This window comes from Lepus europaeus, chromosome 5, assembly GCF_033115175.1.
Source record: "Lepus europaeus isolate LE1 chromosome 5, mLepTim1.pri, whole genome shotgun sequence".
NCBI lineage: Eukaryota > Metazoa > Chordata > Mammalia > Lagomorpha > Leporidae > Lepus > Lepus europaeus.
Window position 1 is genome coordinate 24,192,635 of NC_084831.1, and position 70,852 is coordinate 24,263,486.

The 70,852-nt window shown below is 47.8% G+C and overlaps 1 protein-coding gene across 1 annotated transcript; it reads left to right on the forward strand.

Moving 5' to 3' along the window:
• Positions 1-22,771: 22,771 nt before the first annotated feature.
• On the forward strand, positions 22,772-53,059 carry KHDRBS1 (KH RNA binding domain containing, signal transduction associated 1). The gene is made up of 9 exons (XM_062190847.1): positions 22,772-23,266; positions 43,239-43,363; positions 44,490-44,606; positions 45,358-45,504; positions 48,014-48,147; positions 49,243-49,444; positions 49,916-49,983; positions 50,484-50,542; positions 52,642-53,059. The coding sequence occupies exons 1-9, from the start codon at positions 22,885-22,887 to the stop codon at positions 52,737-52,739; spliced, it is 1,332 nt and encodes a 443-aa protein (XP_062046831.1). The 5' UTR covers positions 22,772-22,884; the 3' UTR covers positions 52,740-53,059.
• Positions 53,060-70,852: the final 17,793 nt, after the last annotated feature.

The following is a 70,852-nucleotide window of genomic DNA, read 5'->3' on the forward strand; positions in this document are numbered from 1 at the left end:
GTCAAAAAAGAAAGAAAGAAAGAAAGAAAGAAAGAAAGAAAGAAAGAAAGAAAGAAAGAAAGAAAGAAAGGAAGGAAGGAAGGAAGGAAGGAAGGAAGGAAGGAAGGAAGGAAGGAAGGAAGGAAGGAAGGAAGGAAGGAAGGAAGGAAGGAAGGAAGAAAGAAAGAAAATTGCTCAATTTGAGCTTTAATATACCAACTTAATGTTAAAATACTTTTAGAGGCCGGCGCCATAGCTCACTTGGCTAATCCTCTGCCTACGGCGCCAGCATCCCGGGTTCTAGTCTTGGTCAGGGCGCCGGATTCTGTCCCAGTCGCTCCTCTTCCAGTCCAGCTCTCTGCTGTGGCCTGGGAGGGCAGTGGAGGATGGCCCAAGTGCTTGGGCCCTGCACCCGCATGGGAGACCAGGAGGAAGCACCTTGCTCCTGGCTTCAGATCGGCGCAGCGCGCCAACCGTAGCAGCCATTTGGGGAGTGAACCAATGGAAGGAAGACCTTTTCCTCTGTCTCTCTGTCTCTCTCTCTCTCTCTCTCTCACTGTTTAACTCTGCCTGTCAAAAAATAATAATTTTAGAATAAACTGGATTAGGTCAACCTAATGACGCAAAGAAACTCTGATTTGGGTGGGGTACTGTGGCACAGCAGGTTAAGCTGCTGCTTGGGATGCCTATGCCCTCTATCAGTGTCTGGTTCAAGCCCTAGCTGCCCTGTGTCCTGCATGCACCCTGGGAGGCAGCAGATCATAGCTCAAGTACTTGGGCCCCTGCCACCCACATGGGAGAGCCAGATGGAATTCTGGGCTCTTGGCTTCAGCCTGGCCGAGCCCCTGCTGTTGTGAGCATTTGGGGAATGAAACAGCAGTTGGAAGAGATATCTGTCTCTGCCCCAACCCCCCATCTCTCTGACTTTCAAGAATATGAAAATAAATAAATACCATTTTATCTTTTTTTTTTTTTTTAATTTTTGACAGGCAGAGTGGACAGTGAGAGAGAGAGACAGAGAGAAAGGTCTTCCTTTTGCCGTTGGTTCACCCTCCAATGGCCGCCGCGGTTGGCGTGCTGCAGCAGGCGCACCGCGCTGATCCGATGGCAGGAGCCAGGTGCTTTTCCTGGTCTCCCATGGGGTGCAGGGCCCAAGCACTTGGGCCATCCTCCACTGCACTCCCTGGCCACAGCAGAGAGCTGGCCTAGAAGAGGGGCAACCAGGACAGGATCGGTGCCCCGACCGGGACTAGAACCTGGTGTGCCGGCGCCGCAAGGCGGAGGATTAGCCTAGTGAGCCGCGGCGCCGGCCATAAATACCATTTTAAAAAGAAATTTTGCTTTTAGGGGCCGGCACCATAGCACAGTGGGTTAATCCTCTCTGCCTGCAGCGCTGGCATCCATATGGGCACCGGTTCTAGTCCCGGCTGCTCCTCTTCTAATCCAGCTCTCTGCTGTGGCCTAGGAAAGCAGTAGAAGATGGCTCAAGTGCTTGGGCCCCTGCACCCGCGTAGGAGAATGGGAAGAAACACCTGGCTCCTGGCTTCGGCTCGGCACAGCGCCAGGTGTAGCGGCCATTTGGGGAGTGAACCTCTTTCTCTCTCTCTCTCTCTCTCTCTCACTGTCTGTAACTCTACCTCTCAAATAAATAAATAAAAATCTTTAAAAAAATAAATTTTGCTTTTATGGATTGTAAATGCATTCTATAGGACATTTAAATCATTTTATAATCACTGAATTAAATATAATTATGCCAAATTTTATAGAACTGAGTCCAAATGAACAATTTATATAATTACAGGGGTTTACACTTAAATACTTGTCTTTAATTCCTTAAACCAGTCATTCCTTGTGCTTTTGAGTCAGACTACCTGGTTTCAAATCCCTGGTAACCTGGAGCAAGTAACTTCAACTCTATTTGCTTTTATTTTCCAATTGTAAAATAAGAATAACAGTACTGCCCCATTGGAGTACTGTTAGAATTTAATAAACTAAACACATGTTGATGTTGGCTGTCATTGCTTTGATTGCATTTCTGTGATTCCAAGTTCCAGGCAAGGAATGGATTATGGATACTAGGAATAGCCTGTCCTACTACAAGTATCCTACTGAGCTTTTTTTTTTTTTTTAAAGATTGATTTATTTATTTGAAAGTAAGAGTTACACAGAGAGAGGAGAGGCAGAGAGAGAGGTCACTCCCCAGTTGGCTGCAACAACGGGAGCCAGGAGCTTCTTCCAGGTCTCCCACATGGGTGCAGCGGCCCAAGGCCTTGGGCCATCTTCTAGTGCTTTCCCAGGCCACAGCAGAGAGCTGGATTAGAAGAGGAGCAGCCGGAACTAGAACCACTGCCCATATGAGATGCTGGCGCCACAGGTGGAAGATTAACCTACTGTGCCACGGTGCTAGCCCCCCTACTGAGCTCTTTTAAGGAGAAAATCTACATTGTGCAGGTGGGGCAGTTGCTGACATAGTTAAGTCCCTGCTTAGAATGCCAGCATCCCATATCAGAGTTCCTGGGTTTGAGAGCCAGCTGTGTTTCCAAACCAGCCTCCTGCTAATGTGCACCCTGGGATGCAGCAGGCAAGCTTTCAGATACTTGCATCTCTGATATCCACATGAGAGACGTGGATTAGTTCTGGGCTCCTGGCTTTGGCTTGGCCCAGGCCTGGCTGTTGTAGGCATTTGAGTAGTAAAACAGTAAATGAAAGAATGTCTCTCATGTGCACACATGCTATCTCTCATTTCTCTGCTTTTCAAATACAAAAAAAAAAAAGTGAAATTTTAAAAACACAAATAAATTGCACTGGTAATGAAACATCGTCCCAAGTAATGTGGATCAAACATGCCGATAAGGTTATTAATTTGAACAAACCCAGTGAATCAGCTTATTGGGTCATAGAATCAATGGACTGATCCCATCCTTTGATAAACCTTTTCCAAAAGTGCATTTAAAGGGCCAGCGCCGCGGCTCACTAGGCTAATCCTCCACCTTGCGGCGCCGGCACACCGGGTTCTAGTCTCGGTCGGGGTGCTGGATTCTGTCCCGGTTGCCCCTCTTCCAGTCCAGCTCTCTGCTGTGGCCTGGGAGGGCAGTGGAGGATGGCCCAAGTGCTTGGGCCCTGCACCCGCATGGGAGACCAGGAGAAGCACCTGGCTCCTCCATCGGATCAGCGCGGTGCGCCGGCGGCCATTGGAGGGTGAACCAACGGCAAAGGAAGACCTTTCTCTCTCTCTCTCTCTCTCACTGTCCACTCTGCCTGTCAAAAAATTTTAAAAAAAGAGTGCATTTAAAAAAGCTAAAAACAAGCCCCAGGCCTCTGTCAAACCGAGACCTGGGCTACGGTCTCATGGATGGCAGGGTCTAAGGAATCCCAGGCAGTGTCTCGGGCAGGGCTTTTCTGCTACTCAGAGTAATAACATCTTGATTTTCCCCTCCGTGTTCCTCCTCATCTAGTTAGGGGAGAACAGAGGTGTTCAACCAGCGCACTGGTTTTTTCCACGCCGCCGATGGGGTCAGGTTGGAAGTCTCAGCTGAACAGATGATTATTAGGACTGACGGGCGGGGATTAGGGAGCAAAGTGGTTGAGAATTGGGCAGGTCCCTGAACCACATCATTCTGCTGTTGAAAACCCTTTGAACATCTTTCCTATGCAAGCTCAAGAGGCCTATAAAAATAAAATAAAATGAATTTAAACTGATTTCTTTTTTAGCAGGATATATACCTCTTGGACCCAGCCATTCTGAACTACTTATGGGTTGTCAAACTCACCAAGCTCTATCTCCCCTCTCAGCTCGCTCAAGCGCCTGGATGCCTTCCAGCCTCCACCTGGCTAGTGCCTGAGGTCTACAAGTTCAGCTTAGGTGCCACCACCTCCAGGAAGCATGCCTTCACCTCCCAGACCCAGCTGGGTAACCCTCCCCTACATCCCATAACTGGTACTTACTCCTCTCCCAGCACCTGCTCTACCGAATCTGCACTTGTCAGTTTATTGTCATCAGCAACCTGAGAACAGGAACACACCTCTCTTATAAAAAGGTATTTTATTTTATTTTTTATATTTTTATTCAGTTGAAAGGCAGAGAGACAGAGAACTTCTATCCACTGGTTCACTCCCCAAATGCCTGCAACAACCAGTGCTGGGCCTGGCTGAAGCCAGAGCCAGTAACTCAATCTGGGTCTCCCACATAGGTGGCAGGGACCCGGGTCCTAGGTCCACCCTCTGTTGCCTCCAAGGGTGCACCTCAGCAGGAAGCTAGAATTGAGAGTGCAGCCAGGACTCCAACCCTGGCACTCTGATATGGGACGCAGGCATTCCAAGCAGTCTCTTAACCATTGCCCTCCCTGGAACCCACACCTTATTCACCACTGCGTCCCTAGCATCTAGCACAGTTCCTGGAACATAGTAGCTGCTCACTTAATGCTGCTTAATATTAACTGTGATTGTCCCCTAGTTAGTCTTCATGCTTCTGTTCACCCAATTTCTACACAGCAGCCAGCGAAAACTCCTTAGCAGTCTACATGGCCCTAAAGCAGGACTCTACCTACCTCACTCACCTTCCCTCGACCACTGCTCCCTTGCACTCACTGTGTTCTCCAGCCATACAGTCTTTCTTCTTTCCCTGGAATTCACTCCACCAGCTCTTTCAGGGCTGCTGCATATGCTGTTCCCTTTTTCCAGAATCTTCTTCCTCAAGTATTTGTCATGGCTTGCTTCTCCCCAGTTAGGGCTCCCTCAGAGAGATCATCCTGGACCATCTACCCAAGCCTTCTCAGTCACTCTATCTTGTCTACCACAATAAAAAAAGTACATATTTGAAAGGCAAAACAACAGAGAGAGAGAGAGAGAGAGAGAGAGAGAGGATCTTCACTGCTGGTTCACCCTCTACCTGTAAGAGCCAGGGCTGGGCCAGGCCAGAGCCAGGAGTCAGGAGCTCCATCCCAGTTCTCTCAAGTGAGTGGCAGGGACTCAAGTACTTGAGCATATCTGCTGCCTCCCAGGTGCTTTAGCAGGAAGCTGGTTCAGAAGCGGAGTAGTCAGGACTCGAACCAGGCACTCCAATATGGGATACAGGCAACCAAGTGGCAGCTTAACCCATTGCACCACAGTAGGTGCCCCCATTCACTTGGCTTTTATCTGTCTCCCCTACAGACAGGGCAGAACAAAAAGCAGGAGCCCTGCCCACCTTGCTCACCATTTTCCTCTGCACCGAGTATAATGCCTGGCATCTGTTAGGTAGGTGTCTAATAAATATCTGTTGAATGAAAGTCATGCAAGCGGGGCTGGCATTGGATCATACCAGGTTAAGCCACCACCTGTGGTACCCGCATCCCGTATGGGAGCCAGTTTGAGTCCCAGTTGTTCCACTTCCATCCAGCTCCCTGCCAATGTTCCTGAGAAAGCAGTGGAAGATGCCCAAGTGCTTGGGCCCCTGCACCTACATGAGAGACCCAGAATCTCCTGGCTCCTGGCTTTGGCCTGGCCCCACCCCAGCTATTGTGGCCATTTGGGGAGTGAAACAGTGGATGGAAGATTTTCTCTCTCAAATAAATACATAAATCTTAAAAAAAAAAAAAAGTCATGCAAGAGGGGAGGGTGTTTGGCATAGTGGTTCAGACGCTATCACAGTGGCCAGCACTGTGGCATATCTGGTAAAATGGCCATCTGCAGTGCTGGCATCCCAAATGGGCAACAGTTTGAGTCCCGGCTGCTCCACTTCTGATCTAGCTCCCTCCTAATGCGCCTCGGAAAGCAGCGGAAGATGATCCAAGTCCTTGAGCCCCTGCACCCATGTGGGAGGCCAAAGAAGCTCCTGGCTCCTGGCTTCAAATTGTCCCAGCTCTGGATATTGCCGCCATTTGGAGAGTGAACCAGCAGATGGAAGTGTTTGTGTTTCTCTCTCTCTCTCTCTCTCTCTCTCTCTCTCTCTCTCTCTCTCCCCCTCTCTCAGAGTAATTCTGCCTTTCAAATAAATAAATAAATAACTCATTAAAAAAGATGCTATCACAGCTTTGGACATTTGCATTCCATATCCCACATAGGCAGTGAATGAACGTGTTTGCCCATGACCTGTCTCAGAATGCCTGGTACCCCTTCCAGTTTCTCGCTAACGTGCACCCTGGAAGGCAGCACATGTTGGCTGAGATACCTGGGATTCTTCTCCCCACAGGGGAGGCCTGAATTGAGTTCCTGACTCCCAGCTTCAGCTTGGCCCAGTTCAGGCAGCTTGGACAGCTGTAGCTGTTGCCGGATTTGGGGAGTGAACCAGATTATAGAACCTCTCATACATGTGTGGTGTGTGTGTGTGTGTGTGTATCTTCTCCTACCCATTTCTTCCTCCTTCTCTGCCTCTCAAAAAAAATTACGCAAGAAAATCAGACTCTGCTCCACAGTCATGCCTATTTTTTTAATCAAAATCTTTTCCCTTACTTGATTCTATTTCTATTAGCTTTGGCTCTGAATGATTTATTTCTCAAAATTAAGTTCAATTTCAAGGATAAAAGTGTGCCACCTGTGATAGTAGTCTGCAGGCTCGGACTTGGATCTACAAAAGGAATTTGAAAAGAGGATTAAAACATCCCCTTCTGATCTGTAAGTTCTGGGAATTATGTTGATTTTAAAAGCACCTTATTTCACAGTGAAACCTTTCTACACAGGGACAGCAGTGATTCCACCTTTGGATTGGTTTTTCATTGTAGTTGTTTTTGAAATAGTTTCTTGTTAGAGAATCCAATTGCTAGGAAAAAATCTAATGATACTTAGATTAAAAAGCAACTCAGGGGCCAGCGCCGTGGCTCAAGAGGCTAATCCTCTGCCTGCGGCGCTGGCATCCCGGGTTCTAGTCCCAGTTGGGGCGCCGGATTCTGTCCCAGCTACTCCTCTTCCAGTCCAGCTCTCTGCTGTGGCCCGGGAAGGCAGTGGAGGATGGCCCAGGTCCCTGGGCCCTGCACCCGCATGGGAGACCAGGGGAAGCACCTGGCTCCTGGCTTTGGATCAGCACAGTGCGCCGGCCGCAACGCACCAGCCATAGCGGCCACTTGGGGGGTGAACCAATGGAAAAAGGAAGACCTCTCTCTCTCTCACTGTCTAACTCTGCCTGTCAAAAAAATTTTAAAAAAGCAACTCAGGGTGTAAATATTTTATTTTCTTCTCTTTAAAAATCACTCCAGGGGGGGCGGCACTGTGGAGCAGTGGATTAAACCACAGCCTGCAGAGCCAGCATCCTTCATGGGCACCAGTTCAAGTCGTGGCTGCTGTACTTCCCATCAAGCTCCCTGCTAACACACCTGGGAAAGCAGTAGAAGATGGTCCCAGTCCTTGGGCCCCTGCATCCATGTGGAAGACTGGACAAAACTCCTGGATCCTGGCTTTGGCCTGGCCGAACCCTGGCTGATGCAGCCATCTGGGGAGTGAACCAGCAGATGGAAGATTTTTTCACACTCTCTCTCTCCCTCCCTCTTTCTCTCACTATAACTCAGCCTTTCAAATAAATAGGTAAATCTTTAAAAAAAAAAAATCACTCCAGGGACAGGTGTTGTGGTGCAGTGAGTTGAGCCACGACTTGCTACACCCACATCCCATAATCTAAATGCTGGCTTGAGTTCCAGTTACTCTGCTTCTGATCCAGTTTCCTGCTGGTGACTCTGGGAGTCAGCACATGATGGCTCAAGTGCTTGGTGAGGGAGGGGTGGCACTGCCACCCACATAGGAAATGGGAATAGAGTTCCTGGCTCTTGGCTTTGGCCTGGCCCAGCCCTAGCTGTTGTGGACATTTGGGGAGTGAACCAGCAGATGGATGATATCTCTCTCTCTCTCTCTCTCTCTCTCTCTCTCTCTCTTTCTCCTCTCCCCACCACCTTTCAAGTTGATAAAATTTTTAAAAAAATTAACAAACATAAAAACGCACTTCAACCCAATGCTTTGCCATGCCTCCAGCACCACACAGGTGTGTCCCCTTCTGCTTGTTCTGTCTGAATCCCCAGCAACATTCATTCTCCTTCCAGGCCCAGCTCCAATATTTGCCTTCCAGAGCTCCCCTGTCCTGCAAGCCTCCTTCAGCCAGGATCCCCGTCGTCCTCTGCTCTCCCAAACCACCCAGGTTTAAGTCCTGTGAAGGCAAGGGCGTATCTCTCCTCTTCCTGCCTGTGTGCCCGGGACCTAGCAGAGTCCGGCACTCAGAAGGTGCTCAAATGTGCTTGCTGAATGACTGTGTCCCTACCCCATTGTTTCGCATGCTTTATTTTGTTCTCTATTTGTCTTAAGCCTGTCTGTGCCCTCTCTGTGAGCACCATGACCTCACTCCTCTTTACTCTCTCTGAGACATGAACAGAGCAGGAATGGGCCTGGGCCCTGAATGTAGCATTTATCTTGTTAAAAGTCCACATTAAAAAGTCCACATTAAAAAGAAAAATCCAGCCGGCGTCGCGGCTCACTAGGCTAATCCTCTGCCTGCAGCGCCGGCATCTTTGGTTCTAGTCCCGGTCGGGGCACCAGATTCTGTCCCGGTTGCTCCTCTTCCAGGCCAGCTCTCTGCTATGGCCTGGGAAGGCAGTGGAGGATGACCCAAGTGCTTGGGCCCTGCACCTGCATGGGAGACCAGGAGGAAGCACCTGGCTTCTGGCTTCAGATCAGCACGGTGTGCCGGCCGCAGCGACCATTGGGGGGTGAACCAATGGAAAAGGAAGACCTTTCTCTCTCACTGTCCACTCTGCCTGTCCAAAAAAAAAAGAAAAGAAAAGAAAAAAAGAAAAATCCACATATGCTCTCAGGTTAGTCAGCATCCCAGGCGATTTCCTGTTTTGCTTTTGTCGTCTTCCTGAGCCCACACAAAACTTCTGCTGGTAGAAGAGGGGCCCTAGGCTCTGAAGATTATCCCCCTCCCCAACTCCAAGCCTGAGCCTGACGAAAGGAGTCCAGATGTAATGTCCCTTAGATCAAGATGTCTCCACCTTGAGTGTGAGCTTGCCTCTTTCCCTGGGTTCCTCTGGCTGCCATTGGCCTCCCCACCCTATTCCAATCTCTTCTCCCATACCACCACCAGAAAGGTCCCTCCAGAAGAGCCAGGTTGGTGGCATAAATGCCCCAGGGTTAGAGTGAGCGCCCTCTCAGGGCAGACGCTGATCATTGCAGAGAGAAGCACTAGTCCAGGATCTGCCGTTTAATGAGAACTAAAGGGGCCAGCATAGTGGCAATAGTGGAAAACGCTGCCACCTGCAATGCTGGCATCCCATGTGGATGCTGGTTCAAGTCTTGGCTGCTCCACTTCCAATCCAGCTCCCTGATAATGCACCTTGGAAGGCCCAAGTACGTGGGCCTCTGTCACCCATGTGGGATATCCAGATGAAGCTCCTGGCTCCTGGCCATTTGGGGAATGAACCAGCATATAGGAGACTTGTGTCTCTCTTTCTTTCTCTGTAACTCTGTCTTTCAAAATAAATAAATTTAATTTTTCCCAGGCCATTAGCAGGGAGCTGGATTGGAAGTGGAGCAGGTGGGACACAACAGGCACCTGTATGGGATGCCAGCACAACAACAACTAAAAGTTCAGAATTGTTTGTAAAGTGTGAAAAATCCCAATGTTTACATATTGGCAATTAACTAGCTCATTTTTGTAAATGGGTAGGCTGATTAAAACAGATACACTGCCGGCGCCGTGGCTCACTTGGTTAATCCTCCGCCTGCAGCGCTGGCATCCATATGGGCACTGGGTTCTAATCCCAGCTGCTCCTCTTCCAGCCCAGCTCTCTGCTGTGGCCCGGGAGTGCAGTGGAGGATGGCCCAAGTGCTTGGGCCCTGCACCCGCATGGGAGACCAGGAGGAAGCACCTGGCTCCTGGCTTCAAATCAGCGTAGCTCCAGCCATAGTGGCCATTTGGGGGGTGAACCAACGGCAGGAAGACCTTTCTGTCTCTCTCTCACTGTCTAACTCTATCTGTCAAATAAATAAAAAAAAATAGGGGCTGGCGCTGTGGTGCAGCGGGTTAAAGCCCTGGCCTGAAGCGCCGGCATCCCATATGGGCACCGGTTCGAGTCCCGGCTGCTTCTCTTCCAATCCAGCTCTCTGCTATGGCCTAGGAAAGCAGTAGAAGATGGCCCAAGTCCTTGGGCCCCTGCACCCACGTGGGAGACCTGGAAGAAACTCCTGGCTCCTGGCCTTTGATTGGCACAGCTCCAGCCATTGTGGCCATCTGGAGAGTGAACCAGCAGTTGGAAGACCTTTCTCTCTGTCTCTACCTCTCTCTGTAACTCTGTCTTTCAAATTAAAAAAATGAAATAAATCTTTAAAAAATAATAATAATAATAACATACACTGGCCAGTTATGTCCCAGGAGCCACTGGTTTCCTTCTCTGCTCTATGTCACAGCTGTGTCATCTCATTGTTCCCCACTGGCACTGGATTTCCCTGTCCGAGTGTCAAGGCCCAGACTACCTTTTGGCCTCATCTCCTGCGATTTTCCATGCACCATTCCCACCCTCACCCCAGTCTGGGTCATATCCCACAACTTGTCATTTACAGGACCCCTGCTAAGTCTGGTAATGTTTCAATGTCTCCACACACACTCTTCCAAGTCATAGCCATTGAGCCAACAAATGGGTGCTGGGCACAGAATGTTACCCAGGGGTCAGCGCTCTGGTGTAATAGGCTAAGCCTCAGCCTGTGCCACTGGTATCCCATTTGAGCACCGGTTCTAGTCCCAGCTGTTCCACTTCTGATCCAACTCTCTGCTATGGCCTGGGAAGGCAATAGAAGATGGCCCAAGTGCTTGGGCTCCGCAATCATGCGGGTGACCTGGAAGAGGCTCCTGGCTCCTGGCTTCAGATCAGCTCAGCTCTGGCTGTTGTGGCTGTTTGGCGAGTGATCCAGCAGATATAAGACCTTTCTCTCTTGTCTCTCCCTCTCTCTGTATGTAACTCTACGTCTCAAATAAATAAATAAAATATTTTTTTAAAAAAGTGTTACAACACGAGAGGAAAAGCTCCTGCCCTCACAGAGCTGACATTCAAGCAGCAGAGATAAAGTTTACTCAATTAACCACCACAAAGAAGTAAATGTAAAATGTGATGTGTTGAGAAGGAGCCATGACGGGGCTGGCACTTGGAACACCAGTGTCCTAAATCATCAGAGTGCTGGTTCTTCAAGTCCTCAGAGGCAACAGATGATGGCCCAAGTGCTGCCACCCTCATGGGGACCTGGATGGAGTTCCTGGCTCCTGATCTCAGCCTGGCCCGACCCTGGTTACAACTAGGGAGTGAACCAGCAGATGGGAGATTCTCTGTCTCTCTCACTCTCTCTGTATATATATATCTCTCTCTGTCACTCTGCCTTTGAAATAAACAAATAAATCATTTAAAAAAAAAAAAAGGAGGCCGGTGCCGCGGCTCATTAGGCTAATCCTCTGCCTGTGGCACTGGCATCCCGGATGCTAGTCCCAGTCAGGGCGCCGGATTCTGTCCCGGTTGCCCCTCTTCCAGGCCAGCTCTCTGCTATAGCCCAGGAGTGCAGTGGAGGATGGCCCAAGTGCTTGGGCCCTGCACCCGCATGGGAGACCAGGAGAAGCACCTGGCTCCTGGCTTCAGATCAGCGTGATGCGGCCATTGGAGGATGAACCAACGGCAAAAAGGAAGACCTTTCTCTCTGTATCTCTCTCTCTCTCTCACTATCCATTACGCCTGTCAAAAAAAAAAAAAGGTAAGAAGCCATGAAAACACACAACAGGAGCTAAGCTGAGCTGCCCTGGAGGGTCTGTGAAGTCTTCAGTGACGTGCATATAGCTGAAGGATCCGCAGGAATCGTAGCAGCTGAAGAACACAGCAAGGAGAGGCAGGCCGTGGGGGAAGCAAGCAGGGATGGGAGCTCTAGGGCTAAGGAACCAGAATGGACGTGGTCTGGGGGAGGCAGGCGTCTGGCTTATTTGAGGAACTGGAAAAGGCCAGGGTTGCTCAGCAAGGAAACTGCCGAGGAGGATGGCTTAAGATGAAGGAAGAAGGCTAGGAGGGGCTGCGCACAGACAAGCGCAGGTCAGGCATGAGAAGGGGTCTGTCTCCAGCCGAAGGGCAATGGGAAGCCGCTGAAAAGTTAAACAAGGGTGAGACGGGGAGGGAGAGATGGCGGCAGGGGCAGTGGAGACAGAGCCATGTGGCTGGGATTTGGAGCATCTGTGAGGTAACTTCATGTACGGCAGGTGCAGAGCCATGAGGATGACAGAAGTTAGGACACGTGTCAGATTGTCAGCTTGTGCAGTGAGCTGAGGGTGCTGTGCCCTACAGAGGAGACCCTGACAAGGAGCCAGTCAGTGGAACAGGCCGCGGGGGGAGTGGGAGTTTTACTGTTCTGCAAGTGTGCAGGCAAGACAACACCCATTCGTGAAGGCCCACCCTGGTTCCTGCCTCTCTCCACACAAGCAGCGGGAAATGAAGACAACGCAAATGTCATGCGACTGAATGGCCTGTGGGCTCGACAAAAGTCACAGGGACACTCATCACCCCCAGTTCCTGTTCTTGCCCCCTGCAAATCCCCTTCAACTATTTCTGGCAATGTTTCAAGGGACTTTTGACAGGTGGCTGTCAGTCAAAGCTATGGGGCCCCGCTCTGATTCTTCTGCCCTCACCCACCGCCCACTGCAAAGGTACCTTCTGCGGGGATGCTAAGAGCAGCACCAGCATTAGAAGAGCAGGCCCTGACAGTGGGTCCTCAGAAAGTGGGCTGGTGCCAATGCTCCAGCTCCGTGAAACAGCTTGGTGAAGTCAGGTGGGGCCTGGAGCTGCTGTGTTGGTGGTGGGAACACGTGGGCGAGAGCAGCCTCGGAGACATCCAAGTGAGGATCTCAGGGGTGCAGTTGTCTGGCTGAATCTGGAACTCAAATGTTAGAGTTAGAGATTTAAATTCCAGAGCTCTGAATGTGGAGGAGGGAGCAGAGGCATGGGACCAGGCCCTGCCGAACTCTTACTGTGTAGGTGCCCTGCCCCCACTCCACCTGGCAGCTTCCAGAACTCTTGGCAGTGGATCAGTCATTCCTTCCTGTGCATTTCCAAGCTCTTTGTACAGTCCTCTGTCTCCACACTTTTTTACACCATGTGGTGACTCGCTTTACATATTTGGCTCCTTCAGTTAACAGTGAGCTCCTTGAGAGTAGAGACTCTCTTATTCAGAAAGGGTCTTCAAAGAGTTGATAGAAGGGCCCGCACTGTGGTGTAGTGGGTTAAGCCACAGTCTGCAATGCCACCATCCCATATGGGTGCAGGTTTGAGTCCCAGCTGCTCCTCTTCTGATCCAGTTCCCTGCTAATGTGCCTGGGAAAGCAGTGGAATATGGCCCAAGTCCTTAGGCCCCTGCACCCACGTGGCAGACCCAGAAGTTCCTGGCTCCTGGCTTCAGCCTGGTCCAGCTCTGGTTGTTGTGGCCATTTGGGGGGTGAGCCATCAGATGGAAGATCTCTCTCTCTCTCTCTCTCTGTATCTGTCTCTCTCTCTTCCCAACCCCCTCTCTGTGTAGCTATGACTCTCAAATAAATCTTTAAAAAATTTGATAAGCGGCCGGCGCCACAGCTCACTTGGCTAAAAAAAATTGATAGAAAATGCATTTTTTGAGGGCCAGCACTGCTGCATAGTGGGTTAAGCCTCCTCCTGTGGTGCCAGCATCCCATATGGGTGCTGGCTGCTCCTCTTCCAATCCAGCTTTCTGCAATGGCCTGGGAAAGCAGTGTAAGATGGCCCAAGTGCTTGGGTCCCTGAATCCATGTGGAAGACCTGGAAGCAGCTCCTGGCTCCTGGCTTCAGATCAGCCCAGCTACAGCTATTGTGGCCATTTAGGGAGTGAACTAGCAGGTAGAAGACCTCTCTCTCTGTCTCTCCCTCTCTGTCTGTAACCCTGCCTCTCAAATAAATAAATCTTAAAAAAAAAAAAAAGAAAGAAAATGCATATTATAAAAAAAACTGCATGGATTTTTAAAATTTTTACACCAAAATTAATTTATCTTTTAATTCCATTTTTCAATGAACCTTTAAGTATTCTTACATTTGGTATCAGATACATATTTCAGGCTAACTAGATGAACTAACTACACCCTTGGAAAAGAAACTCCCATTCCCAGGGCTGGGCCCCTTTCCCTCCTGGGAAACAGCTTCGATCAACGGGGGTGGACAGTGGCTACAGATCCCCTGTCCCATGGAGCTCACCTCGGTCAGGCAGCTGCAGGCAAACTTCAGTTCTCCCAGCTTCTCCTGTTAGGGCCTCACATGAAACTGAAAGTCTGCAGTAAGGTACCCAAGACCTGTGTGTGGTAATAACACTGGTGGCTTATCAAGTACCTACTAATTGCCCACCCCAGCATCTCTTAACTCCAACAGCCCTGAGGTAGCTATAGTTACCACCACCACTTTATCTAGGAGCTAGATTAAGTAATGTGCTCAATCGCCCAGCAGGTGGGAGGCCGGGACTGACCCCGTTGGAATGACTCTGCTTTCTCTCGCTGCTACCCTGTTTCCTTCCTTAATCCCACACCACAGAAACTGGAATAAGGAAGGAAATGGGGTAGAAGAAATTATCTTTTTGGAACTTTCCCCATCCAAAACAAACTCTAGCTATAGCCGGATAGATAGATACATATCAGAGAGCAGGTCTTTCAGACTCACAGCCAAAATAAAGCACCCCAAAATCTTCATTAAATACTACAGGACATAACAGTAAAGATCATGGCACCGGCGCTGCAGTGTAGTGGGCTAAGCCTCCACCCGCAGCACTGGCATCCCATATGGGCACTGGTTCGAGTCCCGGCTGCTCCTCTTCCAATCCAGCTCTCTGCTATGGCCTAGGAGAGCAGAAGAAGATGGCCCAAGGGCTTGGGCCTCTGCACCCACGTGGGAGACCTGGAAGAAGCTCCTGGCTCTTGGCTTCAGATCAGCTCAGCTCCAGCTGTTGTGGCGCTTTGGGGAGTGAACCAGAGAATGGAAGACCCCTCTGTCTGTAACTCTACCTATCAAATAAATAATAAATAAATAAACTTTTAAAAATAGTACTGGTCACTTCTGCTTATAGGCCCTATTGTTAGGAGGCTTACACTGGTATTTGGTGATGTCCCTGACAAGCCTGCAAGGTAGCTATCGTCATCCCCTCTGTACAGAAGAGGAAACAAGGTTCCGAGAGGCTGTGGTTTTCCCAATGACACACAGTGAGGATACGGCACTGCTGAGTTCGAATGCCTTTCCACGAGGCTGTTTACCCATCAGGCGAACCTGGGGCACCATACTGTGGTCAACACAAAAGGAGCTCCAGACCTCTGAGCTTGCAGGGCGGAAGTTACCCTGCCCTGCCTCCAGGGAGGGCCTCTGAGTGGAAGGCAGCCGTACAGCTTATGTGGTGGGTACTTGGCAGCCTCAGCAACTCTTGGGTTCTCACCAAGAAAAGCTCATACTCCCCTCCTCCCACCCCTGTTTCAGAGGAAACAAATAAAGGGCTGACAGCCACCTGAAAAGAATTTTTTAGTGGGTTTTAAAAAAATTGTGCACCTATATAAATATATAGTTATTTATTTGAAAGGCAGGGTGACAGAGAAAGAGGGAGAGGGACAAGGAGAGAAAGGAGAGAGAGAGGGAGAGAGATCAACCTTCCATCCACTGGTTCATTTCCCAAATGGCCATAACAGCCAGGCCTGGACCAGGCTGACGACAGAAGCCTGGAACTCCATCCGGATCTCCCAGGTGGATCGCAGGGGCCCAAGCACTTGGGCCATCTTCTGTTTCTTTCTCAGCATGTCAGCAGGGAACTGGATTGGAAACAGAGCAGCCAGGACCAGAACTCATGCTCTGACATGGGTTGCAGGTGTCACAAGGGGCAGCTTAACCCGCTGCACCAAACACGAGCCTCTAAAAATGGTATGTTTGTAAGATATACGGCATGATTTGTTGATACATCATCGAAATGACTATTGATTCTCATCTGGAAAACCCACAGATACCACTACCATCTCCTTCTGGGACACGTCTTTATCAAAGTTTTATTCGCCTCCACTCAAGGTACCTCTGTCTGGGCATCTCATTACCAAGCAAGGACACTTCAGCCATTTGTAACAGCGCCATCCAAGCCAAGCTGTCAAGGACGGCAGCAGAAATGAGCTGCAAGGGAGCCATAAATCTTCCCGGACCCCTCACTTCCTCAGGCAGCTGCTCTCTCAACCCCTACCTAGTCCTTCACGGGCCCAAACTGCATTTCTGACATTTCCAGACGCATCTCTCACATTCCTGCCTCTGCCCACTTATTCACACTTCCCTTAGCCAGGAACTCGCACTCCCTCAGCCAAAATCTGTCCTCTGCTTTGAACGCCAGTAGCATTTAATTTCACTTCTCTTTTGGCAACCGTCATACCCCATTCTTGATCATAATGATTAAAAAACATTCTTTTGGGCCAGCGCCGTGGCTCACTTGGTTAATCCGGCGCTGCAGGCGGAGGATATGAGCATCGGGATCTAGTCCTGGTTGCTCCTCTTCCAGTCCAGCTCTCTGCTGTGCCCAGGAGGAGATGGCCCAAGTGCTTAGGCCCCTGCATGGGAGACCAGGAGGAAGCACCTGGCTCCTGGCTTTGGATCGGTGGCCATTTGGGGAGTGAATCAAGCGAAGGAAGACCTTTCTCTCTCTGTCTCTCTCTCTCTCACTGTCTATAACTACCTGTAAATAAAAAAAAATTTTTGGGGGGCAAAACTCATTCTGTTTATGAAGTAAGGTGTTGCTTGGTTCTAGAATCACAAATACAAGTCAATTGCAGGCCGGCACTGTGGTGTAACAGGTAAAGCCACTGCCTGCAGTGCCCACATCCCATGTGAGTGCTGGTTCGAGTCCCAGCTGCACCACTTTCCAATTCAGCTCTCTGCTATGGCCTGGGGAAGCAGTAGAAGATGGCCCAAGTCCTTGCGCCTTTGCACCCGTGCAGGAGACCCGGTCTAATCCCTGGCTCCTGGCTCCTGGCTTCGGATAGGCGTAGCTCTGGCCATTGCAGCCATCTGGGGAGTGAACCAGTAGATAGAAGACCTCTCTCTCTGTGTCTCTCTGTCTCTCTGTCTCTCTCTCTCTCTCTCTGCCTTTGAATCTGCCTCTCTGTAACTCCTTCAAGTAAACAAATAAAATCTTTAAAAAAAAAAAAAAAGTCAATTGAGATCTTTAAACTAAATGTGTTCTAATTCTGTCTTTCTACAGTTCTGGCGACCAACAAGGGGTCCCGAGGATAGTTGTTGCTCCCGAGAGCCCCTGAGGAGCACAGGAGAGGCGCCCCAGCCCCTTTGGCAGCCCCCTCTCTTCCCCATGGAACCCCAGTGTGTCTACATCTCTGCTCCACTGAGGTCAGACTGCACCCCTTTCACATTAAGCCCTCAGCCTTTTTGTCTTTCAAATCCAGGGTCAGTGTGTGCTGTGACAGAGCATAAGGGAAAGCATTGGCTGCATCGATCAAGGAGACCTCAGTGCGGGGCCACAACCACTGCACTGGTTGGCATGTGCTGGGCACGGCGAAACTACTAGAGAGCATGCCACTAATAACCAACTCAATAAACAGGGACTGGCATTGTGATGAGCGGGCTAGGCCACACTTGCAGTGCTGGTATCCCACAGCAGAGTGTCAGTTCCAGTCCCAGCTGCTCTGCTTCCGATCCAGTTCCCTGCTAATGCACCTGGGAAAGCAGCAGAAAATGGCCCAAGTACTTGGGCCCCTGCCACTCATGTGGAAGACCCAGACAGAGTACATGGCCCCTGACTTTGGCCTGGCCCAGACCTGGCCATTGTGCCCATTCAGAGAGTGAACCAGCAGAAGGAAGATCTCTGTCTCCCCCTCTTTGTGTAATTCTACTTTTCAAATATACATTTATTTATTTATTTATTTAAAGAAGGAATGAGAGTTTATCATGTGATAGAGTGTGTCTAGGTGTGGTGAAGTCTCCTGGGCTGGTGACAAAGCTGATCTGGCCTGGTTTCTGGAACTCCCTGGCGAGAGGAATGATAACAATTGCATCTCTTTTGAAGATTCTGTCTTTGGACAGATTAGGGGGATTCAGGAAGCCTTGCCTTGCTTACCTACTGGTAATCAACATACCAAGGCAACATATTTTGGGTTAGCTTTGCTTAGTGAACAATTCAAGCAAAATTATTAGGAATGAGTAATTTAGGTGCATATAGGGATTAAACTTAATCAGTGGACTTCTCATAGCATCAGTAACTTGAAATCCTGAAGTTATGTTACATTAAGTAGTATGCACTTATGAAATGTCTGAGTCATATCTATGTAAATTAAAACACTAAAACATTAATTGCTGAATATAAGCTTTAATCATTTGTCATCTTGTTTTTACATGGCATGGAGAAGCTGAATATATTTTAAAAAATTCTCATGAGGAAACATGTTTCTGAAAATTATAAAGTAGTAGTCATCTACAAAATGATGATATAAGACAGTCCAAAAGTCTTTACATCCTAGGTTGCACCAGAAGTGAAGGTTAGTAAAAATTCAAAATCTAGTAACTATATGGTAATTAAAATAGAAAACAATAAGCGTGGCTGGCACTGTGGCATAGCGGGTAAAGCCACCGTCTGCAGTGCTGGCATCCCACATGAGCGCCGGTTCGAGTCTCAGTTGCTTCATTTCCGATCCGTCTCTCTGCTATGGCCTGGGAAAGCAGCAGAAGATGGCCCAAGTCCTTGGGCCCCCGCACTTGCGTGGGAGACCTGGAAGAAGCTCCTGGCTTCTGGCTTCAGATTAGCGTTCTGACCATCTGGGAAGTGAACCAGCAGATGGAAGACCTCTCTCTTTCGCTCTCTCTCCTGTGCGTAATTCTGACTTTCAAGTAAATAAATAAATCTGTTTAAATAAAAAGAAAGCAATAAGCAGCTCTTTATTCAAGGAAAGTAAGAGATGTTTTTGTTATGAGGTATGGAAGTTTTTTTCTCCCCCCAGGGAAAAAAGGAGTAATTTTTGTTCTGAAGTAGAATGGCTGGTTCCAAAACGAGAAAAAGGAAAAGTATAGGACAAAACCTGAATGGATAAGAAGTTGTAGAATGTCTGTAGAATCTTGTGAATGTTATGTGTGATGAGGCTGGCTAAAATTAGAAGGGAATTCTAAGTCTTTCTAAAAATTGGGTTTTTCGCCAGCGCTGCAGCTCCATAGGCTAATCCTCCACCTGCGGCGCTGGCACACCGGGTTCTAGTCCCGGTCGGGGCGCCGGATTCTATCCCAGTTGCCCCTCTTCCAGGCCAGCTCTCTGCTGTGGCCAGGGAGTGCAGTGGAGGATGGCCCAAGTGCTTGGGCCCTGCACCCCATGGGAGACCAGGAGAAGCACCTGGCTCCTGCCTTCAGATCAGCGTGGTGCACCGGCCGCAGCGGCTGTTGGAGGGTGAACCAAGGGCAAAAAGGAAGACCTTTCTCTCTGTCTCTCTCTCACTGTCCACTCTGTCAAAAAAAAAAAAAAATTGGGTTTTTCATATCAAAAGTACACTGATGCAAAACTAGAATTTAGTTTCTCTGTTAAGGCACCAAGGTTTACAATGGAGTGCCGATTTGCTCTTAATAGGAAATAAAAGTTTTACCTTTTAGGTAATTAACTTAGGAAAAAATAATTGAGTGTGTGTGCATTTTAAAACTTTGTTTGAGGCCGGCGCCGCGGCTCAGTAGGCTAATCCTCCGCCTTGCGGCGCCAGCACACCGGGTTCTAGTCCCAGTCGGGGCACCAATCCTATCCCGGTTGCCCCTCTTCCAGGCCAGCTCTCTGCTGTGGCCAGGGAGTGCAGTGGAGGATGGCCCAAGTGCTTGGGCCCTGCACCCCATGGGAGACCAGGAGAAGCACCTGGCTCCTGGCTTTGGATCAGCGCGGTGCGCCGGCCGCAGCGCACCAGCCGTGGTGGCCATTGGAGGGTGAACCAACGGCAAAAAGGAAGACCTTTCTCTCTGTCTCCACTCTGCCTGTCAAAAATAAAATAAATAAATAAATAAATAAATAACTTTGTTTGAAAGGCAGAATGAGAGAGTGAGAGAGAGAGAGAGAGAATCTCCCATCCACTGGTACACTCCCAAAATGATCAAAATAGCAGGGGCTGAGCCAAGCTGAAGCCAGGACCCGGGAAACTCCATCCAGGTTCCCCATGTAGACCAGTAGACTCAACTACCAAGCCATCACCTGTTGTTTCCCAGCAGGCAGCTGGACTTAGGTAGCACAGCATGGGCTGGGGGCATCCCAACCGGTGCAAAACCATTAGGTCAAACACTCTCCCTTGAGTTTATGTTTTATCAAGATAATTTCTTGTACTTTCTGCTTTCTTTTATGGGTTCTTTATTACTTAAGAAAAATAAATCTTCTCAATATTAAAAAGCCAAGTTTTTGTTGACTCCTATGTAGTCTTCTGCATTTGCTTTTTGAAGTCTTTTAAGTGTGTCCTGTGATCCCATCTTGATGAAATGTTTTAAACCTTTGACTTTTTAAAAATTAATTTTATTTGAAAGGCAGAGACAAAGACATATATTCCATCTGCTGGTTCACTCCCCAAATGTCCACAACAGCCAGGGCTGGGCCAGGCCAAAGCCAGGAACCAGGAACTCAATCCTGGTCTCCCAGGTAGGTGGTGGTGGCAGGGATCCAATTACTTGAGCCATCACCTGGCGCCTTCCGGGATACACCAATACAGGATACACCCGTATTCAAAGCCAGGCACTCTGACATGAGATGCAGCCATCCCAAAGTCGGGCTTTCACCGCTGCACTGAATGCTTGCCTCGTCCCCCCCCCCCCCTTCTTTTTTATAAACTTCCCCACAACAAATTCTAAATTAAGCCTTTGTGACCTCCTCTTAACTTGTGAATTTTCTAGTTGGGCTCCTGGAAAACTTCAAAGGACATGTCTCACATTTTTTTTTTTTTTTTTTTTACAGGCAGAGTGGACAGTGAGAGAGAGAGAAAGAGAGAGAAAGGTCCTCCTTTGCCGTTGGTTCACCCTCCAATGGCCGCTGCGGCCGGTGCACCACGCTGATCTGAAGGCAGGAGCCAGGTACTTATCCTGGTCTCCCATGAGGGTGCAGGGCCCAAGCACTTGGGCCATCCTCCACTGCACTCCCTGGCCACAGCAGAGAGCTGGCCTGGAAGAGGGGCAACCAGGACAGAATCCGGCGCCCCGACCGGGACTAGAACCCGGTGTGCCGGCGCCGCAAGGTGGAGGATTAGCCTGTTGAGCCGCGGCACAAGCCCATGTCACATTCTAAAAGAGAATTTAGGTTTATGGGATATGTTAAATTACATGGGAAGAATGGCCAAATATTGCTGTGAAGCCTTCTTTAACTTATATTTATCAGATGTTATTGATATTGTTCCAAAAATTGTATGAAATTCTTAGAAATGTTATGTTGCAATTATGCTGATTTTGTTAAAGTGCTGTATGCTACAGCAATAGCAACACAATATTTTCTTCCAACTTGACTTTAATCTACCTGAGTATTCAAGGACAAGGGTCATTTATGTGACCTCAATCTAAACTACTATACCAGACACACAACACACATGCTCCACCACCATCACCACGGTAGTTTAAAAAGTTGAAGGAAAAATGGAAGTAAAATGTATTTGGGTAGGTACAAAAAATTTTGAAATCCATGAAAAAAGTCTTTAAAAAATGCAACATTATAAAGAATCTACACAAGGATCTCAAAATTGTTTTGCACCAAATTTGTTCCCATGAACTTTTTGACATACCCTCATGTATTTTTACTTATATAACCCATAACCTGTACAAAAATTTTTTATATGTTTTGTACTGTGTAATTTATGGATATTAGCGTTTTGTTCTCATTTGAGTAAAAAACGTAGCCACGCCTTTATGTTCCCTCATTAAAGGGGTCTGAGCTTCAAATCCAGAAATCACGTTTCCAAGCACCCAGCAGGCAGTTTCCAGAGACGCTTTTGAAAGTCGCGAGCTCATTTAGGGAACGGATCCGGAAGGAAAAGGGATGGAAGGAGTGCTCTGAATGGGTGGAAAAAAAAAACACCTGCGGCCGGAAGGGGACGTTAGAGACGCGCCAGGCGTTTGACAGGAGTAGAGACCTGGGCTCCCAGACCCGGGCCGGCCTCGAGCCGGAGCCCCGCTGCCCAAGGCCCTGGCCTCAGCACGGCCGCCCCAGACCCGGCCTGCTCACTCCGCGAAATAACCACCGCCAGCGGGAAGCGGGCGGCGACTCGGACGGCTGGCGTGTCAGAAGCCATGGTGCGGGAAACCTCGGGACGGCACTGGGGTCCCGGCTGCGCTCAGGCCTCCGCCCTCTCAGCTCAAGTCCTCCGGTCTCCGGTCGGCCGGCCTCCCCAGCGCCACCACGCACCCCGCGTGCCCCACGCAGCCAGCCCTTCATGTCTCCACGCCCGGCTCCGCGGCTCGGCCGTTGGAGGGGGCGTGGCCCACGAGGACAGGTCTCCCCCCCCACCTCCGCCCCACGCTCGCCGCCGGCCCGCGCTCAGACAAAGACATTCCACAGCCCCCGCCCCCTCCGCGCACCCGGCCCGAAGGGGGAGGAGACACGTGTCCCGCTAGCGCCGAGTCACGTGGGAGAGAAAACGAACGGAGCCCGCGGCCGTCCGCGCACGCGCGCCAAGCTCTGGCCTGGCGGGCTCCGAGGGAAAAGAGGAGAGGGGGAGGCCTCCGGTTCGGGCACCGCGGCAGTGCGCAGGCGCCGTGGCCCGACTGGGGGACTTTGTTCTTCGCGGAGAAACCCAAGGGCGGTGCCGGGGTTTGGTGCGCACGCGCGCTGCCTCATTTCCGGTGCTCTCTCTGGCTGGGTCGCTCGGGTCGGCTTCGGTCGCTGTTGCTGCCGCTCTACCACCGCCGCCGCCAACCGCCGCTCGGGCCTCGGCCGCTGCCGCGTCGGTCTCCTCGATCGCTTGATCGCACATCCTCCGCGATGCAGCGCCGGGACGACCCCGCCGCGCGCATGACCCGGTCCTCGGGCCGCAGTGGCTCCATGGACCCCTCGGGTGCCCACCCCTCGGTGCGTCAGACGCCGTCTCGGCAACCGCCGCTGCCTCACCGGTCCCGGGGAGGCGGAGGGGGGCCCCGGGGGGGCGCCCGGGCCTCGCCCGCCACGCAGCCGCCGCCACTGCTGCCGCCCTCGGCCACGGGTCCCGACGCGACGGTGGGTGGTCCGGCGCCGACCCCGCTGCTGCCCCCGTCAGCCACGGCCTCGGTCAAGATGGAGCCGGAGAACAAGTACCTGCCCGAACTCATGGCCGAGAAGGACTCGCTCGACCCGTCCTTCACTCACGCCATGCAGCTGTTGACGGCAGGTGAGCGGGCCTCGGGGTCCCTCGGGGTCGCTGGACCACCGGGGCGGGGGGCGGGGGGAGGTTGGCAGCGGCTTTGTTCCTCTGGCATCCCAGCCCCTCGGGGCCGTGGCGGTCGGGAGCTCCCCCTCTGGCCCTCGTCTTCGGGGGCCTGAAGCCCGCCTCCCCACCCCGGCGCAGGGTTGCTGCGGGCGCCCGAAAGCGACTTGGCGATCTCCGAGCGCCGAGCTCCCCGCCCCCTTCCCGACCCTCCCCCTCCCTCCTCTCGCAGCTGCCCCGCGCTCCGAGTGCTCCGATTCTTCCAGAAACGAGCCCGTATCTCCCCGCTTCCCCCGCGAGGGGAAGGCTGCTGGGTGGCGGGGTGGCGGTGAGCGCCTCGGCCGTGGGTGTCGGCGGTGCAGGCAGCCCGAGCCGGCGGGGATCGTGGGAGGCCGGAGGGCCCTGTCCAGCGCGCGGGCGGCTCGCGGGCCCGGCCGGACTTGGCCGTCACGGGAGCTGGAGTTGCGCCGAGGCACAGCGACTCGTGGGAGTCGGAGCTTGAGGTTTTCCGAATCGGATGTCCGAATCGGGCAGGTGAAATGAGGATTGTGCAGAGCCGGAAGGTTGTCGCCGTTTTATTTTACAACGTGCTTTCAACCGCCATTCAAGAAGCGGGGAAGCAGCCCTGGGGACAGTGAAGTGAGATGCTGGGAGGCGGTAAGGGCCGCAGGGGAGCTCCCAGGACGGGCCCCACCGCCGTGGCGGACCGTGGAGAGAGGTTGCTCGGTGCCTGCACCTGGAAGACTTGGCCTTTTGTGTTCATTCGTGCTTCCGTGGCGAGATAGATGGGAATGGCAGTCTTTGTTCTCCGCGGACGGACGGGAGCTTTCCTCGGCAGCCCTGACCCCCTCCCTCATCGCTCTGATTTCTCACTGCAGCCTCTTTTTGACCTTTTCTTATAGTTAAAATGTTTTTCAAAGAAATATTTATTATACCTAAATGGTAGAGTAACAATTCACGGCCTTCGACACTGAATGAGTAGTCGGAGCCATTGACAAGATTGATACAAGGGACAGTTCATTGACAGTTCATTATGAAAATCTCATTTCCTTCCCTTTGTTCTCTCTCCCAGCACTGGTAAGGGTTTTTTTTTTTTTTTTAAACGCAATAAACAATTAGAAAATTTCGATAATTTGCTTAAACAGTTCTGTGCTGTCCTGTATAACCACATTCTACTTTTCCTGTGTTCTTCTGACAGATTCTTTGAGAGCAAGGATTGCTTTTTATCTTTAAACATGTTTTTTGGTACTGTGCTGGACATAGCAAACTCCAGGTGTTTGAAAGTATACACATGCAAACTCAGGAATGTCAGACTGATTGGTAAAGTTTGGTTTAGCAGTCGGATTTTTAATTTTCTCAAATCTTCAGGCAGTACACATTAAATGCAGGAGAATAAAGTACGCTTCAGAGCCTAAAGGTGTTGACTTGGGTTCCCGGCGCTGGCCCTTAATTAGCTACCTGCTCTGGGGAAAGTTTCTGAACCTCAGTAACCTCATTTGTAAAGTGGATGGTAAGTTTGGAGGATTAAATGATCTGTAAAATCACTAGCAGTTTCTTTTGATCTGTAATCATTAGCTAGAAGAAGCTGTCACCACAGTTTTTTTCTGGTTGTGAATCCATGGTAATGAACAAGGTATGAGAACATAAGATATATTTTGCCCTTCTGACTATCTCCATTGCCCAGCGTGATGTTCATCTTTTAAAAGATAGTTTCTTAGGATAACCATTAAAAATCATTGATCCTTAAAGGTTATTTATATTTTTCATTCTCTCACTGCTCCTTATTTTTTTTAAAACTTGGGCTTTTTTAATGCCTTTTTTTTTAACCTAATGTATTAAATTGGAGAAAGAGGATGGAAATATTGAGAACAAAATTGGGTTGTGTGGATACTTCTTAGCATAGAAAAGTCTTAATGTTTGTTGGGTATGGTTTTTAAGGTATTTCTAGAGAAGAGATTACAGTGAAGTCAACCAATCATAAGGAAATGAGACTGAGAAGAAAGAATAGTGTTTAATCCCTGAGGACATATATTAGAAAAACAGAGCTAATGTTGTGTCAGGCCCTGGATTAGAGCACTTTACATATTCATGACAACGCTAGAAGTTTTTTGTTTTTGTTTTTTGTTTTTAATTTATTTGACATGTAGAGTTTATAGACAGTGAGACAGAGAGAAAGGTCTTCCTTCCGTTGGTTCACTCTCCAAAATGGCTGAAACAGCTGGAGCTACACCGACCTGGAGCCAGGAGCCAGGAGCCTCCTGCTGGTCTCCCTTATGGGTGCAGGACCCAAGCACTTGGGCCATTCTCCACTGCCTTCCCAGGCCACAGCAGAGAGCCAAACTGGAAGAGGAGCAACCGGGACTAGAACCCAGTGCCCATATGGGATGCTGGCGCCGCAGGCAAAGGATTAACCTAGTACGCCATGGCGCTAGCCCCAGAAATTGTACTCACTTTTACAGATATAAATAATTTGGTTAAGGTAACAATTAATAAGCCACATAACCAGGATTTAAAGTCAGTCTAAGTATGAAACCACACACCTAACCCTTTTCCCCTCCTCCACACTGTAATGCCTGCTACAAGTTGTAAGCTTTCATTGGAGAAAATATAAAAAAATCTTACGGAAAGTATCAGAGTGCTGACAGGACAGTGACAGTTGAGGCCAAATACAGAAGAAAACCTAGCACAGAGCCTAGCATTTGGAACTGTGATAGTCCAGGCACCTCTGCCCATTCCTGAAAAGGTGCCCTGCCAATCAGACCACTCGTTTGCACCACTCACAGCTCCCCAACCCTCTCCCAGGTTTACTTTATTTTGTACTTAACAGCATCTGGTGCACCATATGTTTAATTAATGGCTTTGTGGTCTGCTGATCACCTGGCTCCTTCGTGGCTGGAAGGTCAGCTCCGCCAGGGCAGGGATGTTCTGTGAGCTGCTTTCACCACTCTCACCTCCTGGACCTTGGAGAGTGCTGCCCAGAGTGGCTTCTTATTAATGCTTCCCGAACGAATAATGAATATTCACCTTGTGTGGTGAAAAAATATTGACACAATTCTGAGGAATGTAGATTTTGAATATTGACTTCTGTCCTAGCCAGATTGGTATTCAGCTGTGATGACAATTAAATGTATTTGTAGACATGCAAGAACTCAACCAACCACCCATGCTAATTTTCTGAAAGAAATATAAATTACCTTACTATTTATGTTAGCATTTACATAATAAACATAAAATGCTGATATGTATGTCAGTGTTCATTTTCTGCTTTCTACGATTAGGAAAATAAAAGTGTAAATGACTCAGGAATAAGTAAACAGTGCCTAGAACATCTTGATGGGCTACTCCAAAACCTGTCCTTCAGAGAAGCTTACAGTGGAGAACATCGTGCAGTCTGTTGAAACTTACAGATAGTTAATTACTTAATTTATGATATTTTATAGAACTATATCAAGACTGTCACGGTTCATTCTAAGGACAGGCAAAAGCTGTGATTAAAACTGACTGGTCGGCACCGTGGCTTAACAGGCTAATCCTCCGCCTTGCGGCGCCGGCACACCGGGTTCTAGTCCCGGTCAGGGCGCCGGATTCTATCCCGGTTGCCCCTCTTCCAGGCTAGCTCTCTGCTATGGCCCGGGAAGGCAGTGGAGGATGGCCCAAGTGCTTGGGCCCTGCACCCGCATGGGAGACCAGGAGAAGCACCTGGCTCCTGGCTTCGGATCAGCACGATGCGCCGGCCGCAGTGGCCATTGGAGGGTGAACCATTGGCAAAAAGGAAGACCTTTCTCTCTGTCTCTCTCTCTCACTATCCACTCTGCCTGTCAAAAAAAAAAAAAAAAAAAAAAGGAAGGTGGAATCGAAAAGGAATTTTTAGGCCAATTAATAACAACTATTAGGGAAGAAAGAGGCAACATTTATCTCTATTTGCCACAATCGCAGGGCTGTTTACCTAGGAAAGCAGTTAGTGCTGTAGCTGATTACAAGGTGAGGTTGTATAAATAATTAAATTTGTGATGTAAAAGCAATAGCCAGCTGGAAACAAATTGGCAAATGGTCTCACTCTTAGAATAATATAAAATAGCTGGAGATAAGCAATCAAAATCAATTCAAAATATGTGTGAGTAAACATAAGCAAAAAGAAAAAACTTTTGTAGAGCATGTGCTACTCACTTTGTATCATTATCTTTATTCTTTTGGCCATTCTAAAGAGTAGAAGGAATTTTTATCACTATTAGAAATGAGGATTATGTGATCACTTGTCAACTAATATAAAAATTTTTAAAAGATTTTATTTATTTGAAAATTGGAGAGAGAGTGAGAGATCTACTAGTCCACTCCCCAAATGGCCACAACGGCAATGGTTGGACCAAGCCAAAGCCAGGAGCCAGGATCATCTTCCAGGTCTCCCATAAGGATAGCAGGGGCTCAAGCACTTGGGCCATCTTCTGCTTTTCCAAGGCCATTAGCAGGGAGCTGGATTGGAATTGGAGCAGCTGGGACATGAACCAGCACTCATGGGATGCTGGCATTGCAGGAAGCTGCTTTACCTGCTGTGCCACAATGCCAGCCCCCCAACATAAAATTTTAACCAAAGGTCATAGAGGAAGATCTGAATAGAAAGAGAAATATGCCATGTCCTGGGTGGGTGGGTTGGGAAGATGTTGGCTGAGAGTTAAAGAGGACGGTACTCCTTAGGTGACCTGTTGGGTATTTTTGCATTTTCCAACTTAATTGCAATTGGATTTACTTTTTCAACTTACCTAGTAGAATATAAAATAGCTAAAAGAATATAAAATAGCTAAATGAAGATAAATGCATAACTTTTTTTAGAGACAGAAAAATAATGCAGACACGGTATGCTGACAGAAATTAAGTCAGAAAAGATGTAGGGCTTGAGAGAATGTGAATTAGAAGGAATTATTATTATTATTATTTTTTGGACAGAGTGGACAGTGAGAGAGAGAGAGAAAGGTCTTCCTTTTGCCGTTGGTTCACCCTCCAATGGCCGCTGCGGCCAGCGCACCGCACTGATTTGAAGCCAGGAGCCTGGTCTCCCATGCGGGTGCAGGGCCCAAGCACTTGGGCCATCCTCCACTGCCTTCCCGGGCCATAGCAGAGAGCTGGACTGGAAGAGGAGCAACCGGAACAGAATCCGGCGCCCCAACCGGGACTAGAACCTGGGGTGCCGGCGCCGCAGGCAGAGGATTAGCCTATTATTGAGCCGCGGCGCCAGCAGAAGGAATTCTTAAGCATTGCTGATACACGTGTGAATTAGTAACAGCCACTTAGATAATAATAGTTTGGCATTTATCTGAAAGCTGAACACTAAAATTCCTTACAACTCAACAGCAGTGTTCCTAGGAATGTGCCCAAAGAAACTTATGCATGTCAACTGCTCATTCAAAAAGTGAAGCGCCTTGTTCACAAAATAATGCAATCATACCAAATAACATGGTAGATTTACAAAGTAAAATATTTATACAACAACAGAGGCTGATGAACTATAATTGCATGTGACAACATGACAAAATCTTGGCGATCTAATGTTGTGTGAAAAAGTGTGCAGGGGCCGGCATTGTGGCACGGCATGGAACGGCAGGTTGAACCCGTCTGCTCTACTTCCTATCCAGCTCCAACGAAAGCAGCAGAAGACAACCCAAGTACTTGGGTCCCTGCACCCATGTAGGAGATCAGCTTCAGCTTGGCCCAGCCCGGACCTTTGTGAACTGAGAGTTCACATTTAGGGAGTGAACTGGTAGATGGAAGAAATCTCTAACTGCCTTTCTTTCCTTTTTTTTTTTTTTTTTTTTTTGACAGGCAGAGTGGACAGTGAGAGAGAGAGAGAAAGGTCTTCCTTTGCCGTTGGTTCACCCTCCAATGCTACTGCGGCCAGTGCGCTGTGGCTGGCACACTGCACTGATCCGAAGCCAGGAGCCAGGTGCTTTTCCTGGTCTCCCATGCGGGTGCAGGGCCCAAGCACTTGGGCCATCCTCCACTGCACTCCTGGGCCACAGCAGAGAGCTGGCCTGGAAGAGGGGCAACCGGGACAGAATCCGGTGCCCCGACCGGGACTAGAACCTGGTGTGCCAGCACCACAGACGGAGGATTAGCCTATTGAGCCGCGGCACCGGCCTCTAACTGCCTTTCAAATAAAATCTTTAAGGAAAAAGTCCCATAAGACTACATACAATATGATACTATTTTTATAAAACAACACTAGCAAGATTAAACAAAATATTATTAAGCATACTTGTATCTGTGATAAAGCAGTTTTTTTAGTCAAAACTCAATGTGTTCACCATATAGTCAGCAATTGCACCCTTGGGTGATTGTTTCAAGAAATGAAAACTCGGGTTCACATAAAACCTGTAGTGTTTGTGGATGTTGACAGCAGTTTTACTCATGTTAGCTCAAATTGGAAACCAAGTAAAACCAAATACCTCCAGTAGATGAATAAAGTGTAGTTCATTCATATTAAGAAATACTGCTTTGGCCGGCGCCGTGGCTTAACAGGCTAATCCTCCGCCTTGCGGCGCCAGCACACCGAGTTCTAGTCCCGGTTGGGGCGCCGGACTCTACCCGGTTGCCCCTCTTCCAGGCCAGCTCTCTGCTATGGCCCGGGAAGGCAGTGGAGGATGGCCCAAGTGCTTGGGCCCTGCACCCCATGGGAGACCAGGAGAAGCACCTGGCTCCTGGCTTCGGATCAGCACGATACGCCATCTGCAGCAGCCATTGGAGGGTGAACCAACGGCAAAAAGGAAGACCTTTCTCTCTGTCTGTCTCTCTCACTATCCACTCTGCCTGTCAAAAAAAAAAAAAAAAACAAAAAACTGCTTTGCAATAAAAAGAAATGGACTCTCAGTGACTGCAATGACTTAGATCTCAAAGCAAATTTTATTGAGTGGAAAAAAAAAAAAAATACAGGCTGGCACCGCGGCTCCCTAGGCTAATCCTCCACCTGCGGCGCCGGCACCTGGGTTCTAGTCCTGGTCAGGGCACCGGATTCTGTCCCAGTTGCTCCTCTTCCAGTCCAGCTCTCTGCTGTGTCCCAGGAGTGCAGTGGAGGATTGCCCAAGTGCTTGGGCCCTGCACCCACATGGGAGACCAGGAGAAGCACCTGGCTCCTGGCTTCGGATCAGTGCGGTGCATCGGCCGCAGTGCGCCGGGCACGTCGGCCATTGAGGGGTGAACCAATGGCAGAAAGACCTTTCTCTCTCTCTTTCAATCTCACTGTCTAACTCTGCCTGTCAACAACAACAACAACAAAACCACAAAAGGTTATGGGGGCAGCGGTTTGGCGCAGTGATTAAGATGCCGCCAGGAATTCTACATCATCAAAGTGCTTGTGTTCGCGTCCCAGCTCTGCTTCTGATGTCTGCTTCCTGCCAATTCGCACCCTGTGATGTGGAGGTGATGGCTTAGTCCTTGGATTCCTGCTGCCCAAGTAGGACACTTGGATTTTTTTTTTTACCTCCTGGGTTTTGCCTGGCCCGGCCCCAACTCCAGCTGTTGCGTGTCCTGGGGCCCCAGCTGCCATGGGCACTTGGAGTGTAGATGGACGATCTCTTTTTGTGTGTCTCTCTTGTTGTGCCTTTTGGATAAATTTTTAGAAAAATTAAAAATGTTGTGACTGTGTAATCCCATTAGTAAAGCATGCTTGAGAAAACAAAATAATGGTGATGGAGAACATATTAAGTGGTGAGGAAGAGGGTGACTGTGGCTATAAATGGGCGGTATCTTGAGGGATCCTTTGATGAAACTATTGAGTGTCTTAACTATTGGCAGCGGGCACCTGACTGATTAAATTATGGAGAGCTAAACGAATGAGTGCATGTAGAACTGGTGAAATCTGAATAAAGTCAGTGGGTTCTATTAGTGTTAATTTCTGGTTTATGATAATGTATTATAGATCTACAAAGTAGTCTTATAGACTAGGTGAAAGATGCATATGATCACTCTGATTTTGTTTTGTTTTTAAGATTTAGTTATTTGAAAGGCAGAGTTAGCAAACAAATGAGCGAGGTTTTGTCTGCTGGTTCACTCCCCAAAGGGCCACAACAGCTGGGACTGGATCAGACAAAAGACAGGAGCCTGCAACTCCATCCAGGTCTTTCACATGGGTGCAGGTACCCAAGCACTTGGACTGTCTTCCATTACTTTCCCAGGCACATGAGCAGGGAACTGGATTGGAAGTATAGCAGCCAGGACTCAAGCAAGCACTTGTATGGAATGCAGGTGTCACAGGCATCATCTTAACCCACTGTACTGCAGTGCCAGCCTGTTTCTTATAACAGCATATTTGAAATTTAGAAATTTTTATTTATTTATTTTGACGGGCAGAGTTAGAGAGAAAAGTCTTCCTTCCGTTGGTTCACCCCCCAGATGGCTTCTACGGCCAGCGCACTGCGCTGATCCAAAGCCAGGAGCCAGGTGCTTCCTCCTGGTCTCCCACATGGGTGCAGGCGCCCAAGCATTTGGGCCATCCTCCACTGCCTTCCCGGGCCACAGCAGAGAGCTGGACTGGAAGAGGAGCAAGCCAAAGACAGGAGCTAGGAGCTTCTTCCAGGTCTCCCACATAGGTGGCAGGGGCCCAAACGCTTGGGCCATCGTCTGCTTTCCCAGGCGCATTAGCAAGAAACTGGATTGCAAGTATAGTAGCAGGGTCTTGAATCAGTGCCCAGATGAGATGGGGGCAACACAAGCGTCAGTTTAACCAGCTGCTCCACAACGCCAGGAAGAGAGCCCCTGGGCCGGTGCTATGGCTTAACAGGTAAAGCTGCCACCTGCAGTGCCAGCATCCCATATGGGAGCCAATTGAAGTCTGCTCTCAGCTATGGCCTGGGAAAGCAGTAGAAGATGGCCCAAGTCCATGGGCCCCTGCACCCGTGTGGGAGACCTGGAAGAAGCTCCTGGCTCCTGGCTTCAGATCAGTGCAGCTCTGGCCATTGTAGTCATTTGGGGAGTAAAGCAGCAGATGAGGAGACCTCTCTGCCTCTCCTTCTCGCTCTGTGTAATTCTTTCAAATAAATATTTAAAAGAGAGAGAGAACCCCAACCTCTAAATTAATGCTTTAAAGAAAGAATTTGAGAAGCTATAACCAGTATACCATACTATCCTGAAAGATGAAAATTGAGCATCTATGAAAGGGCCATACTCAGGCTTCTGGGAGCATTGTGTTTTGTTTTCTTTTTAAGATTTATTTATTTGAGAGGCAGAATTACAGAGATCTTCAATCCGCTAGTAAACTCCCCAAATGACTGCAGTGGTCAGAGCTAGGCTGATCCAGAGCCAGGAGCCAGGAGCCAGGAGCTTCTTCTGGGTCTCCCATGTGGGTGCAAGGGCCCAAGGACTTGGGCCATCTTCTACTGCTTTCCCAGGCCATAGCAGAGAGCAGGATCAGAAGTGGAGCAGCCAGGACTTGAACCGGTGCTCATATGGGATGCTGGCACTGCAGGCAGCGGCCTTACCCGCCACACCACAGTGCCAGCCCCTTTAGTAGTCTTTCTTGAAATAGTAAGTAACTTGATAAAAATATTTTTTTTTCCTTGCACAAAGAGCAATTTTACTGGACTTGTGATTCCAAAAGATTGTACCAACAGAAAAATTGTAAGGTAGAGAATTTTCAAGTAGAGAGTGATGTAATCCTGAGTTGTTAAGGGACGTTGGCGGTGTTAATGCTGCACACTGATTCAGCAACCATTTGTAGATTCTTGTGTGTATTGAGCATCGTACCAAGTATTGCAGATACTTGTTTAGCGGATTTGTTGGAAATATAGAAGAGGTATGACCCCTGATCTTTTGGAACACGTGTGCTCTGAATCTTGCCCTAGCAATACTATCTCTGGATGCCTTAGTCAAAAAATTCATTATCTTGTTCTTTATGCAGCCTTTACCAAATATTCAGTTAATGAAATAATAGAAGTAATCAGTTTTTAGTTAAGCCAGCCCATTTGATGAAGTTTATATATAATTTTTTTCAACTTCTGGTGTTAACATTTTTGTGTACATTAAATCTGTCAGCATCCCCACTCCGCCCTCCCCCCAATTTTTATTATTCTCTTTTTTTTAAAATGTGAGCTCACACAAAGCATGTAGCAGAGCTGGAAATCAAAGCCATTTTGTCTAGCTTCAAAACTTGTGTTCTTTCGTCTGAGATATATTAAGAAACAGTCCCCATCTTTGGGAGATTGTATTCTGGTTGTGACAACACCTCGGGGGTGGGAGAGAATGATTAAATGTGATTGAGTTATAGTAAAAGTGAAAGAAATACCATATGGTTAATTGGAGTTAACTCTGGCTGATGTAAGGAGTGACTTGCATTTAAGTGTCTGCTCCATCAATAGTTAATTTTGTGATCTTGCAAAAGCTATGTAACTTTCCTAAGCACAGATTTCACCTGTTAAATGAGGATAATACTAATTATAAAGATGAAATGAGATAAATGCAAAACTCTTGACAGAGAAGGCACTGGATAAGAGGTTACTGTAAGTCCAGCCAGGAAACAAATCGGTCATCTCTCTTGTTTACACCTCAGCTTTTCTTTGGCCTTTGGGACATCCAGGGTCTCCAGAGACCCAGACAGATCACTTACAGGAGTTGGTTTCAAAAACATAGTCTAGAAAGTACTTTTTCCTGAGGGTAAGACATTTTTAGGAAATTTTAAAAAAATTTTTTCTTGCTATTACAGCCAGCTGTAGCTAAGGGAAGTGAGGCCTAGGAGGAAAGAAAGATCGTCAGACAGCCCAACCTCTGAGGTCCCCATAAAGCACCTTTGTTGTCTTTAGGTTACTTGACGGTGTCTGACGGTATGCATTGTACTTACCCAAAATTTTATAAACTCTGCTTAAAGTTTCCGTAACGTGTTGAGCAGGAGGAAGCTGGGTATTAATCTTCATTCTGGTACTTCAGCTTTGTGACCTACAAACCATTACTTATCCAACCTCTCTGAATTTCAGTTTCCTTGGTTTTAAAACGAGGATAGGACCAGCTACTTCACTGAGTTTTTTGGGGGGATAGATGAGGTAATATTTTCGCAGTATTATTAAATAGTAGGCATTGAATAGTAACTGGTTGCTCCACCTCCAAGTGTGGAATATAATTTCTCAAAGGATCGAATTACTTAGTCTTTTGCTTTCTAGGCTAAACCCCTTGGATTTCTTTTTTTTCTTTTTAAATTATGTTTTGTTGCAATAATCATTCTTTGAATTTTCTAAAAATGGTTTTGGGGACTGTGTTGTGGCACAGCAGGTTAAACCATTGCTTGTGACACTGGCATCTTAACATTGGAGCCCTGGTTCGAGTCCCATTGCTCTGCTTCCTATCCACCTCCCTGCTAATGCTCCTGGGAAAGCAGCAGATCATGATGCAAGTGTTTCGACCCCTGCCACCCACCTGGGAGACCAGGATGATATTCCAAGCTCCTGGCTTCAGCTTGGGCCAGCCCCAGCTGTTGAGGCTATTTGGGGAATAGAGTAAACCAGCAGATGAAAGATAATCTGTCATTTTGCCCTTTAACCAAATCTTTCTAAAAAATGCCTTTGTATTCTTTTAAAAATTGGGAAATAATTGGCAAAGGGATTCTCGTGTGTGTTTTTAAAGATAAGAGAGAGGGGCCTGCATTGTGGTGTAACAGGTTAAGCTACCGCCTGTGATGCTGGCATCCCATACGGGCACCAGTTCAAGTCCCAGCTGCTCTACTTCTGATCCAGCTCCCTGCTAATGTTTCTGGGAAAGAAGTGGAAGATGGCCCACATGCTTGAGCCCCTGCACCCATGTGGGAGACTGAGGTGAAGCTCCTGGCTTTGGCCTGGCCTAGCCCAGGCTGTTGCAGACATTTGGAAGATCTCTGTATCTCTTCCTGTGTCTGTCTGTCTTGTCTGTCTCTCTCTCTCTAACACTGCCTTTCAAATAAATAAGTCTATTATTTTTTAAAAAGATTTATTTATATTATTTCAAAGATTTACAGAGAGAGAAGGAGAGGCAGAGAGAGAGAGAGAGGTCCTCCATCTGCTGGTTCACTCCCCAGTTGACCACAACAGCCTGAACTGTGCCTATCTGGAGCCGGGAGCTTCCTCCAGGTCTCCCACTTGGGTGCAGGGGCCAAGGACTTGGACCATCTTCTCCTTTCCCAGGCCACAGCAGAGAGCTGGATCGGAAGTGGAGCAGCTGGGACTTGAACTGGTGCCCATATGGGATGCCGGCACTGCAGGTGACAACTTTACCCGCTGTGCCACAGTACTTGCCCCTAAATAAATCTTTTTTTTTTTTTTAATTTTATTTGTTTATTTTTGACAGGCAGAGTGGATAGTGAGAGAGACAGAGAGAAAGGTCTTCCTTTTTGCCGTTGGTTCACCCTCCAATGGCCGCTGCGGCCGGCGCATCTCGCTGATCCGAAGCCAGGAGCCAGGTGCTTCTCCTGGTCTCCCATGCGGATGCAGAGCCCAAGGAATTGGGCCATCCTCTACTGCCTTCCCGGGCCATAGCAGAGAGCTGGCCAGGAAGAGGGGCAACCGGGATAGAATCCGGCACCCCAACCGGGACTAGAACCTGGTGTGCCGGCACCGTAAGGTGGAGGATTAGCCTGTTAAGCCACGGCACCGGCCCCCTAAATAAATCTTTTTAAAAATAAGAATAAAATAAAGATTAGAGAGATCTTCCATCTTTGTTTTACTCCTCAAGTGACTACAATAACCAGACGGAAGCCAAGGAGCCTAGAATTCCATCCTGGTTTCCCACATGGGTGGTAGGGACCCTCTTCTACTGCTTTCCCAGATGTGTTAGTAAGAAGGTGGATCAGAAGCAGAGCTGCTAGGACTTGAACTGTTACTCTGATATATATTGGATGACAGTATCACAAGTTGTGGCTTAACCCGCTACATCAGGACCTGGCCCCAGCAAAGAGATTATAATGAAGTATGACTAGTTCAAATTACAGTGGAAGGATCCATGTTATACTAGGGTCTTAAGTTCATAGGGTACATTACATTTCATATAATTGAACTATGTTCAGTTTTGCAGCATTTCTTCCAATAGGAGTACAGTTCATTAACAGACATATTGTACTAATCAAGTAAGATTCCTGGAAAGTAGTATAAAATACAACTGAAGGGCCTAACTGGATGAAAATTAAAAAGCAGAGAAGGGCTTAAATGAGACACAGGTAATTTGTCCCACATTCTCACAAGCTCCTCAGTGATGTTTTCAGATCAGCATTGTGGTGTCTGTGTTCCTACAGGACATTCTTAAGGATTGAGTACCTAGTCTTTTATTCTTAAGAATTCACAAAGCTGTAGAGTCAGATGTGGTAGGCTCAAAAAGAGTAACCAGGAAAAATTAATATTAGCAGTAGGTGGGAAGGGGTGGAAATCAAAATCTACCACCAGTAAAACAGTAAACAAATAGGGAGGTGAATAAAGCATTTAGCCTGTTAGTTGTACGGTCAAATTTGTTTTCTGTTCCAAGCAGTAAAACAGGAGTATAATGAACACTGTAGTTAAGAATATTTATGCGCCAGTACCCCGGGTTCTAGTACAGGTCGCGGTGCTGGATTCTGTCCCGGTCGCTCCTCTTCCTGTCCAGCTCTCTGCTGTGGCCCGGGAGTACAGTAGAGGATGGCCCAAGTACTTGGGCCCTGCACCCCATGGGAGACCAGGAGAAGCACCTGGCTCCTGGCTTTGGATCAGTGCGGTGTGCCTGCTGCAGCGGCCATTGGAGGGTGAACCAGTGGCAAAGGAAGACCTTTCTCTCCGTCTCTCTCTCTCACTGTCCACTCTACCTGTCAAAAAAAAAAAAAAAAAGAATACTTATAGTTGGGGCCAGCGCTCTGGCATAGCAGGTAAGGCCACTGCTTGCAGTGCCACCATCCCATATGGGCACTGGTTCAAGTCCTGGCTGCTTCGCTTCCTATCCAGCTCCCTACTGATGCACATGGGGAAGCACTGGAAGGTGGTCCAAGTCCTTGGGCCCCTTCACCCACGTGGGAGACCTGGAAGAGGCTCCTGTTTTCTGGCTTTGAATCGGCCCAGCTCTGGCCATTGCAGCCCTTTGGGGAGTGAGCCAGCGGATGGAAGATACCGCTCCCTCTTTCCCCCTCTCCCCCTCTGCCCCTCTCTCCTCCTCTCCTCCTCTTCCCCTCCCTCTCCTCTTCTCCCCTTTTTCCCTCTGCCTCTCCCCCTCTCCCTCTGCCTCTCTAACTCTGCCTTTCAAATAAACCTTAAAAAAACTTATATTTAGGGTGCAGCATTTTGGTGCAGCAGTTCAAGTCCTAGCTTCCTTGCTCTCCATCCAGTTCTGTGCTAATGTGCCTGGGAAGGCAGCAGATGACCCAAGTGTTTGGGCTCCTGCCGTCCACGTGGAAGACCCAGATGGAGTTCCTGGGTCCTGGCTTCAGCCCAACCCAGATCTGGCTATTGTAGCCATTTGGAGAGTGAATCAGTAGACAGAAGATCTCTTTCTCTTTCTGTTAACTCTGTCTTTCAAATAAGTAAATAAATCTTCATAAAAATATATATTTACTATTTGGCACCAGCCTTTGGCCTAGTGGTTAAAACACAGGTTAGGTTGCTTATGTCTCGGATCTGGAGTGCATGGCTTAGAAACCTGCCTCCTGCTTTTGCGGACCCCCAGAGTTGGGGGCAGCAATGATGGCTCAAGTAGTTGGGTCCCTGCCACCCACATAGGAGACCTGGGTTGAATTCCTGGCTTCTGCCCTGCCCATTGCCAACTGTTGCAGGCATTTGGAAAGTGAACCAGCAGATGGTAGCACTAGCTCCTTGTCTCTGTCTCTCAAAATAAATACGTTTTATAAAGTTGTATTTATTTATTTGAAAGGCAAAAGCATCAGAGAGAAGATGTGGGGCGGAGGGAGGTCTTCCCTCCTCCAATTCACTCCCCAAATAGGTACAACATCCAGGTCTAGGCCAGGCCAAAACCAGCAGCCAGGAACTCCATCCTAGTCTGCCACGTATGTGGCAGAGGCCATCATCCACAGTCTTCCCAGGCACATTGGCAGGAAGCTGGATCAGAAACAGAACAACCAATACTTGATGCTAGCCTTACAAGCTGCAGCATAACCCACCATGCCACAACACCAGCCATTAAATAATTTGGAAGGAAAAAAAAAAGCCTTGGTTGGTGCTGTGGCATAGTGGGTAAAGCTACCCCCTCAATGCTGGCATCCCATATGGGCACCAGTTCAAGTCCCAGCTGCTCCCTTTCTGATCCAGCTCTGTGCTATGGCCTAGGAAGGCAGTAGAAAACTCTAGGTTGTATCAAAAACATGTTTACAGTTGATGAGCAGCCTTAAAAAAGGATTATGTATTTATTTGACAGAGTTAGAGATCTTTCATCTGCTGGCTCATTCCCCACATGGCCGCAACAGCCAGGTTGAAACCAGGAGCTGCTTCTGGGTCTGTCACATGGGTGGCAGGGGCCCAAATACTTGGGCCATCTTCCACTGCTTTTTCAAGGCCATTAGCAGGGAGCTGGATTGAAGTGGAGCAGCCAGGACATGAACCCAGTGCCCATATAGGATGCTGGAGTTACCGGTGGCACCTTTACCCACTATATCATAATACTGCCCCTTGATTGGCAACTTTAATGTCAGGAAGCCAGAGGGGGTTTTTTGTTTGTTTTCGTTTTTAAAGATTTATTTATTTTACTTGAAAGAGTTACAGAAAGGCAGAGGCAGAGAAAGAGGTAAAAAGCCAGAGTTTATGCTAAGGATAATAGCTGAAATTAGGATTTTAATAAACAGAAACTTTTAGTTCAAAACTCTGAACTTTGAAGTCTGTCAGATACACAGTAAGTTTCCTTCATCTGTGTACTTGACAGCTACACGTAGTCTAAGCAGTTATTTTAAACAGTTAAGAGCATAGTTTGCAGAGTAGGTTTGAGGTAGGATATCTTTATACCGGTTGTTAGCAATGTCAGCATCACCTGGTAACATGCTAGAACTGCAGATCCCCAACACAAATCTCAGACTGGAGTTGGGATCCGGAAATCTAGCTTAAAAGCCCTCAGATTTGTTATGAATCTGACGTATTCTGAAATCTGAGAGCCCCTGCCTTAAACTTATAGAAGACAGAAACAGGGCCCAGGGTTGTGCCACAGCAGGGTAAGCCACTGCTTGTGACACTGGCATCCCTTAGAGTGCCGGTTGGAATCTTGGCAGCTCTGCTTCACATCTAGTTTCTTGTTAATGCACCTGGGAAGACAGGGGATGATGACCCAAATGCTTGGGCCCCATCTGTGTGGGAGATCTGGATGGAATTTCTGGCTCCTGGCTTCAGCCTGGCCCGCCCTTGCCTCTTAAAGCCATTTGGGGAGTGAATCAGTGAGGAGGAGCTCTCAAGCACATGCTATTTTTCTCTGACACTTTTCAAATAAATAAATAAATAAATAAATATGGATGGGGCCAGTGTTGGGGCATAGCAGGTAAACCCACTGCCTGCAATGTGGGTGTCCCATGTGGTGCTGCTTTGAGTTCCAGCTGCTCCACTTCCAATCCAGCTCACTGCTGGTGTCCCGGGAAAAGCAGTGGAAATGGTTCAAGTCCTTGGGCCCTTGCATCCACATGGGAGACCCAGAAGAAGCTCCTGGCTTCAGTCTGGCTGAGCCCCAGTTGTTGCTACTATTCGGGGAGTGAAAATCTCTTTCTCCTTCTCTCCCTATCTGTCTCTCTCTAACTCTGCCTTTCAATTCATTAAAAAAAGAGACAGGCTGGCACTGTGGCGCAGCAGGTAAAAGCCCCGGCCTGCAGCGCTGGCATCCCAAATGGGTGCTGGTTCGTGTCCCAGCTGCTCTCTTTCCAATCTAGCTATGTGCTATGGCCTGGGAAAGCAGTAGAAGGTAGCCTAAGTGCTTGGGCCCCTGCACCCACATGGGAGACCCCGAAGAAGCTCCTGGCTCTTGGCTTTGGATCAGCTCAGCTCTAGCTGTTGAGGTCATTTGTGGAGTGAACCAGTGGATGGAAGACTTCCCTCTCTCTCTGGCTCTACCTCTCCCTGTAACTCAAAAAAAAAAAAAAAAAAAAAAAAAAAAAAAAAAAAACACTACCACCACAGTATGGGGATATTATATAAGGAGAACATTTTATGTTATTTGGAATATTCATGATTTTTAAGGAGTATGAATTTCTTGGGTTTTGACTATTCTCATTGGACCATAAAAGCTTTCAATTACTGCTCATTCTTTGGGCACTATGCCAACATCTCTGTTTTGTTTTTTAATTAATTAATTTATTTGAAAGTCAGAGTTACACAGAGAGAGAAAGAGAGGCAGAGAGAGAGGTTTTCCAACCAATGGTTCAGTCCCCAGTTGGCCACAACAGCCGGAGCTGTGCCAATCTGAAGCCAGGAGCCTCTTTAGGGTCTCCCATGTGGGTGCAGGATTCCAAGGACTTGGGCCATCCTCTACTGCTTTCCCAGGCCATAGCAGAGAGCTGGATTGAAGTGGAGCAGCCGGGTCTTGAACTGGCACCCATATGGGATGCTGGCGCTTCAGGCCTCCTAGGGCATTAACCCTCTGTGCCACAGCACTGGCTCCCCCATCTCTGTTGGAACCCCTGTCATAGCACCCATTATACTTCATTGCCACTTCCATAGACTGGGAACTATAGGATATAAACAGGTTAAGATGGGGATCTAATCTCACTTGCTCTTTGTATTTCCTGTACTTACAGTATAGATGCCTGGCTCTTAGTCACCAGTAGGGGTTAATGATCCTGCTTGTGGCCAGCAGCTCAATAGGCTAATCCTACGCCTGCGGCGCCAGCACACCAGGTTCTAGTCCCTGTCGGAGCGCCGGATTCTGTCCCGGTTGCTCCTCTTCCAGTCCAGCTCTCTGCTGTGGCCCGGGAGTGCAGTGGAGGATGACCCAAGTGCTTGGGCCCTGCACCCCATGGGAGACCAGGAGAAGCACCTGGCTTCTGGCTTCGGATCGGTGTGGTGCGCCAGCCGCCGTGGCCATTGAGAAAAGGAAGACCTTTCTCTCTGTCTCTCTCATTGTCCACTCTGCCTCTGTCCTTTAATCTGCCTCTTCAAAGGAAGCACTTCTGGGCCAACAAGAGTGGTCATTCCATATGAGCGTAGTTCAAGGTCCTGGTGCTGCACTTCCGTTCCAGTTCCTGCTAATGTACCTGGGAAAGCAGTGGAGAAAGTCCTTGGGCCCCTGCCACACACGTGGGAGACTGGGATGGAGTTCCAGTCTCCTGGCTCAGCCCCAGCCAGTGCAGCCATTTGTGAAGTGAACCAGTGACTGGGAGATGCCTCTCTTTCTGATTTTGCCTTTCAGAATAAATAAATTTTTAAAAAGCTGTAACATGATAAATGTTTCTGGGTGCTTATGGTTTTTTTGTTGTTTTAAGATTTATTTATTTATTTGAAAGAGTTAGAGAGAGACCTTCCATCTGCTGGTTTACTTCCCAGATGGCCGCAAGCCAGGGGCTTTATTTGGGTCACCCACGTAGGTGGCAGGGGCCCAGACACTTAGGCCATCTGCCATTAATTTTCCTAGGCCATTACCAGATAGCTGGATCAGAAGTAGAGCAGCCAGAACAGGAACTGATGCCTGTATGGGATGGTGTGTGTTAAATGTTCTTTATATGTCATTTATAACTCAGTAAAGTGGATAAAAAGAAGTACTTTGGTGCTTTTTTTTTTTTTTTTGGACATTGAATTTGAACTAGGTGAAGGTGACTATATAGTAAACACTTTCTAAGAAATAGACTAATTAGGCATTTGTATACGTTACTTTCCTCTGCCTTTATCTGTCCTCATAAGGTAGATATGGCCTCTGTTTTACAAATGCAGAAATCAAGATTCAAAGCAGTCAAATAACATCTAAGTTCACACAACTAGTGAGTGGCAGAGTAAGAACCAGGTCTTTCAAACTTTTAAGGACAGGTATCCAAAATCACTACTGTCATAATGGAATTTTAATGGAATGTTAAATATATATTTAAATTACTGGCTTCCCCCACTCCAAGATTTATTTATTCATTTGAAAGACAGATCCTCCTGCTGGTTCACTCCCCAAGTGGCAGCAACAGCCAGGGCTGGGCTAGGCTGAAGTCAGGAGCTTCTTGTAGCTCTCCCACATGGGTGGCAGGAGCCCCAGGACTTGGGTCATCTTATGCTGCTTTTCCCAGGCCATGGGCAGGGAGCTGAAACAGAAGTTGAGGAGCTTCGGTAAGAACCAGTGCCCATATGGAATGCCCAGCGCTGTGGGTGGGAGCTTAACTTGCTGTTTCCTTTCTTCATCAGGGTGCAACTTCATACTTTTTCTTGGTGAAGATTTTTATTTTTTAGTTCCTTTATGCCCCTAGTCCTCATCTCATCTCATTAGTCTTGTTAAATTAAAGATTTATTTATTTGAAAGAGTTTCACAGAGAGAAGGAGAGGCAGAGAGAGAGAGGTCTTCCATCCATTGGATCACTCCCCAATTGGCCGAAGTGGCCGGAGCTGTGCCGATGTGTAGCCAAGAGCTTCCTCCGGGTCTCCCACACGGGTACAGGGGCCCAAGGACTTGGGCCATCTTCTGCTGCTTTTCCAGACCATAGCAGAGAGCTGGATCATAAGTGGAGCAGCCGGGACTAGAACTGACGCCCATATGGGATTCTGGCATTACAGGCCGCGGCTTTACCTGCTACGCCACAGCACCGGTCCCTCTATTTACTCTTAAATCAGGACATTTTGTTATGTCTTTGGTGCAGAGGCTCCAGATCAGGATGGAAAAGCAAACTGCTGTTGTAGAAGCAGGCTTTGGGTTTCCTAGCCAACCTCATATAGCTTTGACACTTGGAGCCAGTCTTTGAAATTAGCACATTTGTCATCTGAAGTCCTCGGTTTCATTACGTGGTACTCCATGTTATTGCTTTAGCAGATTTGGGAATTTGCCTTCATTTACCAGACCAAAAATAAAATCTGTTTTTCCTATTCAGAAATTGAGAAGATTCAGAAAGGGGATTCCAAAAAGGATGATGAGGAGAATTACTTGGATTTATTTTCTCATAAGAACATGAAGCTGAAAGAGCGGGTACTGATTCCTGTCAAGCAGTATCCCAAGGTAGGAGGAGAATGTGCGCTCTTCACATCTCTTTAGGGTATGGGCGTCATTAGCTGTAATAAGGATTTCTGAAGATGGTGATACGTCAGAAACTTGAGCCTGAGCAACTGCTATTCCCTACTTGTGCTGCCTGTTTGTGGTGTTGGAACATCTGCACCTATAACTAATAGCATAGCGTAAGCCAGGAAGGAAATGACATCATCTCATTATTATCAATGAGTTGATTTTTTTTTTTTTTTTTTTTTTTGACAGGCAGAGGACAGTGAGAGATAGAGAGAAAGGTCTTCCTTTTGCTGTTGGTTCACCCTCCAATGGCCGCCGCGGTAGGCGCGCTGCGGCCAGCGCACCGCGCCGATCCGATGGCAGGAGCCAGGTGCTTCTCCTGGTCTTCCCATGGGGTGCAGGGCCCAAGCACCTGGGCCATCCTCCACTGCACTCCCTGGCCACAGCAGAGAGCTGGCCTGGAAGAGGGGCAACCGGGACAGGATCGGTGCCCCGACCGGGACTAGAACCCGGTGTGCCGGCGCCGCAAGGCAGAGGATTAGCCTGTTGAGCCACGGCGCCGGCCTGATTTTTTTTTTTTTTTTTTAATGTTTATGCAGGCTCCAGGTTTAAGGAAAAAAGTGAACCCTGCAGTTCTCACCATCAGAAAGATCGACCTGAAATCTAAATAAAATGAAATAGTTACAAAAATCCTTGACTGAATGAAGTTTATTTTCTTGCTCAAAGTTTAAGTCATTGCTTTCTTCTCCTCCTCCTCTTTCTCCTTTTTAAGGAAAGCAACATTATTTATATTTAGTTAGCTAAACATAGTACCAAACAGTGTTTGTAAGGTCACTGTCTTAAAAATGTTGTGTGCTATATGTTAAAATGTTTATACTAAAATACTAGGAATTGGAGTGTGTTACAGAAACCCAACTCCCAAGTGTAGGAACTGCCACTTTCTGGTTGTGTAACCTTAGACTAATCACTTTATCAGCACAATCTCGGTATCCTTCAGTAAACTGGGAGTGGTAATACTCTACCTATTTTACAGGGTTATTGAAAATCAATACAGAGCACAAATATATGTGGAAATTTTTTTATGGGAGCATAAGTATTTAGAAATCTCTTTTATTTCTGTCAGTTCAATTTTGTTGGAAAGATTCTTGGACCACAAGGAAATACAATAAAAAGGCTGCAGGAAGAGACTGGTGCAAAGATCTCTGTGTTGGGAAAGGGTTCAATGAGAGACAAAGCCAAGGTAAGCTCACATTAGTGAGGCAAGAGGATGCCCTAATGTGTTCTACTTGCTCAGGGTTAAGTGTGGAATGCCTTACAGAAGCAGGCAATTCGTGTGTGTACAGAATGTGACTGTTTTCATTGGATGCAAGAGATAATAGACCAAATTAACTGACTTGATTGACAGTCCTAGAAGAGCCTGTGTTTGTGATTTTTTTCCCCCCTTTTATTGTGTAATAATGGAAACAACAGCATCTTTGGCTTTAGTAAACTAACCTGTGAAAACTTGAAAGGGGAACTGGGCAACTTTGGGTGTATTAAACTTAGCCTGGCTAAAGAGAGTAACGTGTGAATGAATACTCCTTTTTCAGTAATGTGAAAAATGAGAACAGTAGTGTTATGCATGGGGATGAGTTTGAAGATCGGTTGTTTTGCTTTATAGCCACCTGGAATGTGAGGCCCACTAAAAAAGGTATTCCCAAGAAATCCCGAGTAACCCAGAAGTAAGGCTTCTGGTCGTTTTTACGTGCCGCAGCCCGGACACTGTGTGTTCTTTGTAAGTGCCAGGAAACTTCCTATCAGAACAGAATAGTCTTAGCCTTCTGTGGTCAACTTTTCAGATGCGACGTACCTGCGACAGTTGAAAAACTTGCTCTTTGGGGCTGGCATTGTGGCACAGCAGGTTAAGCTGCTTCCATGTACAGTGCCCTCATTTCTTATTGGCCCTTTGGCCTAGTCCACATGATGTGATGTTTCTGTGCATTTTTCCACAGGAGGAAGAGCTGCGCAAAGGTGGAGACCCTAAATATGCCCACTTGAACATGGATCTGCATGTCTTCATTGAAGTCTTTGGACCTCCATGTGAGGCTTATGCTCTCATGGCCCATGCCATGGAGGAAGTCAAGAAGTTTCTAGTACCAGTAAGGAAATCTATAGCCTGTATCTTCTGAGCAAGGGAGAAGTGGGCTCTCAGGCTGTTGTAAAGGCAGACGTTTTTAACTAGGATTGCAGAGCATTGCTGAAGTTGTGTGCCACATTCTGCATATGTGTGTGGGGTCCATTACTCATACCTTGTTCTCAAAGCACTGTTCTCATTGTGTACAGTATCTGTTGTCGGTATTCTGGGTCCACAGCGTTTCTGCATTCTATAGTCTGGGTAACAGAGTCTTCATAAGCTAAATACTCTGGTACCAGCATGGAGCCTGGAGGTTGTACTAGGAAAATGACGAAGGTGACTACCTCCAGAGTTATGCTGTAGATTAGAGTCTGGAGGCTGTGACAGCAGAAATGTATAGTATTTGATAGTAATGGATTCAGTTATGACTTGACTGTCCTCATGAGTGTCTCAGGGAGTTGCGTTTAGAGTTTGGTTTGGAAGAGGCGTGATTGTTACACCGTTGACTGTAACATTAAATAGGTTGGTGCACAGGTCCTCTCAGGCTGTTGCTGAAGCCTAGGAAGAGTTAGAACAGGCTAGGCATCTGTCTTGCTTATTATCACTTGTAAGTGGGAAGTGCTATTATGTTTGCCTTTTAGCAAGGCCTAGTGGTTGTTAGAGTTACCACCATACGACTGTTACACATTTTAATATCAAAGATTAATCTGGAATTTAGTAAAGATTTGGAATAATATTCAGCTACAGTTGAATAAATGTCATGTTTTCCATACTAAAACTAGCAGGAAATAAGGAACAGGCCTTGGTTTTCTTGAATGTAAAATGAAGGAGTTGGAATTAAATGTGTCAGAGGAGAGGAGAATTGGTAGAGCGGTGTTTACCCATAATGCTGAACTCCAAGGATTCCAGTATGAAATCTGAACAATGGGCTAGCATTGGTTATTTTGTTCTCCAATGGGAGTTTCAAGAAATAGTGATTTTTTTTTTTGACACGCAGAGTGGATAGTGAGACAGAGAGAAAGGTCTTCCTTTTTGCCGTTGGTTCACCCTTCAATGGCCGCTGCGGCCAGCAAGTCTCGCTGATCCAAAGCCAGGAGCCAGGTGCTTCTCCTGGTCTCCCATGCGGGTGCAGGGCCCAAGGACTTGGGCCATCCTCCACTGCACTCCCGGGCCATAGCAGAGAGCTGGCCTGGAAGAGGGGCAACCGGGACAGAATCCGGCGCCCAGACCGGGACTAGAACCCGGTGTGCCGGCGCCGCAAGGCGGAGGATTAGCCTGTTAAGCCACGGCGCCGGCCAAGCAATAGTGATGTTTAACGCAAGAGTAAGTGAAAAGTTGAGGGAAGCATCTTTCTGATGACTGGACTCTTCTATTCTTAAGCCATAACCACCTAAAATACATAGAAATGCATGACGTATTAAGACAGAATAGCTCCTAATAGGAAAGGTCTGAAAAGATTTGCAGATGGCATTTGACTGTTCTTCCTCTAGTGAGGGAAAAACAGTGTGCCTATATTTGCATCCCTGACCGGAATATCCACTTTCCTTTTAGAACCATTAACTCTGCCATGAGGCTTTATGTACCTTAGGAGGAGCACTGGGCTGGGAGCTCTGTCTGAAACAAGTTATCTTTTCATTTTTCTGAGCCTCAGGTTCCTGTTTGTCCCAAATACTTGTTAAGTATCTGGTAGATGCCTAATACTGTGCTGCCTCTGATGTTACAAAAGTGGCTCCTGGAAGAGCTCACAGTCTAGTAAGAGAAGAAAAACATGGTATAAAATGATGTGGTAAGTGCGTATTAGGTAGAAAGAATTACGTGGTGTTTTAGGAAAGAGCAGGTATGGAGTTGCTATCAAGAGAAAGTTTGCCAATAGTAGTACTGTTTTATTATTTTAGGAAGTCTTGCAAGAGTTAAGAGTCCCTCAGGTAGATATTAAAAAAAAAAAAAAGTATAGTCTATTGATTCAAAGTCTAAATTTTGGAGAAAGCTAATACCGAATCCACATTTGGAATCTGCCACTTTCAAGCTCCATACCCTTGGTCCGGTTGATGATTACTCCTTGAATCTATTTTCCCAACTGTAAAAATAGAGATCTGCTTGCTCACTTCAGGGTCATTTTGAAAATTAAACTGAAAAATCCATATAAAGCTTATTATATAGTGCCTTGTTCATAGAGCTCCATTAATGGTAGTGGCTTTTATTATTCCAGGGAAAGGAAATTATTTGCCAAGGATGGATGTGTGAGAGTGGGTGCCAGGTCCTGACCTACAAAATGTTGAGCTTGGCTTGAGAGGAGAGCGGATGGTAGGGACCACGTCCTGAAGAGCTCCACCTGAATAATGGGGGTCTGACACCAAGACTTTCTGCAAAGAAGTGACAGGCAGGGTGCTCTTCAGCTTCAGAGAATCAATGATCTGAGCCTTTATCTGGCCTTTCCAAGCTGTTCGTAGCATCCAAGACTCACGTGGGCCAGATGACTTCACGGTAAAAGGTGACAGTGTTGTACAGTGCTCTTTGTTATCTTTCATTCCCAGGATATGATGGATGATATCTGCCAGGAGCAATTTCTAGAGCTGTCCTACTTGAATGGAGTACCTGAGCCCTCTCGTGGACGAGGGGTGCCAGTGAGAGGCCGGGGAGCTGCACCTCCCCCTCCACCTGTTCCAAGGTAACAATAATGGAGATAGCCAGAAATAGGATATAAATTGACCACTTGTAGTAACATAATTATAAGAGCATTGTTCTCATTTCTAGCTTTAGAAGGGTCTTGGGATTCGTATGTTGCATTAAGAATGGAATTGTAGATCTTTGGCACTTTAACCATAGTCAGGTGCTACAGTCCTGCTAAAACTTTAAGTCTGTTAATTTTGGACAGTCTTACTTTGTTTTTTTCTTTAAAATAAAAATAAACCAATCTTTAAAAGAGAGAGAAATCTTTGATCCATTTGTTCACTCCCCAGTGGCCACAGTGGCTGATGCTAGGCCAGGCCAAAGCCAGGAGCTTCTTCCAGGTCCCCGACATGGGTGGCAGGAGCCCAAACACTTGGACCATCTTCCACTGCTTTTCCCAGGCCATTAACAGGTAACTAGATCAGAAGTGGAGTAGCCAGGACTTGAACCAATGACCACACGGGATGCCAGCATTGCAGGCTGCAGATTTACCCACTGTGCCACAATGCCAGCCCCATTTTAGCATTTTTTTAATGACCTGCCTTTAGGGCTTCACCTTTTGTGATTAACCTTTCTGAAGTACTCAGCCTTCTAGATCTGCCTGAGGCAGTGTACTGATGGATTGGTCTTCTGTGGGACCTGAAGAGCCTTCCAGGATAGGTCCCTTTCCCACTTCACATGCCTATATATGCTTTAGTGGTGGTCTAGTTAGGCATCATAAAATCTGTCTAGGGGCTGGCATCCCATAAGAGTGCCAGTTCGAGTTCCAGCTGTTCCACTTCCTGTCCAGCTTCCTGGTAATGCACCTGGTGAGGCAGCAGAAGACGGGATGGTCTAAGTACATGGGTTTTCCACCCATATGGGAGACCAGGCTGGAGTTCCTGGGTGCTCCCTTCAGGCTGGCCCAGACCTTGCTGTTGCAGCCATTTGGGGACTGAAACAGCACATAGAAAATCTCTCTCTCTCTCTCTCTTTCTCTCTTCCTCTCTCTCTTTCAAATAAATTTATAAAAATCTCTTTAGCTATATAGTTTACAGACTAACCTGAACATGATTGGCCTATTTATAATTTAAAGTGAACTCTGTTTTTCTAGGGGCCGTGGAGTTGGACCACCTCGGGGGGCTCTAGTGCGTGGTACACCAGTGAGAGGAGCCATCACCAGAGGTGCCACTGTGACTCGAGGAGTGCCACCCCCACCTACTGTGAGGGGTGCTCCAACACCAAGAGCACGGACAGCAGGCATCCAGAGGATACCTTTGCCTCCACCCCCTGCACCAGAAACATATGAAGAATATGTAAGAATATTTTGAGCAAAGCACTATTTCCTAATACCTAGAAGGTTGCCAGGGAAGATTGAATGACAAATTCTTGGCCCTTGATGTAGGCTAGGGACTGGCTGTAAGATTTGGAATCTTCCCCTCTTCTCTTGGAGTGAGTGATGAATGTGAGCACATTTTTCTAGCTTTGGCATGATTTACTGTCTGTGGGTTTAACTGGATAGATAGAAGCTGTGCTGTGTTGTGTACTGTTTACTAAGGGATCTTCTGCAGCTGCGGCTGCTGCTGCTGCTCAGTTTTGTATTTTATTTCTTGCCCACGCCTATCCTGTAGCCTGTTTGTTCGGATTTTATTTATTGTTTTAGTAACCCTTTCTCTTGATTATTCTACAGTAGGTATTCTGGAGGAAATGTCCATGTTCTGTTAATCTAGACAGCTGTCATACATCTGTGGGATATCCTGACTTTCTATTCATTTTATGTGTTCTAGGGGTATGATGACACATATGCAGAACAGAGCTATGAAGGCTATGAAGGCTATTACAGTCAGAGCCAAGGGTGAGTCGGGCACTAGGGCTGTTCTTTGGGATCCTAGGGATGGATAGAGTTGGAGAACCTGAGAGATTTGGCTGCACAAACCTAAGGAGCAATGTGGCTTACCTTTTAGGGGATATCCTCTGCTTTTGACTCTCAGGCACAGACTTGGATCTACAAATTTGGCTAACTCTGAATTTTAAGTTATAATTTGGAATCTAGGAAAAGCAGATGAAAAATTCCTGAGCTGTGGCTACATGGAAACAAAAGGGGGGAGTACTTTTAAATAATTGTATTTGTGATTTTAAAATATCACAGCCACATTAAATTGTACAGGGACGGAATAGCTGTTTATTCTCTTGTAGTGAGCAGTGTGGTAAATAGGTACGTGGTATACACAGTGTTTAGAAATATTTGAGGTATAGGGTTCGAACAGAATGAGGATGTTCCTATATTGTACACAAAAAAACAACAAAGAAATGTAGTAACTCTGAGCTTCGTAACACTCTGTCTTTGGTTTTCAGGGACTCAGAATATTATGACTATGGACATGGGGAGGTTCAAGATTCTTATGAAGCTTATGGTATGTACGTCTGTGGTGGGGCAGAACTTACAAGTAAGTGCCTGTTAGAATGCTAGTGATTGGATTATTTGGAGTCAAGCAGACACACTTGAAGAGATGGGAGGGGTCCTTGGCAGGTTAAGTGTATGTCTTAAGTTAGGGCTCAGGTCCAGCCTGGCCTAGTTGGAGCAGCAGACTTTTAAGCTCATTATGGGCTTTTTCAGGGGACAAGTAGTCCTGGATTATATTTCTACACCTTTGCTGCTGGTACCTAGGCCACATTGGTATATACCAAGAACTTAAATCTTACCCAACTGTAGTCCTTTGCTTCACCACATTTGTTAAAAGTTAGATTGCTTCAGAAAGAATCTCATTGTAGAAGAAATGACAAAGGGACCTGAATGGAAGGTAGCCAGTCAGAGCAGGGTAGGGGGTGAGAATAGTACCTGTTCAAATCTCATCAGAGGGTAGGGGCTGCTGCCCACTTAGGGCAGTGCCAGCACCAAGATACTTGCTGGCTTGGAAGACGTTTCAGTGCTCAGCCTTGATCCTAAGGGAGCTACGGAGGCTGGAATGGCAGCAGGACCCAACTGCCTTCCTGAGGTTTAGTTGGAAACACTGCTCAAGTGAGTCCTCCAGAGCCAATTATGGCTGCACGTTAGTGGGCCCTGGAGGGAGTGCCATGTGGCACTGGATGCAGAGAGAGCAATCTTTTAGATGTGAGGTATTTTCAGCATACCTGAGGGACTTCCAGAGAGTTCTTGGCAAGAGCCTCAGCCGTCAGCAGTTCATCTGAAGACACTGGTGTACAGTCTTCCCTGACCCCCAGCTATAAAAAAAGGAACTGCTTAGGCCCTCCCACAGACGGGGTGCACGCAGCTCCTCAGCATGGTAAGAAATAGCCAGTCACTGCTTGCCCAAGGAAACAGTTGTTTCCAGTTCTAGCTCAGTGGTACTGGATGGCTGCCATCAGTAACACTGCACTTCTGTGCCTGTGTGCCGCTGTCAAGGATGTTTCCCTCTGTCAGTGAGGCAGTACAATGAGACCTCTGTATGTATTTGACTAAACTGCATTTCTGTTTTGCTGAAGAAAGGACTGAACTGAAAGAGGCAGGCTGCTCCTTATATGATGTTGTCATGGTTAATGTATTCTGATCTCTGTCCTTTCAAGCAGAATTAGGAAAATAGTTGTCATGTTACCCAGAAGCCACTGGACAGTGCTGGACGTACATATTGTACTGAGAGTCTAAACAGGGTTCTATACGACTTCAGGTTTTAGTTTAAGACCTAGAGTGATGGAAGCATGTGTTTGTGATTGCAGACAGCTAAGAGAAGTCCTCAGGAAGGGAGTGCGTGGGGAGGTGTAGGAACCAGTGGGAAGGAGAAGGGACGACATAACGCATTTTCCTAAAGGGTCAGTTACAAACGTACATGATCAACTCAGGCTGCTCCCTGTTGCAAAGGGAAACCATTTGAGAGCGTAAACCATGCCTTCTGGCTTCTCTGGACCATTGACATAAGAAAGATGCTTCAAGAATTCTCCTGAACAGTTCTGTGAAGGCAATGTGTGATTGCATTTCTCTCCACTGGAGCAGTGAGTCCCAGCTCTGCTGGTGGAAGACCTTGTTAAATGTGGCCCTTGTTTGCTTCTCCCAGAGAGCCCAAGGAGCTTCTCTACAGAAAAGCCTGCCTTACTACCTGCTCTCTATCTGAAAGACTTCTAGAAGTTTTGTCACTTTATCTGAAGCTGCCTGCCAGATTGCTTTGGAGAAAGGAAAGGCTATTGCAAACCCATTGAGATAATTGATTTCCTTATGTCTGAAGCTAGGTGCTGGGCTGATGCAGCGTGGGGAACTGCAGTGTCAGTCGTGTTGCCTGTGGACAGCCTCATTGCTGGGCGTTCTCGAGTCAGTGCCAGCCTGTTCTGTCTTTCTCTTCTATCTTTACGACAAGCTACTCAGTAGGGCTGGCCAGAGAGGAGAGCAAGGTTCTCCGGGGAGGTCCCACGATGCCAGAAGAAAGGCAGTGTTTGGGGTGCTCTTCCCCAGCTGACTGACCCCCGCTCGGCCCCAAATGCTTTTGGCACATAGTTCAATGAATTCTCTTTGCTTTCCTCACAGGCCAAGACGACTGGAATGGGACCAGGCCATCACTGAAGGCCCCTCCAGCTAGGCCAGTGAAGGGCACATACAGAGAACATCCATATGGACGTTATTAAAAACAAACAGGAGGGGAAAATAGCAGTTATGAGCAAAGTTGTTACTGATTTCTTGTATCTCCCAGGATTCCTGTTGCTTTACCCACAACAGACAAGTAATTGTCTAAGTGTTTTTCTTCGTGATCCCCTTCTTCTCCCCACCTTACTCCATTCTTAACTCTGCATTCTGGCTTCTGTATGTAGTATTTTAAAATGAGTTAAAATAGATTTAGGAATATCGAATTAATTTTTTAAGTGTGCAGATGCTTTTTTTCTTTGTTGTTTAAATATAAACAGAAGTGTACCTTTTATAATAAAAAAGAAGTTGAGTAAAAAAAAAACCACAAACCTGTTAGTTTCAAAAGTGACTTTGCTTGCTTAAAGGTTCTGAAGTAAAGGCTTGTTAACTTTCTCTTAGTTTTGATTTGAGGCATCCCGTAAAGTTGTAGTTGCAGAATCCCAAACTAGGCTACATTTCAAAATTCAGGGCTGTTTAAGTCTTAAAATCACAAATGTTAATGGCAGTAGGTGCCACCATGTAAAAGTGAGCTCAGACGTCTCTAAAAACGTTTCCTTTAAAAGCACATGGCGGTTGAACCTTAAAGTTAAATTTTAATATGAAAGATCCTCATGAATTAAATAGTTGATGGCAATTTTTAATGTTAATTGATTAAAAACAACAACAAAAAATTAGGTCTGTAAAATTGACTTTTTCATTATGTGGGTTTTGAAATCTAGCCCCAGACATACAGTGTTGAGAGATACTTAGCGGGAGTAGGTTCTGAAGAGGTTGACGGGGAGAGGGGCTGGCCACCTGGGTTGAATGTGATGCAGAGCTTTTAGCCACAGTCTTTCAGTCATAGTACCAGTTACTAAAATTGCAGTATTTAAAAATTTTAGACAAAGTGTTTTGTCCATCTGAGATTGTGCACTCCATGAAAAGCTCACTTGGACACTGGGGCCAAAAACCAGTGGTTTTCCTGAATTGACGATTGTCAATATTGGGCTGTTCCCAAGGTAGCTAATCAAGTATGTCTCAACACTAGCATGATATAAAAAGGGACACTGCAGCTGAATGAAAAAGGAATCAAAATCCACTTTGTACATAAGTTAAAGTCCTAATTGGATTTGTACCGTCCTCCCATTTTGTTCTTGGAAGATTAAATGCTACATGTGTAAGTCTGCCTAAATAGGTAGCTTAAACTTCTGTCAAAATGTCTGCAGCAGTTTGTCAATAAAGTTTAGTCCTTTTTTAATCAAAGTAAATGTGATGAATTGTCATTTTTTTGGGTGGACAATAAAATAGTTTCTCTTTCAAATAAACTTAAATTAACTCTAAAGTTAATGGGCTTGTTAAAAGTTGGAGACATTCTTAAAAGTGGTGGGGGGGGTTTTATTTTAAGTTTACCAAAAAAAAGTTTATTGAGTTGTTAAGTTTTAGTTTAAAAATAACCAAAGCTTTTTCACCCCCTGGAAGTTGTTGAAAGCAGTTTCATGCAGCCCTATCAAAAGTTCTAATTTCTGGAAAGAAAAGCCCAACTGAGCCAAAACCTGGGTTGGTTTCCATATATTGGTCTCAGTATTTAAAGGGCCAGCCACCCTAGTTTGCACCTTCTGTAGAGCCCCTATGTGGCCTTAAAGAGTGACACCAAATAATCTGTGAGCTTGAAAAGGGATAGTACCTGCTTTTAGATTTGACAATTCAGCAAACCATGGGTGCCCTTAAAAGGGTTTCCCTTCCAATCCCAGAAATGCTGTTAATAACTCGGCTGGGCTGGACAGGACCTGGCATGCTAGGCTGGCTCTGACCTCGCTCCTATGAGACCAAGACAGGAAATGATGGAATTGGTTGGTCCCGTTTCCACTCCTCTGTGTTAATCTTCAGGGTTCTCATGCCTTCCCTAAGAGAGCCACCTAAACTGCTCGGGGGTGAAAAATCCTCTTGTATGAAGTGCCAAGCTGCCTGCAGCAGTGCATGATGGACATTTTTTTTCTTTTTAAAACACACCAACAAAAAAATGTATTTGTAGAATGTGATAAAGTGTAAATAACTGAATTTTCAACCATGGTTTGAAGTCAGCTTTCAGGGCATTATGTCTTGTTTTGATGAAAAGAGATCACTCTATACCCCCCTTTTTAAAGGAAAATTATCGCAAGAGAATCAGGATGTGTAAAGCTAACATGCATCGCAAAAAACCAAAGGTAACCTAAATGTCTGATTTTAATAGCACATATTTCTCTTTTTATAAACTGTGACAGCAACTTGCATAAACAATTCTTTAGCTGTTAATTTTAATGTTAAAACTTTGCAAAACTTGTTTAATAAAAATAGCTGTAAAAAGAAAAAACATATGCTGCCGCATAAATTAGCCATAACTCTTAATAATCCTGCCCATCACAAGTGAACTGTAATGTAACCTGGGCACAGAGTCTGACATCTTAAATGACACGTTGTAAAATTTCAATGACTGTAGATTAGACCTCCTGCTGCACCCCAAAGTAAAGCTTTCTGCTCAGTTATTTTAAAATGTACAAGGAGATGAACCCCTATAGGTCCCCATATTGATATTCACAATGAAATGTTACTTAAAGTTTCTCAAAAGTTGCATGTTTCTCTCCTGTAATGTGTAAGCTGCATGCAGGATCTCTTTATCTTTGATTTTGTATGTCTTTACAGCTTCCTCTGCAGAAGACTGACCTTTCATTTCTCCATTTTCAGGTGATTGAGAACTCCTGAGGCACTTCCCAGAGGAGACTGGGTAATGAAGACCGCTGTCAGGTACGTTAAGGTAGCTTTCTGTCAAGGATGGTAGGCCTTTTCTCACGACTATAAACATCCTCCGGGGGGCGGACTGGAGGGTGGTCCATGGGCTGATCTTTTCCTGCAGACATTTGTCCACGATTTAGACATCACCAGACTTGTATGCTGGTTTACAGTGCATATTGAATTTACTTCTAGTGGTTGATAAGATCAGATAGTGTCAGCTTAACATCTGTTGACTCTCACTGTGTTTATTCTGTCAGTAACTGATGAGGCAGTATTTCATTTGGAGTTCATTAGTTTCAGGCAACAAAGTGGTGTAAATAGAAAGGAATTCATTAGAAAGATGATGTTCGGGGCTCATGGGTTCAGTGTGAAGGCTAGAAAGCTACAGTGGCTGCGAAGAACTGGGGCAGCAAGAGTGGACCATGGTAATGGTCTTGGAGCGGGGACTGGCTTCTTGGGCTCTGTCGCTAGAATAAGTAAGCCCTACCTGTATTTGGTTTCTTTCTCCCTTAAGATTCATATATTTAGTTGCTGGTGTTTGGCTTAGTGGTTAAAATGCCACTTGGGACATCTGCATCCGATATCACAGTGCCTAGGTTGTAGTCCCAGCTCGGCATCTGATTCCAGTTTTCTACCAGTGCATACCCTGGGAGGCAGAAGGTGATGTCTTGAGTACTTGGTCCCTGCCACCCTTGTGGGAGACCTGGATTGTGATCCTAGGTCCTTGTTTTGGCCTAGCAGGTGCCAGCTGTGGCAGATATTTGGAGAGTGTACCCAATGTAAGATCTTTTTCCCCTCCCTCCATCCCTTTCTCCTCTTCCTCCTACCCCTTTTCACATGATTTAAAAAAGATTCAAATTCTAGGGGGGAAATATCAGACTGGATTAGCTTGGATCACATGCTCCTATTTTACCAATGTTCAGTAAGAAAGAACGGATTCCTCAGAAGGAAGTTGGGATGTTACTCATTGAATGTGAGCACCATTCACAGTGTCACTTAACAGGTCCATCACATCACTAGGCTTGTGTATTCTGCATGTCTGCGACTCTGTGTCTTCTGGCCTGGGTCTTCAGTTTCCTCCTCCCCAGGGTAACCTTAAGAGCAGAAATGGATTAAAGTTTGGGGAAATTTTTTTAATTGTATATTTGTTTTAATTTTTAAAAAATTTTTAATTGTATTGCTTTATTATATGAGAGAGAAAGCTGTCATCTGCCACTGATTCACCCGCCAAATGGCCACCAGCAGGGGCCAGAGCCAAGAGCCCAGAACCCTATCCATATCTTTTGTGTGGGTGGTAGAAATCCAACCACCTGAGACTCACTTTTTCCTCCTGGGGATTGCAGCAGCAGGAAGCTGAAGTCAAGAGCCAGAGCTGCATATTGAACACAGGCACTTGGATGTGGGCTGCTAGGCTAAATAGCCCACTCCAGGAAAACTCTGTTTGTTTGTCTTTAATTTGAACTGTGATGTATGTTTGGAAAGGCAGACTGCAGGCCTGCTGGTAGTGGCCTGTCTGTACTGCATGTGTAGCTTTTAGTGTGTTAATCCAAGTGTGTTCTGTAGCTTTCTGTAACTCACAACATGCAAGCTTTTATTACAGTTCTGTAAGCTTTAGAGCCAGGCAAGACTGAGTACTTGTCCTTGGCCTTTGTCACCTTAGACAACAGAAAACTTTTAACACTTCCACAGCATTTTTGCTACCTTGGAAAGAACGCCTGTGCCTGTTAGTAGTTGCTCTCCCACTTGCAGCCCCTGACGGTCGCTTACCTTTTGGTTTCTATGGATTTGCCTCTAAGTCAGTGGTGTATTGTGCTTTTCATTATTGACGTCTTCCACTTTGCATGATATTCTCAAAGTTCATCCTTTTGCAAGCAGGTACTCGTAAACGTGCTGCTTTCAGAATCAGCCCGTGGGGCCAGCTTTGTGGAGCAGTGGGTTAAACCACTGCTTGCAGTGCCCACTTCCTGTATCAGAGTGCCGGTTCAAGTCCCAGCTACTCTGCTTCAGCCAGCTTCGTAACACATCTAGAAAGGCACCAGAAGATAGCCCAAGTACTTGGGCCTCTGCCACCCATTGGGAGATCTGGATAGAGCTCTAGGCTCCTGACTGGCCTGGACACGGAGAGTAGCTTAGCCTCCTATGCCGCAGCACCAGCCCCAGCAGTTGGGGTCTTATATGTAATTGTTTCACTGTATGCTTACATATTTAAAAAACTGTTTTAGTTTCAATAAAACACACCTACCTCAAGCCAAGTGTGGCCCTTAGCCTGCTGTTGCAGCAGACTCTGTGACACCTTCAGTTAACACAAAGGAAAGGGGAGAGTAGGGTTTTTAAGATCCTGTTTCTTTGAACAGATTTGAACTGTCTTGGTGGCAAATCTGGAGTTTGAGGATTTTATTTTGGGGAGCAACTTCATTGAGATATAATTCATATACTGTACTAGTCACCCATTTAAAATGTATAATTTTTTTTTTTAATTTATTTATTTGACAGGTAGAATTACAGACAATGAGAGGGAGAGACAGAGAGAAAGGTCTTCCTTCTGTTGGTTCACTCACCAGATGGCCGCAACGGACGGAGCTGCGCCAGTCCGAAGCCAGGAGCCAGGTGCTTCTTCCTGGTCTCCCATGCAGGTGCAGGGTCCAAAGCATCTGGGCCATCTTCTACTGCTTTCCCAGGCCATAGCAGAGAGCTGGATTGGAAGAGGAGCAGCCGGGACTAGAACCATATGGGATGCTGGCACCGCAGGCAGAAGATTAACCTAGTGCGCCACGGTGCCAGCCCCACAGTGTTTTTTCATATATAAAGTTGTATAGTCATCGCTAACTGCAATCAATTTTAGAACATCTTTATCACTCCAAAAACAAACTGCCATTTTTGCGTCCCTCCCCACACATTCATTCCCACCAATGCTAGACAGCCATTGATTGACTTTCTTTCTGAAGACTTGCTTGTTTGGGCATTTCATATCAATGGAGTCATACATAATACAGTCTTCTGTGGATAGCTCTTTCACTTAGTACAGTGCTTTCCAGGGTTCTCCGTGGTGTAGCACCAGCCCTTTGCTCCTTTCACTGCCAAATGCTGCTTCTTTGTATGCATACACCACATTTTATTTATCCATTCATCTGTTGATGGACATTTGGGTCATTTCTGCTTTTTGGTTGTTATGAATAGTACATTTGTATATGAGATTTTGTGTGGACATGTGTTTCCAATTTCTTGGTTACATGCCTAGGAAAGGCAGTGCTGGATCATATGGTAACTCTGCGTTTAACTTTTTGAAGAACTGCCAGACAGTTATCCACAGAGGCTGTAGCATTCCCACCAGCAGCCAGTGTGGGTTACAGTTTTCCCGTGTCCTCACCAACACTTCTTCGTTTCTATTAGTAGCTTTCCTAGTATAGGTGAAGTGCCTAGTTTTTATATTTTTATTTGAGAGTTGGAGAGCTGGAACTCCCATCTGTTGGTTCACTCTTCAAATGCCTACCATGGCCCCCAGCCAAAGCCAGGAGCCAGGAACTCAGTCCAGGTCTCCCAGGCAGATGGCAGGAACCTAATCGCTTGAGCCATCACTGCTGCCTCCCAGGGTCTGCATTAGCAGGCAGCTGGAGGCAGGAGCAGAGCCAGTTGTTGAACCTGGGCACTCTGAAGTAGGAAGCCTCAGGTATCAGCCACTAGTCAGACACAAGCCTCCCTGTCTTTTATCCATGTGGGTTTGATCTGCATTTCTCTAGTGACTTGTTTAACATTTTTTGGTGTGCTTGTTGGACAGTTACAGTTACATATCTTCTTTGGTGAAATTGCTATTTAAATACTTAGCCACTTTTAAATTGAATTTTTTGTCTTTTTTTTTTTTTTTTTTTTTTTTTTTTTTTAAGATTTTATTTATTTGGGAGGCAGAGTTATAGACCAAGGGAGAGACCAAGAGAAAGGTCTTCACCCACTGGTTCACTCCCCAGATGGCCACAACAGCTGGAACTGAGCTGATCCGAAGTCAGGAGCCAGGAGCTTTTTCTGGGTCTCCCAAGGACTTGGGCCATCTTCCGCTGCTTTCCCAGGCCATACCAGAGAGCTGGATTGAGAGAGGAGTAGCCAGGACTGGAACTTGCGCCCATATGGGATGCTGCCGCCACAGGGGGAGGATTAACCTACTGTGCCACAGCACCATCCCTGAAATTGAATTTTTTGTCTTTTTATTATAGGTTCTGGATGTTAGATATCAAATATATGATTTGCAAATATTTTCTGCCATTCAACTTAGTGTCATTTTACTTTGAAGCACAGAAGTTTTTCATTTTGTTGAGGTCCAATTATCTGTTTCTTTTGTTTCTTGATGGTGTAGGCAAGAAACCATTTGTTTCATGCAAGATTAGGAAGATTTACATCCCCAATCTCTTCTGAGAGCTTTTTTTTTTTTTTTTAAATGTTGATTTATTTTCACCTACTTGAAAGGCAGAGTTACAAAGAGAGAGAGAGAGCGCGCCATCTTCCCTTCACAGGTTCACTCCCCAAATACCTACAACAGCCAGGACTGGCCCAGACCAAAGCCAGGAACCCAGAATTCCATCTGGGTCTCTCACATGGTCTCTCACATGGCCCAGACACTTGAGCTGTCATCTGTTGCCTCCTGAGTATGCAGTAGCAGGAAGCTGGATTGGAAATTGAGTAGCTGGGACTCAGACTGGCACTCTGATACGGAATGCAACTGTCCTGGGTGGTTTAACCTGCTGTACCACAGTGTCCACTCCTTTGGAAAGTGTTTTAGACTTCTTTCCTTATTTATTTTTTAAATTTATCTGAAAGGCAGATTTATAGAGAGACATCTTGTGTCTGCTGGTTCACTCTTCAAGTGGCTGCAATGGCCAGTGGTGGGCCAGGCCAAAGCCCTAAGTCAGGAACTCCATTTCAATCTTCCACATGGGTGGCAGGGGCCCAAGTACTCAGCCTATCTTCTGCTACTTTCCCAAGCTCATTAACAAGCAGCTGGATCAAAAGCAGAGCAGTCAGGACTCAAACCCTTGCTCATTCAGGATGCCTGCATCACAGATGGGAGCTTAACCCCTGAGCCACAACCTCTGCCTCAAGTTTTTATTACATTTATGATCCATTTTTCCATTAACTTGTACACGATGTGAGGTAGGGATTCAGATAATTATTTAAAAGAAAAATTATTTATTTACTTATTTGAAAGGCAGAGTTATAGAGAGAGGGGGAAGAGACAGAGATAGATCTCTGATCTATGGGTTCACTCCTCAGATGGCATCAATGGCCAAGGCTAGGCCAGACCAGAGCTGAGCCGGGAACTTCATCCAGGTTTCCCAAGTTTCCCAGGTGGGTGGCAGACACTTGGGCATCTTCCACTGTTCTGCCCAGGCCGTTAACAGGGAGCTGGATTGGAAGTAAAGCAGCCAGGACACAGACCAGTGCCACTGTGGGATGCTGGTGTTACAGGTGGCGGGTTTACCCACTATGCCACAATGCTGGTCTCAGATCGTTCATTGCATGTGGATGTTTATTTGTCCAGCACCATTTGTCAGACTTTTCTTTCTCCAATGTGTGATCTTGACCCCTGTGAGAAACCAGTTGATTCATATGGACCTGCCTTTTGAAGTAGGTTTTACTTAAAGTGGTAAGTGCCACCCGAGGCATATCAGGGCTGCTCAGTGCTAAATATAGCTGATCGGATTATTGGCTTCACAGAGCTTTAAGTGATGGAACTGAGACTTGATTTCAGGTGGGGCAACAGCAAAGCATGCACATGAGGTGGTTCTAGCTGCTACACCTGGCCGTAGGGAGTTCTCTAGAAACTCAGGCTGAGCTCCGTTGTGCCCAGCCGTCACCATCGCCCATCTCTCCATCTGTCCCCCCTTTCCTCTCCCCACAGTGTCCGTGAAGACTTGGGAGTGACTCTGGACAATGACAGTGACTACTAAGGGAACATTCACCTTTCTTACCCAAAGATAAAGCAGTTACTCAGATCGCCTTAGCGTTTTCCTTTTGTTCTCTCCCGACTTGTTCCCAGGCTAAAAATTAAGTTAGAGATGCATCAAGAGCTGCTTGGGTTTTCTCACCACCAAGGATGAAACTGGTGGTTATTTTGTTTCAGGAACAGCAACACCATGATTTGGTACCCAGAAGGCTTCTTGCCCACAGATGTACACAGTGTTCCTGAACCAAGTGAGCAAAGATGAGTAGAGGGGCCGCTGGTTGCTTGGCTCAGCCTGTCTGGAGCCAGGAGCTCCTTTTGAGTCTCCCACACAGGTGCAGGGGCCCAAGGACTTGGGCCATCTTCTGCTGCTTTCCCAGGCCATAGCAGAGAGCTGGATCAGAAGTGGAGCAGCTGGGACTCAAATTGGTGCCCATATGGGATGCCGGCACTGCAGGCAGTGGCTTTACCTGCTAGGCCACAGCACCTACCCCTGGCTCAGGGTTTTTAAGTATGGCCTCCTGTCCTTTAACCTAGGTATGTTGTGTTTTGTGTGAGCCTACAGTGTCTCCTGTTGGCTGGCAGTGCTAACTGTAAGTAGATGTTTTAATTTCTTCCCTCGTATTATTTCTCAGTCTACCCAATTCTGTGGTACTGACAGCATTTATAAGAAGGGGAATGTGAGGTGGGGTAATAGGCAATTTGCCTGGCTAAGGGAGTAGAGAACTCAATTTGGGTGCCTACTGTGTGCTCCTGTTTTGATAAGTGAGGCGGCTGATCCTAGAAGAGGCAGGCGGAGTGGGGTGGGGTGTGCATTGTCAGCATTGTTGGACACGACAGTCTTCTCTATGCAGACAGCATGCTGCTTCTGTAGGATAATGCCATATGTCATCAGCTCCAAGAGGCCATTTATTATGAGATATATCATTAAGTACTATAAAGAGAGCATAATACTGGCAATTAAATAGAGCAGTTGTTTTTCACATCACTTGTAAGAGGTACCCTAAAAACCATGTGGTTTAATTGCTACTGCATTTTGTCCATTGTAACATTTATTGAACATTCACTCAGTGCCAAGTGCTGTTTTCTCAAGCGGTGTGAAGTAGATGTTGTTATCCCATTTTTACACATAATGGAAGTAACTTATCCACGGTCATATAGCTGTTAAGTAGCAGGGCTAGGAATCCAAGCTCAGGCTCTCCTATCTCAGTCTGTGTCAGTGTCAGCTATACACTGGAATTCAGGAGCTGAACCTGTCTGCCAAAACCATTGAGGGGGGGTGGGGGTGGCTGTGCAGTCTTGGAAGGCTGCTTGCCTCCCACTGTTGCACTGTTTTTATTATAGTGAACCTGCAGAGGCCACTTAAGCTGTTAACACTGGCCAAGCTAGGTCACAGAGCTGCATCAGTAGAGTCTCTGTCCTCAGGAAACTCAATCTGATGGGACAGGGTGAGTGGTAAATAGGGTAGTGGTGATCTGAGCCAAATCCCAGCAAACCTGGAGGAGCTGTCTGAGAAAGGCTACAAGAGGGCCAGAGAAGGGGTGACGATGGATAATGTCGGTTTATTTTTCATTTACTTGAAAGGCAGAACAACAGAGAGAAAGAGAGATCTTCCAGCTGCTAGTTCACTCCTCAAATGCCTACAACGGCAGGTGCTGGGCCAGGCCATAGCCAGAACACAGTGCAGGTCTCACGTGGGTGGCAGGGGCCCAAGCACTTGAACCATCATCTGCTGCCTGCCGGGAAGCATTAGCAGGAAACTGGGTCGAAAACCCGAGCACCCAACAGGACTTGAACCAGCACTCTGATATGGGCTGTGACCTGCGGTACCATACCTACCCCAAGAACTGCTAGGCAGACAAATAGCTTAACATAACACTTTGTTTATGTCTTTAAACAGGATACTTTCAAATCTTAGGTGAGTTATCCCCTCCCACTCTAAGTTTCTTCATCTGTGAAATGGAGCTGTCATTTAGCTCACGGCATCCCTGTGAAGACTGAGCTATTGCCTGTAAAACATGCACCATGGTGTGCAGTGAGCCCTCAGTAAATATCAGCTATAAACAGGCTGGACGAGTAGGTTAGTGCTGGTTTCAAAAAGCTAAGTACTTGGGGCCGGCGCTATGGCGCAACAGGTTAACGCCCTGGCCTGAAGCGCTGGTATCCCATATGGGCACCAGTTCGAGACCTGGCTGCTCCACTTCTGATCTAGCTCTCTGCTATGGCCTGGGAAAGCAGCAGAAGATGGCCCAGATCCTTGGGCCCCTGCGCCCGCGTGAGAGACCAGGAAGAAGCTCCTGGCTTCGGATCGGCGCAGCTCTGGTCATTGCGATCATCTGGGGAGTGAACCATCGAATGGAAGACCTCTCTGTCTCTCTGCCTCTCCTCTGTGTAACTGACTTTCAAAGAAAGAGAGGGGGAGAGAGAGAGAAGAAAGAAAAGGAGGAAGGAAGGCTAAGTCCTAGGCGAGGAGTTGACTTACTCCAGAGTTTAGGGAGCTGATGAAGGCCATAGCATGAGAAGGGCCTGAACCACACCCATGGTTGCCATTGTGCTGGCGGGAGAGGACAAGAAGGGAAGCCGAGAGGAGAGCGTGCTGTGAGGCGGCACCCCGTCTTCGTGGGAGGATGAAGGGCTTCTCTAGTCTTCCTCTTTCCTGAAGCCCCCCAGGCCTTACTTTGTCGTCTCCTGTCAAACACTGGGCTGTTGGAGGGTGAAACGCTAGAAATTCGCGTTCAGCAAAGGAAGTCTCCTGGTGTCCTGTCCCTTTTACCCACCTGTGAATGGAGACCAAAGTCCGAGTCTCCAGTGATGGAAACTTGGCTCCTGAGGGGTTGCTAAACGAGCCTGTGTCACCATGCTGTTTAAGTCCTGAATGGATAAGGTCGCTGCCCCTCCCATTCACACTCCTAATCCTGTGCTCACTCTGCGGGAGTAACAAATACAGCATCCTGTGTCATTCGCGCACACCCTGTGAGGTGCTCAGACCAGTCCTTAGGCCCAGGTTAGGAGGACCACAGGGTCTGACTGCTGGAGTTGAGGCCCAAGTCTGCTGCTGCTTGACTGCGCCCTGTAATGGGGCTGCAGGATCTTACCCTGCCTCTTATCTATTGGTTTGCAGCCCTAGCCCAGCCCCTTGCCTCTTGCCGCTCGCCATGGTCAGCAGTGTCTTGCAGGCTTTCTGAGCCTGGCTTGATTGGTTCTGGGGCGTGGTGGCAGGTGCCTCCATTCCGCCTGTGCCACCCTCCGCACTGGTAATTCTGTTTTGGACGGTAGGACAGGTACCCTGGCTTGGCTTCCAGACTCCTGAGTTAAAAGATCCTGGCCGGCGCCATGGATCAACAGGCTAATCCTCCGCCTTGCAGCGCCGGCACACCGGGTTCTAGTCCTGGTCGGGGCGCCGGATTCTGTCCCGGTTGCCCCTCTTCCAGGCCAGCTCTCTGCTATGGCCAGGGAGTACAGTGGAGGATGGCCCAAGTCCTTGGGCCCTGCACCCCATGGGAGACCAGGAGAAGTACCTGGCTCCTGCCTTCGGATCAGCGCGGTGCGCTGGTCACAGTGTGCCAGCCACAGCATGCCGGCCGCAGCGGCCATTGGAGGGTGAACCAACGACAAAGGAAGACCTTTCTCTCTGTCTCTCTCTCACTATCCACTCTGCCTATCAAAAAAAAAAAAAAGACTTAGATCCTTATGAGCCTTTCCTTTCTCTCTAGACCCACTAGTACCTCCTCTTCAGATTAATAGTCATTGCATGTTTCAAGCTAGCGACTATCTGATGAATATTTAATGGAGTTGAACAGTCAGGCTGGAAACAGCTGTCTGACGCAGCAGCTGTTGAGGGGCAGGGAGGAAGTAGACTGCACTGTCTACCCACTCCTTTGTTTCCTGGCCTGGAAACAGCTCTGTCCCTTCTCAGCAAAGGCCGATGGGGGTTACTGCGTCCCGGTCCTGCTGTGGCCTGACTGCTGCTGCCCTGGGCCCCGCAGCGGCTGTGCTCAAGAACAGGCTAAACCCTTCATGATGGAAGTGGAGAGAGGCTCACTGACATCTGTAATCAATTTTCTAACCCCTGGGCCGAGCATGCGCTCTTGCTGAGTGTTCTGCCAGCTGCCGCTCTCTTGCATGGTGAGGGAGACAGATCTGGAAGGGACGTCACCCGCTGAGCCTCTGGGCAGGGCGTGTACTCATTCCCACCTGTGCTCAGCCTTGGCTGCTGCTTAGGCAGGGAGGGGGCAATAGGTGCTTTCACACAGGTACCCAAGCTCCCACCCTAGCCTAGGGAGCGTCCTCCTTCCAGGAGGCCTTGTCACTTCCAGAGCAAATCTGAGGAGGTCATAGGACTCCTAAAAAAAAGTCCACTCATCAGAGATGTTTCTAAGCAAGCTGGGAGGCACAGCCAGACTGTCGGCCCCGAATTAACCAGCTGCCTAAGACAGGGCTAGAGATCGGGGCGCCGGTTCAGACCTCAGTACCGCATTCATGCCCATGCCTGACCTGACCAACGCCTGCTCAGCCTCCGGAGCCCGCCTTGGTGCCCGCCTCAGCGTCCAGGGTGTCAGACACAGGCTTCATTCTGCCCTGGTGTCTTCCTGCTCGGCAGCCGTAGTTACTAGGTGAGTGCCCCCGTCACAGGAATGTGGGAAACAAATTCTACATCTGCCCCCCTGCCCCTCTTTTTTTAAAGACTTGAAAGAGAAAAAAAAGATTTCCCAATTGGTGGTTCACTCCCCAGATGCCCACAACAGCCAGCGATGAGCCAGGCTGAAGCCAGGAGGCAGAAATTCAGTATGGGTCTCCCAGGTGGGGGCAAGGGTCCAAGCACTCTTAGCATTTTCAAATGCTTTCCTAGGATGTTAGCAGGGAGCTGGATCAGAAGTGGAGCAGCTGTGATGCGGTATGCTCATGGCACAAGGGGCAGCCTAACCCACTGACCACAATGCAGACCCCTGCATCTGCCTGTGCGAGAGAAATACCTTGTGCTCCAAAGTGATTCTTCATAAGCTCTCCAGAAACCAGTACAAATAATCCCGTTCAGTCTCCTTTTTTATACATTTACTATTATAAATTAGAACACCTGCTATGTTCATAGACACTGGAAACTGAGCAGCAAGTAAACAAAATGGTTGTCTTGGACCTTACAGAACATTTGGGGAGATAGACAAACTGATAGTATCACAAACGCTGGAGATTACTCAGGTTGAAAAGTTCTGTTAAAGAGGGAGTGCACTCAGGGCCGGCGCTGTGACTCACTAGGTTAATCCTCCGACTGCAGTGCCAGCATCCCATGTGGGCGCCGGGTTCTAGTCCCGGTTGCTCCTCTTCCAGTCCAGCTCTCTGCTGTGCCTGGGAGGGTAATGGGGGATGGCCCAAGTGCTTGGGCCCCTGCACCCGCATGGGAGCCCAGGAAGAAGCACCTGGCTCCTGGCTTCGGATTGGCGCAGCTCCAGTCATTGCGGCCATTTGGGGAGTGAACCAGCGGAAGGAAGACCTTTCTCTGTCTCTCTCACTGTCTATAACTCTGTCAAATTTAAAAAAAGAAAAAAAAAAAAGAGTGCACTAAGGTCTTGGTCTTGGGGCAGGTGCAGTGTTGGAGTGGGTTAGAGCCCCAGCCTGTAGCACTGGCATCCCGTGTGGGCTCTGGTTTGAGTCTGGCTGTTCCACTTCTGATCCAGCTCCCTGCTGATTGCCTAGGAAAGCAGTGGAGGGTGGCCCAAAGTACTTGGGCCCCTGCATCCACATTGAAGACCTGGAAGAAGCTCCCAGCTTCAGCCTGGCTCAGCCCTGGCTATTGTGGCCATTTGAGGAGTGAACCAGCAGATGGAAGATATTTTTCTCTCTCTCTCCCCACCCCCCACTGTAACAACTCTGCAAACAAATCTTTAAAAATAATAATAATGGCACCTGGCTAGGCAGAGGGCTGGGGAGAGGACATAGAACACCGTCTGGGCCGAGGGTGGATGAGGAAGTTTCAGAATGAGGTCAGAATCTGGATCCTAAGCTGAGGACATCCCTGAAGACCATTAGTTGACGGATGACAGAGAACAACGTGGAGTTTCTGATTTTAAAACGTGGCTGATGAATGGGTAGCGAATGGTTATGGATACCTGTTAGAAAACCTTGATCATGGCCGGCGCCGTGGCTTAACAGGCTAATCCTCTGCCTTGCGGCGCCGGCACACCGGGTTCTAGTCCCGGTTGGGGCGCCGGATTCTATCCCGGTTGCCCCTCTTCCAGGCCAGCTCTCTGCTATGGCCCGGGAAGGCAGTGGAGGATGGCCCAAGTGCTTGGGCCCTGCACCCGCATGGGAGACCAGGAGAAGCACCTGGTTCCTGGCTTCGGATCAGCGAGATGCGCCGGCTGCAGCGGCCATTGGAGGGTGAACCAACGGCCAAAGGAAGACCTTTCTCTCTGTGTGTCTCTCTCTCTCTCTCTCTCTCACTATCCACTCTGCCTGTCAAAAAAAAGAAAAAAAGAAAAAAGAAAACCTTGATCATCCAGGCAAGAGAGAAAAGCCCCAAATAGGTTAGTAGTGATAATGTAGAGAAATAAGTGGGTTCAAGGGCTACTAGGCGGGGCTGGCATAGTGGATATGGCCGCTGCCTGCAAAGCGCAATGCCTGAGTTCCATATGAATATATGGGCACTGGTTCAAGTCCTGGCAGCTCCACTTCTGATCCAGCGCCCAGGTAATGAGAAAAGCAGTGCAGGATGGCCAAAGTGCTTGGATCCCTACACCCATGTGGGAGACCCAGAGAAAGCTCCTGGTTTCAGACCGTCCCAGCCTTGGCCATTGCAACCATCTGGGGAGTGAACCAGCGGATAGAAGATCCTTCCCTCTGTGTAACTGCCTTTCAAATAAATAAATCAATCTTGGGGAAAAAAAAAAAAGTTTCCTGTGTATTTTTTAAAATACATGGAAAGTAGGATGAGCCTGATTTCGTGATGAGCTGCAGGAGAAGCGGCTGTATGAAGGTTCCAGGTTACTGACTGGGAACGCTGGCAGGGGTGGGGTGGGAGTGCCATTTTAAAAGAGGAAAGGCGCTGCTTCAAGGTCTAACCTGAGATCAGGCCCCTGCCCGGTGCCCCAGGGTTAGCATGTGTCTCTTCTCTGGGTGACCCTGTGTATTTGAGGCTGGGATAAACTCATGAGGCCAAGAGGGGTGGACCCCTGAATAGAAGCAAGTTGCCAACAGGAACCATGAGAGAAGATGCCTGGCTTAGAGGAGACCAGCAGGTTTGTTAGCCCCACCTCGGCCTGTCCGACTGAACCACAGAGCCCTTTTCACCATCTACCACTCCCCAAAAGCCTGCAACAGCCAGGGCTGGGCAAGGCAGACAGCAGGAGGCTGGAACCCCATCCCGTGCACTTGGGACGTCCCTCCCTCCCTCCCTCCCTCCCTCAGGTGCATTTCCAGGAAGCCAGATTGGAAGTGGAGGAGCTGGGACTCCATCCGCTCTCCGATCCGGGATGCAGGTGTCCCACGTGACAGATAAGTCCACTGAGCCACAATACCCGTGCCTCTTCCAAAGGCTTTAAAACCGCTCCATGTCGATCTTGTCCACATGTCTGGGTGAGCAGAGGGCATTTTCCGCTTTGGGTGGTGCAGGCCCCAAGGGTTTACTTGATGGTTCCCTGGGTTACTCAGCTCAGGCTCTGCCAAGAATGGGAGGTAGGGGTGTGCGACTGCCTTTTCAGAAGAGAGCTCAAGGCTGAGGGCCCCTGTTTGCTGCCCACCTGGGTACCCAGAAGCCCGTGTGGTGAATGAAGCAAGCAGGGCGGGGAGAGTGGGAGGGAGGCAGCCCGGCCAGCGGAGAAGCAGCTTCACCCTCACTGTCTGCTTTGTCTCTTTGCAGCCGCGAGGACTGTGGAAGCCCGGAGAGCTGGCTGCTGTCGAGGCTGGCCTGGGGGCCTGTGCTGAGCCCAGAGAAGCCCAGGAGAGCGGCTCAGCAGTCTTGTACTACCCCCTCCTGATCTGATTCACTCAGAGAGCCTGTGGGCTTGGGGTGGCAGGGGACTGTGATGCTATGAGTTTCACTTATTCCAGGCTTTACAGAGTCGAGGGGCGCCTAGAACAAAATAAACTGGCCTCTCCTGGGGTGCTGCTGTGCCCAGCCTGCCTGGTCCCTCTTATTGCCCTGTTGCAGAACTGGTAGGGACACCCAGTCACCACTTCATATTCCCTTGCCACACCTGTGTTGTGTGTGTCAGCCTGGGAGCCCTGGGCACCCCTTCTGAGAGGCCAAGGAAAGCCATAGTAAGATGGTGCATTTACCCTGGGCAGGTTAACTTAGTCTCTGAGCCTGTTTTCTCTTTGCCGTTGACTACTTACCTTGTCCAAAAATCTCCAAGAGTAGGGCTTTTTTCCTGCCTCCCATCTGTGGTATATTTCTTCCCGACAAGTCTCTGCCCCTAAGCAGCTCAATAAAGATGTGGTCACGTGACGCACGATCCCATTCTGGTAGCTTCCATCAGCTTGGGGAAAGAGCCAGAGCCCCCATGCAGCCCCTGCTTTCCCTCCCGCTGTCCGCTGTCCGCTGTCCGGGGCCAGCTCTGCATCTGAACGTGGTGCCAGGATTGGAAAATCGGCCTCTGACGGGCGTGCGGGCTTCCCTGTGTCTGATGCACCCTGAGCTTCGTGGGAGCCCAGGGGCCTCTACCACCGGGCCCTGCTGCAGTGCTTTCTGGTTTATCCTGACAAAGGGAGCGCTGAGTGCCGGGAGACAGCCTGTCTGCTTCTGAACCGTGCCCAGGGCGTTCTAATGAGCTTGCATTCACTCGTAGCAGGAGCCCAGGCATAATGAAAAGGGGCCTGAATCACTTGATTTAAAATGTGCAAGCTATTTAACCTCCCAGCAAGCCTTGGGGTCTCGTCTTTGTGCTTGGTGACTAGAAATAGTGGTAGTAATTTCTTGATTGATGGGTGTGAACCAGGCACTGTGTCAGGCATTCCTCTGCATGATTTTGTGTAATTCTCCAGTCATTGATGAGAACTGAGGCTCAGGGAGGAGAAATAACTTGCCTAAGGGTAGGGTAAGATGAAACTGGACTCAGGCCATACTTATGTTGGTGCAAATGTTTTGTTTAGGCTGACAAGGCATCCGGGTTTATGCAGGAAATTCATTTTTGTTTTTTAAAGACTTATTTATTCAAAACGCAGAGTTACAAAGAAGCAGAGGCAGAGAGAGAAGTCTTCCATCCGCTGGTTCACTCCCCAAATGGCCACAACAGCTGGAGCTGGGCTGATCAAAGCCAGGATCATTCTCTGGGTCTCCCATGCAGGTGCAGGGGCCCAAGGTCCTGGCATCTTCTGCCTTCCCAGCCCATCAGGGAGAGCGGATGGAAAGTGGTGCAGCCGGGACTCGAACTGGCACCCGCCCATGTGGGATGCCAGCACTGCAGGCGGCAGCTTAACCTGCTACACCACAGCCCCGGCCCCATG

Coding starts and splice junctions, on each gene's coding strand:
- KHDRBS1 (XM_062190847.1), top strand. CDS start 22,885: ATGCAGCGCCGGGACGACCCCGCCGCGCGCATGACCCGGTCCTCGGGC. Junction 45,505..48,013: donor TCAAGAAGTTTCTAGTACCA/GTAAGGAAATCT, acceptor TTTCATTCCCAG/GATATGATGGATGATATCTG. Junction 50,543..52,641: donor AGATTCTTATGAAGCTTATG/GTATGTACGTCT, acceptor CTTTCCTCACAG/GCCAAGACGACTGGAATGGG.